The sequence below is a fragment of the Haemaphysalis longicornis genome, unplaced genomic scaffold (assembly GCF_048455015.1).
Source record: "Haemaphysalis longicornis isolate Haplotype H1 unplaced genomic scaffold, Haemaphysalis longicornis Haplotype H1 scaffold_6, whole genome shotgun sequence".
NCBI classification, from domain to species: Eukaryota; Metazoa; Arthropoda; class Arachnida; order Ixodida; family Ixodidae; genus Haemaphysalis; species Haemaphysalis longicornis.
In genome coordinates, this window is record NW_027526407.1 from 97,114,131 (window position 1) to 97,186,219 (window position 72,089).

The window sequence follows — 72,089 nt, forward strand, 5'->3', positions numbered from 1 at the left end:
GTAAGCAGAAAGACACATGGTGCAACGTATATCCCTTCGTGTTTTGATCCTTCGCGTTTCTGCAGCATTTTTAAATGTTCTCAAGTATGTACCCACTCATCGAAACGACAATATTTAGCGTTCTGTGCATTTCAGAGCAATCAACGGATTCATTAGGCGTAGTCTGAACGACGCGTACTTGGTTTCTTTCAGTTTTTTATTGTATTATCGATAGGCCCACAGCAGTCCGTGACTACACAGCTACCGTATGTGTGGTATTTACAACTTTGCTTTAAGAAAAGAAGCAATATAGATTTAAAATCCGTAAACACGACGGCGCAGCGCTTGTGCCAGAGCACACAGAAGCCGTTGCCGTTCGCGGCCCAAGTCTACGGTAACTTACTTCGAAAAATAAAACACCATTGAAGGAAGGTGATAAACACAATAACTGGACTATTCATCGCTAACTACTACGAAAAAAAAACACACCTAATCAGCGCGCAGGCACCAAAAGCAGCGAGCGTTTGCACGCCAAGAGCTGGCCAATACGCCGCACGCGCGGCGGCTGGATGACCTTCGTGCGGCGGTGGCGCATGTAGTGGCGCGCGCGGTCCCTATATGAAGCGAGCACCGAAGTTTCGTGACCAGTAAAGCATTGAAGGACTCTGATATTACGCACCCGCTTCTCGAAATATGATAGCCCCTGAAACCGACCTTTGTATTTAATACGCGGCAGTGGCGAATCAATAATTTTTTGTTTCTTCCGTTTACTATCACTGTCTTAAATATACTTAGAAAATGTTCGAATAGCGTGATGTGCTGCCATAACATCACAATTAATGTTCCTTGTACATCGTTTATATTTGTTTACGTCCCACACAAAACTACACGTGCACACAGTTGTATCAAAGTAACTCTGAACGAATTACCTGATGTTCAGCGAGGCTGTGATGTTCCCGAAGAGAGAACCCGTTGAACCATACACCTGTTTTTTGCCGTTTTGTATTATTCCCATGGTGTACGGGAAGTAGTCAAACTGCAAATGAACAAATATGTCAACATTTATAAAAATAAGCGCCCGATCGACCGACTGACCGACTGACTGACTGACTCATCAACGCCGAGACGAAACTGCTAAACCTATAGATACTTACACATATTTACTTTAGACATACACCGTTAATCCTTTAAAGTGCCCAGCCCTAAAATGGGATCTCAAAGTTTAGCCAAACTGCTGGACCTTGACACTTCAACCTTATTCTGTAAAATACTATCCTGGCTTAGGAGCTTACAATGAATGAATTGGATGTTCAGTGACATTTCTCTGAGAGAAAAAAGAGCTAAAATGGTATTTTAAGATATACCTCATTATTTCACAGGGTCATTAGGACATCAAATTATTTTTCGCTGATTTAGGTAATCTACTCCAACGAATAAAAATGGTGTTACAGGTTCACTTTGTAAAAATGGCGGGTGTTTATTTGGAGTTAACAGACTTGTTGTTACAGACTTCTCAATGTGTTCTGCCCACTAATTAATTAATTTGGTCTTTGCTGACAAAATGTTCCTATATAAACACGCCGAAATCTCTTCCAGAATTTTCCCTAACACACCTTGCTTCGCCCAAGGGGTATTTGCGATGTTAAAAACGTAAAAACTGAAAATGGTTAAACGGCATCTATTTTCCGCCCAAATTGCTGCACCCAGACACACCAAATTTCGGGAGTGCATTCTTATCGTGAACTAAAAACTCAAGCCAGGTCAGCCGTTAACAGACAATAATACAGCGAAAAAAGGCCTAAATGTTTCTTTCGAAAATTCTTCATTAACTCACAGCCCCGTCCAAAAATAAAAATGCGTTTTTCTCATAAATGTAACCCTTAGCAATGCCCACAAAATATTTTGTGGACATGTCCCAAACAACACTGAAGGTGTGAATGTGGAGTCGGGGATAAATTGGGACTTTTAATACATTCCTCAGTATAAATTACATTGATTCACAAATTAGCACACAAGGGCACACACCGCTATAAATGTGCGTGCATGCGTGTTTCTGTGTTAGGGAAGCATAATCGGCTTACGCCACTTTAACCTACAGATTCCAGTTATCCTGTGTCCTCCCGCGAAAACACAGCGTGAAAAAGCAAAACCCCGCAAAACCACTTTACCTCAAAGCTGCTATTTCCTGTCATTGTATCTCCATTAACTCCCACTTTTGAAGATTATGCATTGCTGAGCTGCAATAGCTGTGGTTTTTACCGTGGGTTTGCAGACACGCGTGAAAAAAGAGTGTTATTTTGTTATTTTCTTAAACTAAATATCGGACACAAACGTTGGGTATTTAAATAGCATGTAACTGTTCAGATTAAAACACTTACCGGTCCTTTTGCGACTTTAAGAACAAGGTTGCTAAAATTGTTCCTCCCCATTACTCTCAGGTCGTAGTCGGAGATACAGTCGACTCCTCTGAATATTAAGTTAAAGTATTTCAAGGTTATTTAAGCTCTTCCGTTTTCTTGAAATCGGCTGTCACCGAACGCAGCCACAAGCGAAATTTTACTAGTTTCTCAAGCAGCTCTGCAAGGAGGTGGAAGCGTCAGTGACCATTTATCAGAGTTTTTGGAGCTGACGTCACAACCACTCCTCCTTCTACTCAAAGAGAAAATGATCGTAGCTGTGCGACGATACCAAACACCGATTCTCGTTCTTATATTCATATGCAAGTCAGCCTTACGATACCAAATTGCTCGCAAATGTCGCGCAGTATTCTGCGCTACAAGCTATCCATGTTCGAGAAAAATGCAACATTTACAACGACGTGGGAGAGAGCTTCTGTAATCATCCTGTCAGATCTGACGGCTAAAGTGCACCCGCGACGAAAGTTCACTTATGTCGATTGAGAGTTTCGACGCTTCGCTTCATGCATCGTCAAGCATCTTAGAGATAACACGTACCGCAAAGCGTTCTCTTCCATTGGCGACTGTCCGTAATTTCTTTTTCCCTTCCAATGTGTGTTTCCCACGCGGCGGCCTGAGATCGCGGTCATATTAGACGTTTCTCTCTCTCTCTGAATCATTCTTTTCCTCGAAGATATTGATTTTCTTACCATAGATGTCCAGTAGGTCCAGGTCGTGCATCTAACAGTCTTCTCTTGTATTCGCCGATGAAAATCTTTACAACCGCATGGTGCCTAGCATTGACCCGGCACGTGGACTCTTACAATGCGGCACACGTAAAGGAGTCATGCGGGTAAGAATACGTGACCAAACATTGTTACGGGCCCAAGGCAATTTATTCTATCTGCAACAATCAACATAGCAGACCCTTAATTGCCTTCCCACAAAGAGACCGCTAAACTTTGCGTGACAAAGAGAAAGTACAATGTTAGACCTGTCTGAAGAAAGTTATTGACGGGTTCGCATAAGTTGCTCTCCTTTTATGAATAAACCATGAAGTTGGGCTCATCCAGACGGAACGGTTGAAAGTAAATTTATTCACTTATCGCGATAGAACTTAGTGCCACCCCCCGTGTAGTAACCTACGCTGCCAACTTAGTGACCTTTTGCAGCGATTGTGCCATAAACTTCAAAATGCTGAAAATACGATCACTTATTCCCTACGTATGTTCGCTAATATACACTTTCGCTTTCCACTGCCACGAAGCTCCACCAGCACGACTGTAGACTCCACCAGCACGACTGTCTCCCCCTGAAGTGAATTGTGTGGAACCTACATAAGCCCATGAGAGGACTACGTCTGTCTGTCTGTCTGTCCGTACGTCTGTCTGTCCGTCTGTCCATCTGTCCGTCTGTCCTTGTGTCCATCCGTCTGTCCGTCAGTCTGTCATTTACACATTCGAAAATCCTCAACGTCTTCTACATTCGTCTGATATACTGAATGACACGGGTAAGTTGATAACTTGCGCAAAGTAAACGACTCAGTGATACCATAATTTCCACTATGCGGCAAACAAGTACGCGAGAACGACGTTACAAATTGCGCCTGTTTTCGTTGGTTAGGCCTTCCAGACGAGAACCCAGGTTTAAGCATTTACCTCATGGGGCGGCGGGACAAGCGAAGAGAACGATGTTTGCGGGTGAAGCGGTGTTTTCAACTGTCGGCCATGACAGCAGCAAGCCGAGCTTCGCCCCATACAAGAGCTCCGAATCGGGGGAGGGGCGGGGGGGCGATCACGGCTCTCCAGCCACCACTGTTGCCAAAATGAAGAGGCTCCGTTACCCTGGTCTTTGCACGATGAGACAAATTAGCATATCCCCCCAAAAAAATTGCGGAGGTGGCCCAAAGGTGGCCCAAAGTTCCATACGACTGAGTCATTTACACAGAATGCACGAGCCGCCTGCCGAGGTAAATTGTTGCTATTGCCTTGTTTCTTTTCCTGTTGTACATTCTTACGGACACATTAGGATCCCTACAGTTTAGCTGTTCATGTAAGAAGGGGCAAATTATTTCCTTCCAGTCATTTTAATCACGGTTTCGGTGGTATCAGGTGAGAAGGCGCATGCAGGTGCAGTTTGAGCGCCAGGTCGAGGGTGCACTTGCTCTTCCCTAGCCATGAAATAATAACCTTAATTTTAACGGTATGTAGGATGTTTGAAGTGGATAAAGTACTGTTACTGTTAAAGTACTGTTAAAGTAACTGCTGCTTGGTTGAAGGTTCAGGTAAAGAACCTACGGCCGGCTCTTTTGAAAGAACTGCCGATATCACACGGCGGAAAAAGCAGACGTTTCTGGAACCAGAAAAATCTTCATTATCATAATCATTATTGATTGGATTCACGCCCGCCCCCCCCTCCCTTCTTTTAACTTGAAAACACTTCTCAAGCTCTGCTGGATGATGATGATGATGTTCATTGGGGAAGGCCACATATCCAAACAGGGAATCGGCCAAACATTACTGGCAGGAAAGATCTCGCTTAACTACAGGATCCTGCATAAAGGAAGCCTCTAGCGCCCCACACACATCTTCGTCGGAGTTTGGGAAGCACAGCGATTTGAGCCTCTTACCTTTTCGTAGAGCTCCTTCTACCGGCGTCTTGTTCCGGCAGAAAAAGCCAGAAATGCGGGGACAATATTCCCGCCTAAAAAACCTTAATAGCGCAAATAATTTAGAGTTTAGTTAGCACTTTCAGCATTGCGCAAACGCTATTTCCTTGAGTCGTTGGCACTGCACATGCGCAGTGCGCACAGTGTGTTTTGCGTTTAGCGGACGTAACACGAACGCACGCTATTTCAGAAAAGTGCGTACTCTACGGCTGTTGCACGCCTTGCGTATCCTTGTGTTTACAACATGGCAGCAAATAGAGTGGAGCACTTCAGCGCTTGCGCTATTCTGTGAGCAGTACTTCGCATCTTACAGAGCGACTTTCTCGCTCCTATTTCCGTATATATGACCCGTGGTTTGCACGTTGCTCTAGCAGCATGTAAAACCAACGTGACATCGCTGATTGCCCGATCGAAGTTCCTTCAGGCTGGCCTCCGAGGTAGAGATAGAGAGAACTCTTTAATGTTGACTGGAGAGGCCAGCTGGGCTAGCGGCAGAACTTCCCATGCCAGATGAGAATGTTACAATGAAGTTTGAAAGACAACAATGAAAGGAAAAACAAAAATGACATATAAGTAAATACGCTCAATAAGATGCAAGAAACAACACAATTTGAGTAAAAATAGTAGAGAAAATGATGCCGCAGAACACCAGAATGTCAAACCAACAAAAAGAAACAAGATTGGGCAGTTACGTGCACAGTTTGAAAACTACAATATTTGTTTTCTAATCCAGAGTTCTCCAAAAAAAGCCCCAAAATTTTTGTCCCTAAGGTTGAGTCATTACCGTTCGCCCAAATTGACAACTGAAGCCTTGCTCCACGTCGTACCCCAGAAATGCGGCTAGCCGCTGTTGGTCGCGCAGCGGCAAATTGCGGGCAGATACACAAGTCCTCGGTAGTCTATCGCACAGCGCACGTGAAGAGTAGTGATGAACCCTGCTTTGATTGATTGATTGATTGATTGATTGATTGATTGATTGATTGATTGATTGATTGATTGATTGATTGATTGATTGATTGATTGATTGATTGATTGATTGATTGATTGATTGATTGATTGATCTTCTGTTTTAACACGCCGACGCAACGCAGGCGAGGAGACGAGCCGTAGTGGAGTGCTCCGGATTCATTAATAAAGTGACAAACCCTACGGTTTAAACTTGAAGCTTTGGGTGTAAGCCATTTTTGAGGCGCAGACAATTCAGTACTCCTTAAGACCCTTTCTTTAGCCTGGGTGGAATACAGAAGTACCGTAGAAGGTCAATGGTATACCAAGGTGGATATCTGCTGCGAGGGTCCCGCCACTTCTGCATTTGCTCCCTTCATCTTGTTCGGCAGATAAAGTCGCAACTATCCCCGCGAGAAAGGAAACCGTGTCGCGTTGCGTGGCTGGCGAAGGCGGCTGCATAAGAGGTGATATTGCCTTTCATTACTGCGTGAACAGGCAGCCATTGAAGCACGATGTGATGTCTCATGTTCCCTGCCGCTGTGTAGATTGTGTTGATTTCGTACGCAACCTGACTGCGGTGGTTGCATAGCCTTCGTCGAGCTTGCAAGGCACCCCGCGAGTCCAGAAAGATCACCCATCGCCGGGCAAGATTTGCGCCAATGAAATGAAGGGCAGCCTAGCGTCACTAGATAAGGTTACAGAGTGTCGGCACTCTTTTCTCCTATTGTTCCGTGCCGCCGTCAATGATCATTGGTCCGTTCGTATCCCGTGACACTTGTTTACACTGGGACGGTTCATGGGCGGCGCCATTTTCATGCTTGTGCATTTCCAGTCGGTAACCTGTGGTAGATTTAGCTTGTCCTCCATGTTCTGTGGCTGAGCGCAACTAAAGTCGTACGTATTAAAGATAACGCGTGTAGCAGCATTTCAGCAGCAGAAGTTCGTACGAAGATGTCATTTTGCTGCATCTTCGGCAGTGTTGTTTACAAACGACCCTGTAGAAGTCTGTGGCGAGGCCGTAGAAGAGGCAATCTCGCAACGCTGCTCAACATCAACATGAGCATCACTGTTGAACGTCAAGGCTGACTTGCGTGCTTGAGTGCCGCTACTGTTATACCTTATCCAGTGACGCTAGGGCAGCCCTTACAGCCGCTAGCGTGGTAGCGGTGGGGTGTTGCAATCAAGAAAAAACTGGTCCTCAAAAGCTGTGCGTGTGTGCTGTTGACAGGTTCGCTTCACGGTGGAATGCGACGGTGTGCTCCTGAAGTTGGACTGTGCTTGCTATGTTAGAAATTTGTTGTCATTAGGGACGACTCAACGCAGCGTACGCGGCTGAAAGCCCTCTGGACTTGCGCCAGATTGAAGTGACTTGCTGTTCAACCCCGCAGATCGCGGGAAGCGAGTGCTATCTCTACGACTGGCAGGAAGGGAAAGATCGCATGTTTGTTCTTGTGCTTTGACCTCGCAGTGTGAACAGTTACATTCTTACGTTGCGCTTGTTTGAAACGTATTTCTGGATGTATTTCGAGCCGAATGCAACGCATACGTTAAACCCGGTCTCTTTGCTCTGCGTGTTGTGCACGAAGGCCGAAACAAGTAACCCCTCGGATTGAATGCTTCCGCTAGAGATTCTATGCATGTACTACGAGAATATTCGCATTTTGTCATGCCCGCTTTGTCTTCGATACTAAGGGCGATGCGTTTGGATATGCTGGTTGGGTATTCACAAAAAATGGCTCAGGCTTAACTCAGTTAACCTTGGATACGCAAAGCGAAAGTTTGGTTTAGGCTAGTTATGTGTTCGTTTCTACGGAAGAACAGTTATCGCAGTACGGGTTTGTCATCAGTCCAAAACGAGAAAGGTAACTGTTGGTGTAGGTTGAGTTCAGCCGTAGGCGATGATATAATGTCTCCAGCCTAGGAGGAAGCTGTCTTGAAAGTCTTTATGCCAATCCAGGGTCAATCGCGTGCAAATATACTTCGTTATTCGATTCGGTGCACCATAGCCGGTTTCTTTCAGTTACTGCAAAGCGATGAGCCATGTTAGAAGCCTCTCTTTTTGTAAAGAACACTTTGCGGTCTTTCCGGTGGTTAAGGCCCATACGGGCCGCTTCATCGGCTTTTTTTATTTCCAATAATACCACAGTGGCCAGGTATCCATTGCCATTTTATAGTGTGTCCAGCAATTCCGTTTCGCCGGGCGCAAGAATGCGCAAGACGAGTCGCGTAGCCCGAGACGACCAGCGGTGCATGCGTGTGCCAGCAGCTGCGAAGCAATGAGGCTGCGAGGTGGTCTGCTGCCTATCAGCGGAGTGGCCGCACCCGCCGCAACCATAGAGTTTTTGACTATATACACTATACGCCTCGAGCTTCGCGATCGCTGCGCCGCCTGCCGCCGCTTCTCCGCGGTGTTGACGGGATTTGCGCTGCGTGGCTGATAGGGGCTCGTACAGTGTTTTGGTTCTGTTTCGCTTCTTTTCGCCTTTCCGCGCCCCCAAAAAAACTTGTTATGATGACGTCTATAGGCAAAGAGTACGTTTAGGTCACTTAAAAAGCAGCTGCATCTTCGTAGAGTACGCGATCGCCTGCAAGAGCTACCCGGGGACGCGGTTCTGCGCGCTTCGTCGCCGCTCTTCCAGGCGTCGGCGACGGTAGCACCAATCACCCATGTCACCTCCAAAACATCAGGCACAAATGAATTCTACTCTCGCCTCGTTTAGACCTGATACTGGCACAATGAGAGGCTGGCTTTATTTTGCAGCGTGGACAACGAATGCGGCTTCGTTTCGAATATATACATCGCAGAAAAATGTGTTTCGAGGATGTGATTACCAACCCCGGACAATAACTTATGCCTTTTATAACATATAAACCTTGCGAAAATATTAAGTATATTCGAAGCCTGTGCGTCGTTAAATATGTGCCCACACACGCCATAGAGCAAGAACCAAGGCAAGTTAATGAAACCACGGAAAAATAAATGCTGTGCAAGTGCGGAATTAAGAAACATAATAGTTCAAACGGAAATGAAAAAAAAAAACACAGTGCAGCTTCTGACATGCTAAAGACGTTCGTCCAAACTAAAGGCAGGTAGGGTTCCCTAGACCAACTATACGCGAAATGCACTGCTATTTCGCGAGACATCGGGGGGGGGGGGGGAGGGGAGGGGGACGCTGTGTACAAATGCGGAACGGAATCAAGCAATGAACGTTTTAGTAATCATACACACAAATCTCGCGCTCATTTTCCTTTTGTTTTTCTACTTCAACGAACAGGTGATCGTACGGCGGACGCATTTTTGGAAGTATACAGGGTAGGCTGTTCAACAAGCGATGAAAGGTGTCGTTCGAAGAGTGTGGTATGTGATAAGGCCCTGTGATTCCAGTTTCTGCTTTGTTCTGCAGGTTCCCTGTGCCATATGACGATATTTCGAAGAAGGGTTATAGTCGCGGACGCGGATTATATTCTGAGCCCGTATCCGCGCTGCTCGCAGAGGATATATGTAGCAGACGAATGTTTGCGGGCGCTCAGCTCACGACATGACGGCTCCGACGTCGTGTGCTTATCCCCGAGTATAATTATGCATTGTCTATCACATTTTGTTGAATATTCCCGAAATTAAAACAGACTGGCTTGTAAATGGTGGTGATCAATATGTGAGATAGAATATTGGCAAACGTAACTGGCGTTCTGTCAGGTATGAGTGCTCCGCTGATTGCGCACAAAACCGATTTAAATCGTAGTGTATAGCCGTAGCATGGACAACTGAGGACCCGCTGGTTACGTGAGACACTGCTGGTAAATTCAGGTCAGTGTAACTACAATCGGCTCCATCATGCGCTGGTTCCGCGACGCTGGCCTGTGACACACACCTGGTGCTTATACAGACCAAATATACCACACAAAGATTGCGTCAAACATTTATACTCTCGTAAACACACTGCCATTTGCGAACAGAGTGACTGCTCCACATAAACATGGATTTCAAACGCCCGCAAGCGGTATATCTCAGTCGCGAACGTGCCGCAAAAGCAGCGGCGGCACTGCGGAGCGGGACGCGGACTCCCGCGCCTTCTTTCGAAACGGGCCGCTAGGGGGATTTCAGTGGCGCCCCTACAGGCCGCGCTCGAGGCGTATAGAGGAATCTGGCGCCAGCGTCTATGCAGCTCATATCAATGCTCTCTGTGTCGTCATGGGTCGTCATTATACCATGAGCTCGCCTTAGTTTTCCCGTAGGCTTAGATTGAAACATTTTAGTGGCAGTATAGGCTCCGGACAGCGAAGTTTGCCGGGTGAGTGCACGCCAGCCGCGGCGGGCCCGCGCAACTCTGGGTCGGTCCCGTCGCACCGACCGCCTTTAGCGCTCGTGGACGCACCTTTTCAAAAACGTGTGCCATAACGTTTTGCATGCGTATCTGCTACATACTGCTACGAAGCCATGCAGAAATGTTATATCGTAGGGGGAAGCCCCCAAATGAAACGAGTCACTGATAGAATACTGTTGCCTTACTGCCGAGCCGTAGCCTGACACAGCTGGGAATATTCTGTTCAAGGCTTTGCATTCTTCCGCGGATATTTCTACTTCTTTTGCAATCGTGGTTACTGCATCTTGAAAAGTCCACAGTAAGCTGTGATCTACGATCAGCTTGTTGCGGGCTGGTTTACAGGCTTGTTAGCGGGCGGGAAATACACGTAAATGCGCATTAAATTTGTTCGCAACGAGGGGCACCATACACACTTGTAGCAGGGTACTTTATCACCCAGAGGTTCTACTCTGCTTCATCTAATATTTCGTGTTCTTATATACCCGTAATTAATACATATTATCGCTTATAGGGCGGTCACTTAAGGCGTCGGTGTTCCCGAATGTGTCGTCAGCTATCGGATAGCGCAAAATCATCGTGTCTTCTTGCAAAGGAAACTATGAAATGGTTGTCTAAGCCACTGAAAAGCTAGGAAAAATACAGGTAAGACGCGCAGCATAAAAAGTTGGAAATATATTGCCGCGAACCATACATTGGGTCTGTTTATTTATTTATTTTAATACCTCAAGGGCCTCCGCAGTGGCGGCATTACATGAGGGGTGGTACAAAAATACACTTGGTACAAGCATAGAAGGGTGACATTAGCTCCATGATAACAAAAATAAAATGCACAACGTCGGTTCAAAAAAATGTACAAAAATGTAAAATTCGGCGGACACGGAAATAGTATCAACACGCAATGCATTAGCGGTAAGGCTGAAACACAAATATGATGAAAACAACGAATAAAAAAGAATAAGCTGGAAATAGAAATCATAAAGCGAAGGGCATCAAACAAAGAAACGGCACCAATATATGGTTCGCGGCAATATGAACGCAGGACCAAATTTTCGCGTTAGAGGAGGGGGGAGCAGCAGGGGAAATTTTATCTATCCCATCCATTGTGATCGCGGTCACTCTTGACCAGTGAGGGGTGTCCTCAGTGAACTACATTTTTTTCTCATGAGCATTGCTGCAAAGGTGTTAACGCTAGTTAAAGCGCTACTATTCCTTCCTACCAGAGGTGTGATGCCGGACCCGCTAGCGTAGAGAGAAAAAAAAACGCTGAATACGAACATCTTGTAATTTATTTCGATATGCGTATTAGATGCTTACCCCAATGCTTACCTCTTTCCCTGCTCCCTCCTTGCCCAATGGAAGTTATCGCGATAGAATTCTCAGGAAGAGATTTCTGTCTCAGGGCATGTTTTTATACCGCTGGCTTGCTGGGCTACACCTGGAAGCCCACAGAGTGTCTTGGCGTAAAGTGCAACATAGACCGAAAGCTATCCATCTTCCCCTATCCGTGAGGCTGGAAAGAGTAATATTATCTGTCTGACATTACTCCTGCAGAACCGAATGACGATACATGAAAAGCAGATAACACGTCCGGCCTAATACACTCTCGTAATATTTCCATTATGTTATAATCGAAGTCATAGATTCAAAATCGGCATAGGACCGAATATGAAGTCTCGGGGACTGCATACATGTCACAGTGGAAAATATGCGCTGACGCCAATAAGTGAAACACGCGATGGAACATGAAGTCTCGGGGGCTGGAAAGTGCTCCAAACTTTCATTCCTGTATATAGAATTCATTCGCTATACCACTGTGAATGAGATTTAGTGTAAGTGCAGTGAAATCATCCGCAAGTCAAAATGGCGTTTTGCGTGTCATGGCTGGCGTTCTGTATCCCTTCCTTTCGGTATTCTAGGAATGATTCCCTGTGACCTTTCACGTCAACGTACGAAGCATGGCTTGTGACGGGAAATAAGTGCTGACGTGTCCTCGTACCGAAGAGCTTTGTCATCAGAATGTCAGCCTTAGGCATTAGGCTCACACTAATGTCTAAGACTTGCAGGTAGTGAAGCCGTACGCAGCTATCACGACCACCACGAAGGTTTAAGTCCACAATTGCCGCCGATCTGCAGGTTCGCTGCCACAATGATTTTCACTGCATTATTGTTGCTATAACCGTGAACTTCTTTCATTTTCCTTTCGAAGTCATAATCATTAGGACAACACCTTGGAGGGGCGTACGCTACGACGTGTCTTTCTCGTATACCGAGCAAGTGTTGCCACGATAACGCCAAACGCTGGAGGTCTTTATTTTTCACCAATTTTGGCCAATCTCCCTAAGTGGGTATTCTTTCCTTGACAAACGTGCGCCGGGGACGCTGGGCGTTCGTCGCGAGGCACGCACACACGAGCGCTGGCCATTTTCTTGGTTTTATTAACTGCCTAACGGTCGCCGCGAGGCCTGCGCTCACGCGCGGGGCCCCGGTAGTTTCTTGTTATTTTTAACTGCGGATACGAAAAATTGCGATTTTTTGCCGCTTAAAAAAATTCAGTGCCATTCCACTCAGTGAACGTAAATTGCCAGCGATGCTGTTTGTGGGTTAAGGGCTGGGAACAAACTCCCCCGCTGAAACCACGGCGTTGCGCCGGGGAAGCATTCAGCGGCCTTGAAGCCACGCCGACGACTTGCGTTTTGATGCGCAGCCTTCTTTGCTGAGTGCCAACACTACCAGGACCCTGCAACGTCCTGCGTTCGCACAAAAATGCAGAATTGGCGGAAGTAGCACATTGTGTCGCTATAATAGCGGAAATGGAGATTATCCGTTGAACGGAATTTCCAAAAAACGAAAATAACTAAAAGAAAAGTAGAAATTTTACAAATAAACTGGAGAAATTAAAATTATGAACATTCGCATCTTCAAAACGTGAATACTAAGCAAAACAGGCCGAGAAAAGAACGTTGGAAAAACGTATAAAAGAAAAAAAAAAGCGCAAATAAGCGAACCGTGCTCATGCCCCGAATTTTCGCGAAAAGGACCAACTGGCGAAGGTAATATATCTAATCCATACAACAGCGGAAATGGAAAATATCGGTTAAATACACTTACCAAAAACCAAGAAATGAGAAAACTAGAAAATCAAAATTTCACAAAAAAACTGACGAAATAACAAAATATGCATCCTATACACCTACCCCGAAAATCGAAGACCAAACAAAAAAACCGCAAAAGAACGTTCGAAATAACATAAGAAATTGCGAAAATGAGCAATCAGTGTAATTTCCTGGATTCCCGCTGAAATGCATAACTTGCGGAAGTGACACATTTAATCGTTAAAATTGCGTTAATGGATTAATGGTCCAACAGAATTCTTGAAAAACCAAAAACTAAGAAAAAGAGAAAAAACTAGAAGATAATCTCCGGCAATCAAAAATACGCATCATGTAAATGTCCTTCAATAAAGCGAACACAATTAAAAGCTCGAAGAAGACCGTTGCAAAGACGAATAAGCAAACCGAAAAGAGACCAATCCTGCCTACGCCTTGAATCTGCGGAAAAATACATAAATGACGAAGTAAAGGTACTTAAATGCTACAAATGTATAAATCTACATCATTGGCGAAAACAAACAAAAGAAAAATTACAAAAGTTTTTTAAAAAGGCCGACGTTTTTGGCTACCCATAGCCAAATTTATTTACACGGGGCATAAGAATGCTACGCATGGATAGACAATTCTCTGAATTCCTGTGGATTTTTCGTAAGGCGATATTCGGGTCTTCATTATACTCGGTGACAACTTAAGAACGGCACCGGAAGTTGCCGCTGTGCCTTATCACCGCAGCCGGATGTTTCTCCGCACGGCGCAAGTAGAGCGTAACTGGGAATATTTTGAACATGGCGTAAGCCGTTCCCGTGATTTTTTGGACTTAATATGCTCATAAACGACTCCAGTGACAACAAACAAACTGCGTGAGACAAGGCAGACGATATCACGCATTCATAGCAAACGTCTTTCAAAACGCGCGCACACTGACGTCACGGGTCCGGCGCTTTGGCGGAGTGATACACTACATGAGGTGGTGCCGTTCTTGAGTTGTAAGGTTTCAAACTTGTCCTCGAACCGATACTCGTTGGTGGCCTCCTCCTGCCGCATTCGCACCCATTGGTGCCTCTATTTTTTACTCATGAGTGAGCTTCGGTGTACAACAGACCATCTGGAACAGCCAGCTTACAAAAACCAACCTTACACAGATCATTTTAAAGCCGGCTTCACCTCTCAACGTGCAGGCAAAGCGGGGAAGACATCCTTTCAGGGAAAATGTGCGCCATCTCATATCAAAATATGAAGTGCCGGAGGTGAACAGGTTGCCAAAGGAGAGGGTTTGACGAACTGACGAGGGGATCGGCTTTCCCGGTCTACGCACGCAAAAACGCGGGGTTGGCCTAAACAGCTCCATCGTAACAATCGAGTACACCGCTGTTGGCTTGCAGTGCTTTAGCCTTCTTGTCAGTGGCTCTCTCTGCAAATTCAGTACGTACCTAGAGGGAGATGTGCACGTACGGCGCCGCTACTCACGCGCGGAGCACCGACTTCACGGGGGGCACTCTACGCAGCCTCACCGCTGTTCACACGGACACCACTCCACACCGTGCCAGAAACAGCTTCGTTGTCGCGTCACAGGGTGTGCTGTGGTGTGGTGGGGGTGCACAGTAGTTATTAGCGCGGCCTATTTGGCTCATGCATATTCATAGAGGCAGGGTCATCTCTCAGGCTGCAGAGGAGTTACGGGCGTTCACCCCGAAGGTCAGTTTCAAAGAAATCACGCAGTGTTCTAAAGTGACGCGGCAAAAATACTCTGTCCCCCAACCAAAACTTCTCAGAAAAAGACGAAGCAACCCTACGCCTACTTCAAACCTACACTATCGCTAACGCGACCCGGCTGCGCTCTGTGTACCCTAATCGGATATCTGCAGAATGTCAGGGCGCCCTACCTTAGATCATCCTAGGGTGTGCATAACACCCATACTTCCCTCCTCTAAGCTCCCCACGCCATTTTTCTGAGCTTTGAGAGAACCTGACGACCAGCGGTCAAGTGGAGGTCCCGCTGATTCTTTTGGCGTCCAAGGCGAAGACCCCCCCTCCAATCGTCGCATGGATCTCTGGACTGAGGGACCACTCTTACAAAACAGCTCAATAAACGTTTCTGTACCATCGCCGCCGCCTATGGAGACATAGTATCATGGTTTGCGGGAAGATTAGACAGTTATAATCAAAGGGCACTTTATTTGCAAGTGAACGCTGGGTCACCGGCCATCTCACGCGTTTGTTGCGTGTCACGCGTTGCGGACAGATGTCCGGATTTCTGGTGGGAGTCGCCGAAGGCGACTCAACCAACGTTATAACAACTACCCAGGAGTTATTAAAAGAATTACGAAGAAAATTCAGCTAGCAGCACCCCATCTTGCTCGTGCGGTGGGCAAGGAAGACTTACTTCCAACGGGGAGCCGCCCAGTTCGCGATGGAGGCCCTCCAACGCCAGCAGTCATAGATGCTGCCTCCCCTACAGGAGGCTGGTATCTGCGACTAATTTAGCCGGCCAATAAAGATGTTGTTCTCTCTCTCTCAGCAAAAGCTGTGCACACGGAGCTGGGAAGTTTAGGACACTTCTGCATTGGGGCACCAGGCTTGTTTGAGAAGCGAGTATTAACTTCGCATGCCCAGGGGTTCAGTAATAGTCCTCCGGGAATTTCTTTAGTACATTCATTATCTGCGTACACAACCTTTAGTGGTCTAGTGTAAGTGCAATGAAATCATCCGCCAAGCTAAAATTGTGTTTAGCGTGTCATTGCTGGCATTCTGTATCCACTTCTTTCGGCAATGTAGGAATGAATCACTGTGGACCTTCGCCTTAGCGTACGAAGCACGGCTTTTGACGGGAAAGAACTGGTGAAGTGTCGTCGTACCAAAGAGCTTTGTCCGTTACCCCTTGAACGAACATGGAACAAGCAGTCAGTTCTAGCATTTTATTTGACATACTTATGTCTTAAGTTTTTGGGCAACAGCCCTTGCAACAATCAAGCAAGTCAAACATTTGGCTCTTAAATTTGTTCACACAAGTTACAAATAATAACAAAGTGCATCAAAATCAATAGTCCAAAGTACAGGCTAACTCTAGGAATAACAACCTCGAAGTATGAATCGCGCTTTTTTTTCATTACAACTTTACCCTGTACCATAATAAATGAACGTGTTCACAGGTACATGAACGAATAAGCTTCGCGCATGAAGTTCAGGAGTTCTCGGTGCAATGATCCTTGCCCCAAGCGCTGTAGGCCAGCAGGGGAGCCGAAATGGATGCCGGTTGCACAAAGGTTCAGCAGCCGAACTTGATGTAGTCCCCGGCAATTCGACATCAGATGAAGCATATTCACATCACATATAGCTGCGTCGCAGAACGGGTAGGTAAAATCGTATGAGGCGTGGTTCTGGTAAGACCAGGAGGAAGTCACAGACGGCATAAAGGCCGTCCGAAGGCACAGTTTGAGCAGTGCAAACTGCGAGTCCTGTCAGGGTATTAAGTCACCAGAAATGTCTGACCCACAATGGGTTACGACAGCTCATGGGGTGCGTGCTTTTGTCTTCCTAGTGGCCGTATGCACATTTTCGGGGAAAGATGGTACCACTCCAACCGCAGTAGTCAGGTGACTAGTCAAGTACGCCTCCAAACCGCAAGGCGCAATCTGTAGCAGCTTCTTCTAAGACAACACTTCAAACCGAACACGAATTTCGTCTGCACTCACGTAACCTTCGTTCTCGAGATCTCGGGCGAGGCAGTAGTCACCTGTCAAGCAAACACCTCCATGCGTCTCTCCCTCGGGCCTATTGAGACACTCATTGGTTTGCTCGGGGTCGGGCGCAAAGGTCAGAGATCTAGCTTCGGCTCGGTACCCACAGTGAACAAAAGTGAGCCGGCAGGGTTTGGCGAAAGGCCACTCCAGATGCTCGTCGTTCATTCCCACCGCCATCTTCAACCCTATGTGGACCATCAAGTCACCCTCTCTATCTTTCTTGACAGTGATGGCAGGAGATAAATGGTAGCCGTGGAAGTAACGAGGCTGGCTGTAGTCCCAAACTTGACCGTGGAGGGTCGCCTTGCCCTTCAGAGCCGCCCACCCTCGTACGACCCACTCGTGGATGTTAGGAATGCTTGAGGCGAACTGGAGGGTTTTTGTGCAAACCTGGAGACATCTAGTGAACTCCTCGTTCATCTGTTCCTGAAAATCGCTCGTCGTTTTCGTGCGTTCACTCTCAATCAACTCCAGTCGCTTGTTGATCCCTTCGGCAATGTTCCTCAGCTCTTCCATGACCCTCATGCAGACGTCATTCTGAATGTTGTTGGCCTCAGTCACGTGGTCCTTCATGGAGGCCAATGTGTCCTCCCTTGCGCCGTCCAGGCACTGGGTGATAACCAACTCGCTCTGCTTTCGTTCGTAGGTCACGTGGTCCTGTAGCTTGCGCAGATCTTGCCGCAGCGAAGCGTTCTCGTTGAGCAGTCGCCGCAAGCTCTGGGTAACTTCCGCGGCTTTAGCAGGGTCACCCCACATGCTCGGCACTGACGACCTTTCGAAACTGTCGAGGTTGTCTTCTGCGTCGTCGTTGACCGATGCCTTTTGGTTTCTCCGAAGGATGTTCGAGGCGCACCCATTGCGCAGGTGCTCCACGATGTCTTTCTGCAAGACTCTCTTGCCGCATTTCCTGCAGCTGACGTGGTAGAAGAGGCAGTCGTTGTAGCAGTGTTCGGCCATGGACCAAGCTTCGGTCACTACATCGCAGCCATTCTTGGTGTTCCAGCACCGGGCCTGCAAAAAGATCATTCAGAAGAATTAGTGTAGACTTGTACATCCCGAACTTCATCCACCGTAACGCAGATACTGGCCTGTGGGAATTGCTGACGGCCTTTTTAAGTACCCTAAATATCTATCACACAGCTAATTTAAGGCATTACGTTTGAATGAGCGTGTCAATTTGCACACGGCTGTCGAAGTAGCGTGCATAAAGCACCGCAAGATTTACGAAGGAAAAGAAGTCATTTCGCTACTGTGCTTTTGATAAACTGTGGAAACATTGAAAGAACAGACACCGGTAGGAATATCACGCGAATGTTTTACACACCTGCAGTGCAAATGCCTATTGTTGGCGGCTCTGTCCGTACCCTCTTCGTTATAAAGACACTGCAAATCGTCTCACCGACTATTCGGGATTGCTTCGTGCCAGAGTCTACTTCAACACAAATCTCCCACAAGAATTGTTGAGATCCGTTAACTATCGCAAGAGTTATGATTTGATGTTTTGGTGCTTTATTTGGTGCCTTAAGCAGTTGAGTGGCCTAAGGTACCTTCAGTACACCCTTGCAAAACACCGGCATAACACGCGCTAAACACCATGATAGAAATTACAATAGAAAGGAACACAATTTCACCAAAACACAGAGCAAGGAGTGCTATGGAAGAATAAGGCTACACGGATACGTAAATTGCAAAACGTTGCTGAGTGTGAGTGGCCAGTTCTTGCTGCCATATCAGTTTCAATTTGAAAGATGACAGTCTTTCCCTGGGTAGGGAAATGTGAAAGCTCGTGCACTCGTATCCCACCCGCATATCCCATAAAATATTCTGCGGATAGAAAAACCTTTTAGTCATTTATTTCACCACCTACACGACAGCTATGCAAAGATAAAAAGAGCTCGCCAACTTCTTCACCCTTACCTGCACCGCAAATTTTACAGCCCCCCCCCCCCCCTTTATTTCATATCAGTTACTCCTTTTAAAAAAACGCTTTCACTGTTCTCTTGCTCACACCCCCTCGCTCGGACACCATACATAAAGTGGGCGTACCGACAAGTCGTAGAGGCATGCATCACGATTTTGTTTTGCTCGTTATGTAGCAACGCCAGCAGCTACTTCTCAGGACTCTATCACGCCAGGTTAGGCTACCCTAGTATCACGGCAATAACGCCTTAATTGATACTGTGCCTCTTTTCTGTACCCACCAAAACCTGTATCAATCCTTTCGGTGATGCCATCTGACCATGAAGGATGACTAAATAAAAAAACATATAAACCCTTCACCAATCTCCCTAATGAGAATCTAATCCCGCCCTATATTGCAATTGTGACCCGTTCGGCAAAAAAACCTTTGCCATGTTTGAAGGCGATTAGCAGAACTCTGTCAAGCAATACCTCAATTTTCGCGCTGAGAGTGCACAATGAACGCGCACGCAATTGCACCGCAAGGCTAAACACAGACGCTGCTGGACGCAGTGGCCGCTCTAACGCGAGCGCTCCGTACCATGGAAGCGGCCAGTGCCTTTCTAACGGCACACGTCCTTAATCTTTCCTCCTAGTAGATAATCCGCACCCCGCCCCCATTTGTAACAAAGAGCGATTAGAAGCGTTGACTCTGCAGCCACGCGAGGCGCCGGGTTGTCCTTGGCTGATCTTGGAGGTCAGATTGACGCCGCGACGAACCAAGTTTTTACTGTTTGCTTTATAGGTAATAAAGCTCTCGCTCTAAAAATGCGCGTGTATCACACGCAGTTTCTCTTGCCTGACCACTTTGTCGAGCTATTAGGGCCACGCAGCGAGACGGGCATTATACTGCTGTCTCAGTGGTCTTAACTTGGATAACGAAGTGAAATTAGATATGATTTCTTAGGCACTTTCAGAAATCGACAACCCACCTGAGCAATAGTGGTGTTAAGGAGGAAACGTCATAATCGTAAATATATATTGAGTGAAACAAGAAGGTAGGTAGGATTTTTCAAGTACTACAGACAAGTGCCCTGTAACAAAGTTCTTTATTTCAGGATACACCATTATCGTCTTTGCAGCATATGTACTCCCCTGGCCACACATTGGTACCTAAGTTCAATTAATTCCCGGTAAGGTAGTCTGCCAGTCTTCACTGATTCTTTGTGATTCTTGAACATGATTCTGTTTTGACTGCGCTGAACTTCGGGCTGTCTCAGTATGAACTGCACGACGAGCACTGTACCCCTCAGGCTATTTCAACGCTCTGCGAGGGACAAAGAAAACGATAATACGTTATGAAAGTAACGTGAGAAACGATTTATCTCTGGCGGAAAAGTGATTATAGGGCCAGGCGTATGCCAGCAAGGTTGTCTCCCTCCCGGACTCGTATCTCTAGCTGAGCAACAACGGCCGCCGTAGAGATAAAGGGAAGGACCGTACATCCAAAAGCATTTGCTTCCAGCCTAGCCTAGAAAGAATGCCCGTCACTACTGAAGCGCAAAACAATAAACAACACTCATCGCATCAGTTGTCATGGCATTGACAAAAATGACAACGTTTGCCGTGCGGCAGCAGACTAGCCTTCGTATTATCTTGTGCAAACAAACTACACTAAATTCCGGCCCCGAATGGCGACAGTATCCTCGCAGAACATTGATTGATTGTAGGGTTTTAACACACCGACGCAGCGCAGGTGATGAGGCGCGCCGTAGTGGAGGGCTCCGGATTAATTTTGACCACCTGGGGATCTTTAACGTGCGCCGAAATCTCGTACACACGGGCGCTTTTGCTTTTCACCTCCATCAGAAAAGCGGCCGCCACGGCCGGAAATCGAACCCGCGACCTCGTGCTCATCGGCACAACGCCTTAGCCACTGAGCCACCGCGGCGGGTGGTCCTCACCGAACAACGGCGTCGCCATGCGGTGGAGCTGGCGTCGTCAGCAAGTGCTGTTAAAGTTTAAAAACTGCGCGTACGAAGCAAACCAGAAGGGGCATCACGAAGATAAAAAAACGGAACCGCAAAGATAACATTCAGGAACCTTGGTTTCTCTTTTCCAATAGCAGACAACAGCTTCGCCTGTACTGGGGTTTATAAAAAGGGGATTGGGTCTATAGAGGCCAAAGTGTCAATGTTTTTCCTGATGCAACCATACTCCTGTAACAGGGACCGGAAGAGGAGTCCCACGCTTTCTGACGGCATGGGTGGATAAGCAAAGCGACAAATTACCCGCCGTTTCCCCCGTGGAGAAGCGGGTTAATGATTATATTTCTTGAGATCAAGAAGGTTGATGCGTATTATTTCGTAGTGTGGAGCGGAGTGATTGTAGCGTTCCTTTGCCGAGGCAGCCGCATTTCATCCTCTCCTCACGAAGCTTCGAAGTATGGAGTATTGTTTGACGTGTGTGCATGTGTATTGGGCGTGCGTCGACGTGAAGAGGAACTGACCCCCACTTTAAACACGAACTAAGAGACAGGCCTAAAGAATGTCCTGAAGGCTTTCTCCTAACAAGAGCTGGCTGTTTTAGAGGTGGGAGAACAGAGCTCACAGTGACACTTCTACTCGCCTTAATAAAGCCTCGAGTGACACACACCGTGCCTGCCCACAAACAACCAAGCCTGCATCCGCTTCACAGCGATGTACAGATTGCTCGGGCGGCCAACTAGCACTGTAGTTCAACTGGTTGGAAGCTCTCGTAGTACAGCCTGACACGACGCAAAGATGCCTTCAGTGCTCTTCTAATGTTGCTTACCAAAACAAATTTCTGAGACCATCTCAAACGCCCTGTCCTTTATCTATAGCGGTGGTAAACTTTATTATTGCTTCTTTATTCTCCTTATACTCTCTTCCCTCCCCTTAATATTATCAAATCTTGATTACGGTGTATTCGCAAAGAGAAAGAGTTATCAACCAATTAATCAATCAAATACTTTGTTTTCGCCAGTACAGCATCTGGTGAAAAAGGGTATGGCCAGAAAATAAAAGCCTTTATTTCGGCTTGCAACAGCTCCGGTCTTCCAGCGACTGGACCAAACCCTTTGCTGTCTTTTCAATACAACAACGTCCTTCATCCCCCTGTCGTCAGCCTTCGCAACGTAAGAAGCGCTGAAACTTCGCTTATCGAGGAAATGAGATTACATTGTGTTGACAGAAGCGGGCACTGCCAGCCGAGGTACGCTTGTGTTATCAGCTCCGGACTCACGGCTGACAGTTTGCAGGTCTGCCTCGCAACAAGCATGGGCTTCAGAAGGGGGCGTCGGGGGGTTCCGAGGGCAAACCCCCCAGCCCCCCGGCCCGCTTGTCAAAAAGAAATGGTTCATTGATTGATTTGATTGATTGTAGGGTTTAACGCGCCGACGCAACGCAGGCGATGAGGCGCGCCGTAGTGGAGGGCTCCCGATTAATTTTGACTACCTGGGTATCTTTAACGTGCGCCGAAATCTCGTACACACGGGCGTTTTCGCTCTTCGCCTCCATCAGAAAAGCGGCCGCCGCGGCCGGGAATCGAACCCGCGACCTCGTGCTCAGCAGCGCAACGCCTTAGCCACTGAGCCACCGCGGCGGGTAAGAAATGGTTCAGCACAACCTGGTCTTGGTAGGATTATATAAATCATGGCGCCCAGAAAAAACTGTCTTCCGTGATGAAAAGCGCGAGGCTCAATACCGACGAGTCATTTCGCCAGAACGTACGACCGGCCTGCAACGGCTAATCGTTACGTACTTTATATAGGAGGGTTGCCAGTTTTTAGAGTTGGTGTGTTCATATCTGATCACAGCGCGACAGACGAGAGACTGGAGAATAACCACACGACTAGCGCTGTGTTATTCAGAACTCGTCCTGTGGTTATTCTGCTGCCGTCTCGTCTGTCGCACTGTGATTAGAGGCGTTACGTAATCCCCGATCCACCTTGATTTATTTCATATCGTAACGGGCCACTGACGCTTTGCTATCATTATAGTTTTGGTGTTCCTTCAAGAAACAGTAAGTAATCTGCCTTCAACGATTGCACTCACAATAATGATTTTATCACGCGTACAGACAAATTCCAAGTGCAGTTCGAGGGCCACGCAGAGAGTCTATAGCTCTTCCCTAACCAAAGCATATTTTCAATTATAACATTACGCAGGATGTTTAAAGTGGATACAATGCTGGAAATTTCGGTAAATGGTGTTTGCTTCAAGAATAAGTTGGAAAATTTAGGTGCACAGGAAATATGACTGCGTGATAGCAGTGGAGCCTCTAGTTCCGTTCGGTACATACTTGAATGCTAACGTGTAGTTACGCACTAATAATACAGGCGACGCAGGTGCCGTTGACGTACAATGAGTGCTCACGCTTATTGCGTCACTCCCACACATATCACGTCACTGTAGAGCAAAATTTGAAAATTGTTCAATATTTCTTGCGATTTTTTGGTTTAAAAATATCTTTCCTTGCTGAAATGAAGCTAACAGAGTTGCGAAATGCTAATTCTTTCAAATTAAACAAAGTTGTACTTTGTCTTCATGGCATATTTAAGGAACTCTGCTTAACAATCTGATTTGGCTATTTAATTAATTTATTACTCTTGTTCACCCCTCCCCGTGCAGCTGAAGAGGAATCGTCCGAATTTTCCCTTTGCGAGTGATACGCCGTGCTTAGTTCGCCGTTATCGCAAAACAAAACTCGCCTATATTGTCTACGGACATGACTACGTCGCATCTTGTATAAAGTGAATGTTAACACCAAGAACTCGCATCATCCAAGGTTTCGCAGTGGCTTTAAAAGGCGAAACTGCAAAATAGCATGTTCACTACGTAAAGCCATCGTCCGGTCTTGTGATGGCTGTAAAGTGAAAACTCCCACAAACAGCAACATAAGGCAGAAACCACTAAAATCATCAGTCAGACTGCTCGCTTCGTGGTTAAATTTTGCCGGCGGGTTGAACCATATAGCCATAAAAGTTACCGAAAAGATGCCAGAGTTGTCATGGAAGAAGAAAAATACGATTATCCGGAAAAAACTGTCGTGTGGGAGTACCGAGCGAATATCTAAGACAAGGTACAATTTGCGAGCATAGTTACGAACCTTGTATTTAGTCTGCTATTGCCTGAAGTGTGTGTAGAGGGCCCGTTTTTACCGCCGCTCCCCTCCCCAAAGAAGGAGTTATTCTGAAATCATTAACCGCCACGGCGGCTCAGTTGCTAAGGCGTTGCGCTGTTCAGCCCAAAGACGCGATTTCGATTCCGGCCGCTGCGGCTGCTTTACAGGTAGAGGCCAAAAAACGAAAACTCCTTGTGTCGAGATTTCAGCACGCGTTAAAGATCGCCAGGTGGTCAAAATTAATCCGGAGCCCTCCACTACAGTGCGCCTCACAGCCCAGGACTACCTTGATGAACGGCAGCTTTTTATGTGTACTCCAAGTGTCCCCACATCTTGCTAGGTTCTAGAAAAGGGTGTACCACAAGGTGTTGTACTATGTCCAGTGCTATTCAACCTGACCCTCATTTCACTAAAGCGAGTCCTGCCGCGTGAAGTGAAGATCAGGTTTACTATCGGCGCATTTAATCCCCGAAATTTGAGTTTTCTACTCTAATCCTTACTCTAAAACCTCTTTTGCGACCTGTATAATCGCGTGTATGACTATCTCGTGGGTATCATTGATTTTAGTTTTTCCCACCTGCGCATTTAGAAAGCTTTGTGATTATATTTGCTAAAGCGTCGATTCAGCGCCGCACGTACCTTCCGCTTGGACACATCGCTCAGCGGCAGTGGAATCCACTCGATATCCTCCGGGTGGAACCGCGCCCTGGGGTGAAGCGGACAGACTTGACCCTCAGCCCGGCACGCTGAGTAGCACGTCGGACAGACCACGTCTCTGCAGGGGAGTAACGCCGCTCTGTCCGGCACAACTCCGCACAAGCTGCAGACACGCGCCGGCTGGAACGGTTCCAGGAACTCCATGGGCCTCCTGTCGAAGTCCCGCCCGAAACCCAACAGCACGTACGTGTACCATCGTCCGGCGGACGCCATGTCGGGCACTCCAGGCGAGTATTTCGCTTCGAGAGAAGCGTAGACACTAAAAAAGGGCACCCGCGAAGCTGGCTGTTTGTCCGGAGCAAAGATGTGGCGCTTGGGTGGGAACCGATACGGCAGCAGGGCAAGGTCTGCAGCGCTTGCAGATAACAATGTCTGTGACATTTGTTTTGCTGGAAGGCTTAAAGAGCTGCAGTGGCGGCTTGCCTACGGTCCGGTCGCTGATATGGACACAGTTCCACGAACCTAGAAACGATAAAAGTGCACTGTTTGATTGCAAGCTGTGAGTCACAACGCGGTAGAGCACTTGGCGCTGTTCGCCCCACTTGAATTCTGAGTACGCGTCCGGAAGAATCATTCTATGGCTGTACGCGCGCAAGCACGCACACACACACATACACAAATGGAGGAGTCACTCTACCCTGGGAAGAGGGATACGGAGCATAATCATACTAAAGGGACCCTGAACACTTTTTTCAGCATTTTGATAAATCTTGAATGCTTTCAGTACGTAGTTACAAAAACATCCAGTACGTACAATTGCGGGACACGAAGTACCTTGGCCTAAAATTACAGCACTATGCCCATACCATCAACTTTGAATCAATTTCTCTCTCTCTCTCTCTGTCTCTCTCTCTCTCTCAAAACTTGGCGTTCTGTGAGTGCTCGAATTACGTCATTACAGGGATGCAGTGGTTATTGACCGCTTCCTTTGTGTTGCAGAAATAAACGCGTTCTACCGCCACTTTAGAAAAAAATCCGCAAAGCCAAGCAGGAACGGAAGGATGATTCTGCTGTGACGAATCAAACACACAGTGCCGCTCTGTACCCATGATACCTATAGCTTCCACAATGTTTCGGGACGCGAAAGAAATAGTGAAAGCGCGTATAGGAAGTGTCGCCTATGTAGAAATTAATCGCGCTATATGACGTTGTGCTCAGGGAAACAGAAAAAAAAATATTGTTTCAGGCAACATGAGAACATTACTCGGACAAGTGAGCGCGCTTACGTGATTTCAAGGCGGCAGCCAGCGCTCATCGAAGACCGACATTCACGCGGCTTCGCCACGGTCAGAGCTCTCCTCCGTGTGTGCCTGATCTACTGATGTACTGTCACGTGCGCCCGTCATGGCACACGCATCTGTCTAATCGTTGTTCCATTATAACGAGCTGCTGGGTTAGCGCACTTGGCCCCTGTGCTGGCGACACTGGTCTAAATCCAACGCTAAGCCGAATCTGTTTTATTCATTGTCTCAACATCGGTGGCCATTTTTGTACAGTTCGTGTTGACGGACGATGACGGCAATGACCAACTGTGCACAAAATACCACACGGGAATAAAACCAAATTTTTAGAGTGTTTACTTTAGAAGACGCGTAAGCATCTGTTATCTCCCGCAACGCTCCCTACGTGGCTACTGGCGACATAAACCTAGATGTTAGGTTCGTATGACCCATACGGACTAGAATTGCAGACAGCTGAGCACGAGGTCGCGGGTTCGATTCCCGGCCGCGGTGGCCGCTTTTCTGATGGCGGCGAAAAGCAAAAACGCCCGTGTGTACGAGATTTCGGCGCACGTTAAAGATCCCCAGGTGGTCAAAATTAATCCGGAGCCCTCCACTACGGCGCGCCTCATCGCCTTCGTTGCGTCGGCGCGTTAAACCCTACAATCAATCAGAATTGCAGACATTTCTACCCACTTATGGCTGTACAAATCATATAACCTTACCTACAATTACTTTTCAACCCAAAGCACTACTTGTGATATTAGTGCAGCAAATGTAAACTCGTACAGAATTACAAGCGGAATAATTTCATATGGGTTAAGTAACCACCCAATCCTATTAAGTGCTCTTCCATCCGCATCTAATCAAAATAAAAGCCAAACCCCGATCCGCTTTCGGCGCAAAAATGTTGATTTACTGTACGGTTTAACGCGCCGACGAAGCGCAGGCGATGAGGCGCGCCATATAGTGGGGGGCTCGGGGTTAATTTTGACCACCTGGGGATCTTTAACGTGCGCCGAAATCTCGTACACACGGGCGTTTTTGCTTTTCACCTCCATCAGAAAAGCTGCCGCCGCGGCCGGGAATCGAACCCGTGATCTCGTGCTCAGAAGCACAACGCCTTAGCCACTTTCGGCGCAAAAATAATACCGAGTTCCAAGGACACTTTTTTTACATTAGTAGAACCGCTTTACCGGAGCAACGTTTATAATAAAACCTATCCTGACGCCGCATATGATATGGTTCTGGCGTGCAAGCTCTGGTGGAGCTTTTTCCTCTCCGAAAGCTGTCCCCAGAGGAATGTTAAAACTGCCGAAAGCCATGTAAACTACTAGTCCAGACGAGAGAGGTAAATCTGAAAACAAGTTATCTCGTGGCATTTTACTTTAGCGCGAACGTGCAGCACTTATAAAATACAAAAGTTAGAGAAACTTGTTGTCATCACATTTAAGAAAGGCTAAGAAAGATATATAACCAGAAGTATAATTAAAGAATCAATAAAAACAACGCAAACTCTGGGAGGCGGTAAGCGCGATGGTTGGCAAAAACAGAAGTGGTGGAAATATCGAAAATTAACAGTAAGCAGTGAAGCCCTTGCATGAAATATATAGCTGATGCTTTTAACACTGTTTATAAATGCAGGCTCGAATGAAAGACCTGGCATGACCGCAGAACAACGCCTTAATTTTCGGCCCCAGTCTGGCTCTTTCTATTTTTATGCGACAAACAAACTCAGTTAAGCTTAATTTGCAAGTTTAAAATCAACGTGACATGTGGAATGAAAGAAATAGGCCCACCAGAGTTCATACTAATATTATAAGATTTTTTCTCTCCCTCTACCATTGATGTGTCAAGTTTTTGTCCCCCTTTTTTTTAGCTTACCTTTACCACTGGCATTTTCCTAAACAGTTATAACTTCCCAAAGCCACAGCGATATTCAAAGGTATGCATTTTAATACTCTATCAAACTATCATCCTCTATCCGTGCTTCTAACGCCATCCAAAATATTTGAAATCACAATTCATGACCGGCCTATTTCCTTTTTTTAGGCAAATACCAAATAATTCCTTCCCAAAGCACGAGGTGACTTAGAGCACCCTCGCGCGTGCGTATTGAAGTAAATATAATTGTAAATATGGAAAACAGGAAATCTACAGTCAGTCTTTTGTTGGGTATTGAAAAAGCATTCGAGTCAGTGCAATTTAAATTATTTAAAAAGTATTTACATGCAGTGTTCATGGGATTCGACTATGAATTCTCGAAAAGAATTTGCATGATAGATATCAACCCAGTTGGCATGCAATGAACGGCATGACTTTGTAGGAAGCAGACTCGGTCGTTGTGGTTGATGAGGCTTCCCACATTTTATTGGTGCGCGTAGGCCCGGCCAGGAGTGGGAGCGGCGTGGACAAGCTGCCGCCCAGCTGCACGGTCGTGTTCGATCTAGTTTCCTTCTCGCGAGGCGCGTGGCACTGCTGATGTGCCAGTCCACTGATGATGATAGTGGTGAAAGGATGTGGATGATGATAGTGCCGCTGATGATTGCGATCGCGATGATGCCGCTACAGGGCTCCCCCGGCGTGGACAAGCTTCCGCCCAGCTGCACGGTCGTGTTCGATCTCGTTTCCTTCTCGCGAGGCGCGTGGCACTGCTGATGTGCCAGTCCACTGATGATGATAGTGGTGAAAGGATGTGGATGATGATAGTGCCGCTGATGATTGCGATCGCGATGATGCCGCTACAACTTCAACCGAAACGAAATCGAAACGAGGCGTGGCGCAAGAATCCATACTCCTCCCGTGATGACACCGTTACTTCTGATACTATCATGTATGTAGATTACATATATATATATATATATATATATATATATATATATATTTATCTTTGGTATCTTTGAAAAAGACCGGCCCCCGGTCGAAACGTTAGAATAAATGTTGTTATGTTTTTTTCAGTTTGACTTCTCTATCGTACAGCTAACCTCATAGCCAGGAACCTTTTCTCTTAACTATATATATATATATATATATATATATATATATATATATATATATATATATATATATATATATATATAAATCTACAGAAAGATAAACTCACAAAGCGCGCAGAAATAGTATAAGTAAAGAGTCGGATACACAGCAAGAACAATAACAAACAATGTTTACTTACGTAGCGGCAACGGGACTTGCCTTCATCAGAGTAAAGTTACATGATGCATGTAACTTTACTCTGATGAAGGCAAGTCCCGTTGCCGCTACGTAAGTAAACATTGTTTGTTATTGTTCTTGCTGTGTATCCGACTCTTTACTTATACTATATATATATATATATATATATATATATATATATATATATATATATATATATATATATATATATATATATATTAGTACGCAAGCACTTTGGCGGACGCTACTCGGGTTTGGCGGCGGCGATGGCGACGACGGCGGCAGCGTCGGCGTTGTAACCAAGCGATCGAAGGCTGGAAGAAACGGCCGATGAAAATTCAGCAAAAGTGTGCAGGGAAGGACAGTACGCTGAGCCCGCATGGTCCGCTCGTCGGAGCGTTTGGCGAAATGGTCAGAGGGAGGGCGACCCGTGCCCCATCACCCCATAGGCTATTTCGTAGGCTAAATAGGCCAGATCACCCCATAGGCTATTTCGGACGTTTCCGTTCGATGTTTTCTTGTTTTCATATCTTCTAGTGCCTCCTGCGCATGTTATACATGATTTCTTTTTGTGTTTGACCTGTATTTTTGACACGGCTACCGGAAACGTTGCAGCGCGCGTATCTTCTGTTTATTTATGCCCATGCTCCAAATTACTGTTTTTCCTTCGTGTTTCGACGTGTATTGTGACGAGCGCAGTTGTTCAAGATGTTTTATATTACTGTTTTCCTTTTCCGTGCTTTCACGTGTATTTTTGTGACGAGTGCAATTTTTCATGGATGTTTTCTGCTTGCTAAGTTTTCTTTCAAATTGCATTTTGCTTTATTGCTTTTCTAATATTGTTGTCTTGCCTCCTGCCAAGTGGACAGACCGCCTCAAAAACCGCCTGCTGCAGCGACGGCGCGTCGACGCACTCGTGTGGAGGACAAACGGCTCCATATTATTGTCACAAGGATTAGTTGCTGGCGCATGCACCTTACATCAATTCGACGGGCGAAGTACTGGCCCTAATAACGGACAGAGGTTCCGTATGAGCCCACAAACATTATGTGTCGTGTAGGAATTCCGCTTACTGCAAAGAAGCTGGACCGCATGCCAGCCAGTACGAGTAAATATTGGAGCTTTGCATTTGTTTTGTTTGAATGAGGTAACACGCAGAATGACTGCAGTGCCTCGACCAAGAGCCCACACATTTTTCTGTAGCTGAGCAAAAGGCTGTGGCTGCAGTTGTCATGGTTCTCTGAAGGCGAGATGGAGCTTGTAGGCGGCTGTTAGTAGAATCATGTTGTCGCGCAAATGGGGTGGCTTTCAACAAATATCAGTTTTTAGCAGCACTGTGTCATATTGAGCTGCTTTACCGGAACTTGTAAATGATTTTATGAGTTGCTCTCATAGCCAAAGAGATGGCGCTAGTGCAGGGCTGCTCAGTTTGTCCTCTATCAACGCTCCGTGCCGGTGCGCACAGCCACGGGGCAATATGCACCGCGCCGGTTTTGGGGACATCCCCGGTGTGTCTTTATCGATAACGGTATTAATTTTATCCCTTACGCCAGAAAACTGTGTTAAGGAGAAAACTGCGATAGCGCGTATGCTTGCGTCAGTGCATTGGATAGGGCGTTGACTGGCTCGTGCTATGTTTTGGTGAACTGGACTGCACTGGAAAGTACTCTATTCACATCGATTCCGCTGTGGGCGGGAGTTTGTTATGACCCCCGTCCCGACGCGGCCGGTCGTCGCATCTCCTTCGTTGCACTAATAGGCGCAGGCCCCTTTACGGAGTCCGTGCTTTTTGAGTACAGTGAAGACCTGCTGGATGGCCCACTCTTGCTTCGTCTAGTCTCTCGATTCGATGGCTTCCTGTAGTTGTGCCGGGTACTCTTCGAGGCTGGCGCCTTCTGGGTTGGTGGCGCAGTCCCACATGATGTGCTACCGGTTGGCGGGCCCCTTTTTGCATATCTCGCATGGAATGCTTGTGTACTCCTCTGGGTACATGCGGTGTAGTGCCGCCGGTGAAGTGACTGACGCCGTCTGTAGATGTCTGAGAATCATGGCCTCTTCGCAGCTCAGCGCCCGATGGGGCGGGGGGTATTGTCTTCTGGACAGTTGGGCGTTCTTAGTGCTTCACCATAGCGTCGGGCCCTATCTTTGGTCTCTTTCCAGCATTCCCATTTGGGGCGGCTTTCCACTCTGGGGGCGCGGTGTGTCTTTTCGCCTGTTCGGGACGAAAATATCGAGGCTAGAGTGTGCATCTATATTGTCGACCGACAAATTTCGTTTTCCACTACATCGAAGTGATTAGGTCCGCTGTTTGATGCGAAGAAGTAATGCAGACGGGAATTTCAAGGACAGGCGAGGTGAACGCAACTGGTTCGCATTGTACCGCCACTTCTGTAGTGCGTCTGCGGAGTCTGGGTATTGTTTACTACTAAGTTTTGTTTTTACAGGCTACGATGTGCTTTAGCAAGGACCTTCACTCCAAATTCCGCTGAAGTGCAGAATTTATTTCATTTTGAAGGCGAAGGCCTTCGGTATCACATATCAAACCCTAAAAGTAGTGAGAGAGAGAGAACAGTCTTTAATGAAAACTGGCGATGTCAGCCCAGCTAAAATGCCTGGCTTGCTACGCCAGATGAATGCGATGACGATGATGATTATAATGATGAAGAGGAATACATATGATTTTAACTAATTACAAAGTCTGATCAAGACTTGTGTCTTTAAGGTATGCCAATAAGGCTTTCGTTGCACGAGCGACAAGTTTGGAAGAGTTCCAAGGACCTAATACGTCCCTCAGTTCTAGTTTTGCGGACAGCGGCCGACCCAGGGACACTGCGAGAGACACTCTTTGTGTAGTAAAGCGCACACAGTCACATATTAGGTGTTGGAGGTCTTCACGCACACCACACTGTGGGCACAGAGGGGAGGAGGAGTGGTTGATTTTGTAGCAGTAGTATCGCGTGTAGGCGACGTTCAACCGCGTGCGGTGCAGTACTGCTTCATCATGCTTGGATAGTCCAGGTGGCATCTTAAAATTACAATGCGGGTCGATAGAGTAGAGGGACGCGTAATGGCGGGATGCGTCTGCCCAAAGCGATCGCTGCATGCTCCATGCCACACTAGATGCAAGGGCTGAAGCATCTTTGCGAGAAAATGGCACCGGTATTTTTGATCCGCGTTGGTCATGCGCTTTGGATGCTGCAACGTCCGCCTTCACATTTAGTATTGCAATGCAGACTGTAGGAAGCCGCAAGCACATCCAGGCACCCTCCAGAAGGGACATAGCCACAACGAGTCATTCCGCCGCACTGGGTATGTGCCATCGCCAAGATTTATTTACCACCTTTATCGTGCATCGTACCCACCCCTTGGGCTCGGCGATGAAGAAGACACTGTGCGATGAAGAAGACGATGAAGACGGCGCAGAGCAATGGCCCAGGTCCTTATGTCCACAAAGCACTTCGGTACAGAGCTTCCTTTCTCCATTGGGTGTAGCAATAAATCAGGTGATTCCATATACTGACAGGAGTTCACCTCTTTCTATCAATTTCCAGAACATTTTCCCCAAAAATACTAAACTTTCACCAGCCCGACTGCTCAATCGTCTTCTCGAAGGTTATTTGGCCTCCATGCAGCCAGGTGCTATAATATATACAGATGCCTCTCAACGAGAAGAAAAATCCGGTGTATGAATATTTTCCCTTTACCTTAACTGGACCTTTTCGGTTCGTCTGGTTGATTTTATCCCCATATTTTTCGCGGAATTCCAGGCAATTTTCCTGGCGCTACGAAAGCTGGATGTATCAAATACATCTCCAATCATAATTTCAGATTCTTTCTCTGTATGCTTAGCCCTTTCTTCCCTAAAGACACTCCCCTCCTGCGGACGTTCCGGTCACTCCTGCCACCTCACTTCACTGAAACTAACCTTCTTTGGGTTCCTGGTCATGCGGAGATCTCATTCAACGAGAATGCCGACTCTCTAGCAAGGATAGCACTTTCTCGGCCTGTAGTAGACGTCGTAGAGCCGACACCTTTAATAACAGCAGCTAGGTACCGTAGGATGCTGAAACTCCAAGAACAGCAAGAATCGGTTTTATTGTCATTAAGAGATTTTAATCATCTTAAATTCTCATGGAAACCTGAATGGTGCCCTTCACGCAACTTAGAGGTGGTTATTACAGCCTTACTTTGTCGAGTACCTCAGTGAAATAGGTATTTACACAGATCTCATCTAGCGCCAACAGCTCTTTGCAGCTATGGGAACGAAGACGTGTCTGTCGAACACTACCTTTTGACATGCCGACGTTTTTTTTCACGACTGAGACATCAGTGCCTGAAGGTGCCGCTTTACAGCTTGGGGATATCCCTAACAGTGCCGGCTATACTATCGTTCGGGGCATCCGAAACGAGGTTCTGCCGCCGGGATGTATGCTCTGCCCTCCTGCGCTACATTCGAAATTTCAATAGATTCACTTTATGATTGCGATTGGTCGCCCTCGACTTGATTTTCCAGCTTTTTTTTTCAAAACTCTTTCTAATTGATCTAAATTATCTTTTCAAAGCGTCTCGTGGTTGGATAAGAATTCTATTTATTTTAACCATCCTCTGTGGATTGGCCGATCCCCTGATTGGGTATGCGCCATATCTAAAGGCGCAACAACAACAACAACAGAGCCCAAGCTCCCGACGGTCGGCCTCTTCGATCTCGACGGTCAGCTCATAGTTGCATGAAGACTCGGGGCCCTCCGCTTCGGGTCGACCTGTCCAGAGCCGAGGTATCCGGCTCTGTTCAGAGGCTTCTTTCTTGCTGGGTGGCTTCCGTTCATACACTCGTGAGCCTTTGCACTGCAGCCCCTTCGAGGCGTACCTGGGCGAGCTGGTGGCGCTGCTACAGATGAAGAGGCCAATCCAGCGATGCCACCGGAAGGCCTGCGGGGGCTGCGGCACCGATGCCAAGCGCACACCCCTACGGTGTGCATCGAAAGAGAAACCAATGGCACAACACCGGAAAGGCGGTGGGGATGTGGCGTGGCGCCCTGCCCTGGACAGGGGGGCCGCAGTTGGACCGCTGGACGACACCGCGGAGGTGAATTCCCCCACCGACTCGGACCTGGCAAACATCCTGGAGTGCGCACGCGACTACCTCTGGGCCAAACGCCCGGCGGAGGAGCGCGACGTGTACCAGGTCCTGGATTCCCGGCGGGCCCGCCTGGTGCAGGGCACGTCCGCAAGCCTGGCTGCGTGCTTGCTGTGCGAGGCAGGCTTCTACCACCAGACGGAGGGAGTAAGCTATAGTTCGTGTACATACCTTGACCCGCAGAACGAGCTGCCCCTGCCCAACGTCCCGAGACCCAAGGAGGAGCGCACGGCAGCCCCAGGAGCAGGAGCAGCTCGTACACCCCGGCCCCGGAGGACGAGAACAAGTACTCCAGTACCTCGGAGGAGAAGGAGGAGCAGCACGGCCAGCAGGCATCTCCGACTAAGAAGGCGCTCTCGGGACAGGCCCAGTTGTGCCCCCACCATCCGGGTCTCGCAGCCCCTCCAGCCACCCGCCTGCACGCTCAAGCGCCCACTTTATGGGGCCACCCGGAGCCCGAGGACGAGCACCGGCTGGCAACATTTTGCATTGTTGTGAACCTTATTGTTAACGACACACGACTCGTTCTCGATTGATTGTCGTTTTGGTCTCAAAGTGAAAAGGCACTTTTATACGTTATGCAGAGTATATTCTTTTAATACGAAGTACACCTATGTTGGTTGGCTGTGGTTTGCAGGAAAGGAAAGGACAGCAAGTGCACCGGGGATGTTTTGAGCTCGGCAGGGAGCTCACCTGCGTACAACCCAGTGCAGGGAAGGGAAGTAGAAATGATTGAAATATATTCCGTGCTTTTTCTTAAAAATAGCAGTATTTTCGTTTTTAGTGCATTTGCACTAGTGTTAAACTTTATCTGCTACGATATTAAGGACATGTAGAATAAGGGACCACTCTCACGTGACCATGTTCAAAATAGGTTGTTCAGCAAGTACAGGAAACGTGGTAATTTCTATTTTGCCAGTTGCTGGACTTAATTAGTTTTTTTATTGGTGTAAGTCTCATCGCGGTTGCCCTACGCAGTAGTGATTGTTTTCTCCATGGCCGTCTACACAAACTATTTTTGTATATAATCTGGGCAAGCCTAAAGTAATACACCTGGTCGGCTCTTAGTGTTGAGTACTTTGAAAACAAACATGAATTTGGCAGGTCATGAAATTTCCGTTAAAAATTCTCAAAACAGCGCGATGTCTTTTCTGTTTGCAGGAGAGCACGTTTATCGTTTTTATGTTGGGAGGTTTTTCACCCCACCAAGATTCTGTCAGGAATTTTTAATTGTAATAAACATAACAGATCCAAGTGAGATATTTTCTAAAGACATCCAACTGCCCGTGTAAGTCTCTTACTAGTTGATTCACATGTACTGACTAGTTTAACTCTTCCTGGAACTTTCCACCAAGAAACCATTAGTTTAACTCTTCCTCGAAGTTTACACCAAGAAACCGCTCTTCTTTCACTCGAGCAACCAAATGTCCTGCACATTACAGAATGACGGTTCCATGTAAAGTTTGATTGAAAGTTTGGCGTATTATGTAGGTTGTCTTAGTGGCATTTATTCGCAGCATGTTTCCTTTTACCACTAGGTATGACCGATGCATTATATATTCCCTCATGACAGTTTCCAGCAATGTAGAACTGTTTGTTTACAATAAATATTGCACTGAAGAGTACTATTTTCCCTGCTCTGAAATTTGTACGCAGCGCGAACTGTAGTCTTCTTGGTCACTGCTCATATCTCCTGCGTCTCAACAAGGGATCGCGTGATCAACGGGCGCACGGCGGCCCGCGCTGCTCTGCCGTTAATTCCGCAGCAATGTTTTCAGATTAGCTCGTTTGGGAAAGAGCGCACACTCGCCCCGGTGTCGGTGCGGCCACATCCTGTAGCCCCCGCAGCGGCGGCGCTGTGGTCGCGTTGAGATTGCTCTCCTGAAGTCGTCTGCTATTACTCCGTGTTATTTTTTTTATTTACAAATACTGGTGGCCAGATGCCAAAGCAGGAGAGGGTAAGATAATACAGTTATTATGCACAACATTTCGATACAACATCAACAAAAGAATGAAGAAAATAGAAAGCGGAAAGAGTAACATTTTTATACAAAATCAATGAAAGGTAAGGGTGGGAAGGGAAACGCGGAACAGTTGCAATATTTAGAAAAACAATTTCAAATTTCGGCGTAAATAAGCTCAGGAGAGTGTAAACTGCTTGCAGGAAAACCGTTCCACTCTTCAATGGTACGAGGAAAAAAAGAAAATTTGAACAAGTTAGTACGAGCAAAATATGGTGTTAAAGAAAGTGCGTGTGAATGCCCGGTCTGACGTGTTCTTAATGGTGTGAGGTAGGGGTCAGGGTTCAGACCAAGCTTACGGTTTGAAAGGAGGTACAAAAATTTTAGGTACGAAAATTTCAACGGAAGCCAGCCAGTTTCGCTTAAGTGTTAAGCCCTTGAAGTAGATTGAAAAAAGTAGTTGAATAATACCCAGTGAAGTAAAAAGAAAAGCATTCATAGTACTTCCGAAGAAATGGAGTTATTGTTTGCATCTAGCAGGGCTCATCAGTACTCGGTTAATTGGGCAGATTTCGAGACGAGGTGCCTGCTCAGCGGAAACCTATGTTTAAGACAGGTCGCAAGTAAAATCTAAGAATTAATTTACAAAAACCTTTGCTACTACATAAAAAATGATACGTGATTTATGAATCAATGCTGCTGGGCTTTTGGATTTGCGGCTGCCTCTCCCGGAAAGAAGCATTTTTTCAGGTGAGTAACATTACTGCTTGGGTAATTTTACCGACGCATTTACTCGAAGGATGCCTCACGTACGCAGTTTGCTTTTCTTTGAAATAAAAATGTTCTGACAGCTGCCAAAGAGGCTTGAAATGGTGGATGCGGAATAAATAAGCGTCCAACTAAACAAGTCATTTGGCACTGTTTTCTGTGGATTTGGAAAACAAACTAGCCGACTTTTTACATGAATAATTGTTATTAATAACTTGATGCGAGTGTTTTGAGGTAGCATAGGGTGCGTTTATCATTGTCTCGCATAGTGAATTTGGAAAACACTGAAAAAAACTCTTCTAACGGCGATAATCTCCGAAAATCCATTGCAACAACACAAAACAGTTACAAGCTTCCGGCATGCTGGCATGGCAACCCGCTGGCAAATTGGCACCCTGTTGAGATGGGGAAGGAGGTGAAGTGGCCTTGGGTCCATCTCCAACCTAGGCATGCTACAAGAAATCTTTTTCAGCAAGTTACCAACACTGTACTGTACCATGGAGACGTGGTTAGAGATTTACAACCGACCTCGATGACCTAATAAGGCCCTGCCCCAAATTCTCTCGCTTCCGTACGTTCACCCCTTCTTACCATGACACAACTTACACAGATACAGCACTATCCACCGACACTGCATTTAACATAATCATATATGCCAAACAAGAACGACTTAGTACGAACCATAAACTTGGTCTGAGTCACAAACTGTGCACTTTGTTCGCCCTTCTACGAATAGACCCCCAATTCAAGACGAATACATGCAGAATTAAACCGTATGGACTGAACTTCCTCTAGCATACTTCCTACCCCAGCCGACCACTCGCCTTCCTTCAGATGAAAGCTTGCCACCCCCCCGCGAGCGGGAGTGGTGTTAAGTGGTGGCCTTATGAAATAAATAGCCCATCGTACTCACGGCTCTCGGCGCGGTAAATGCGCGCCTTTGGTTCAGGCAACATTCCTAATGTACTGCTTGAATAAGCTATTAAAAGAAGACGAATTTTATGTAAATCATTCACACCTGTGACCAATCCCAAGGCCTCCGTCGGTTTTATATCTATTTTTTAGTCTGCTTACACGCCGCTGTAAACGTCCAACTCTACATATCAAGAAAGCCTCAAAACTTCGCTTTGGGGCCTGACTTTGGGAAGCGAGATATCTTTTTTTACGCGTGAAGTTATATGGCCCCTTTTTGACGATACGCCTCGCGGTTTAATTATGAGGGCTGTCAATCAAAGACACGTACCACAACATTGATATGAAAGGAATGCCGACATCGCAAACACCGCCACAGGTGGATAGGCACTCTGCTCTGGAGTTTCGCGAGATGCAGCACCCCTTCGTATCCTGCCATCTTGGGTACTAGATTAGCAGACTGCCCTCGGCGTGGGAAGAAGCGTACGTTGCCACATAATATTTTCAATCTAGTTTCAAAACATACGACTGTACGACGACCAGGACAGCAAAAGAGGCAAGACTAAACGACCGCACATAAAACAGAAGATAGTACAGCTGAGTGCGTGGCCATCCCGATAACGGCACATCACCGCGGGGACCTCTTCCAATGGTCGCGGTAAGCTTTGCACGCCTGAACAACCGCGCAACCTCCGTATTATCACACGTCCCCGCTGTGGTAAAACAAGCAAGGAGCGCCGTCTGTCGCCCCACTATCCTCGACTCCTGCATCCCTCAGGCGTCTACCACACAGTACCCCGGGACGTCCTACCAAAATTTTACAAGAGAATCTCCGACAGGTCGACGAACTTGACATGGACTGGACCGCACTTTTAATGGTGTAAATATGGTCGTCCGTAAAAGACTAGCGTTTTTTTCCATCGCTAGAGAAGAAAGGAATTGTTTAGGGTTTTATGGTTGAATGCGGTTTCATGGGTTTGTGTCTGTCAAAGACTCTCGCGTTGGTTAGTGACTTAAGATTGAATGCGCTTTCAAAGTGTGAATCTTAATGTGTCTGAGGATTCGAAACGCAAAAGCTTCACGTGTATGTTCAGGACTTCCGTGTACTCCATTTATTTTTCGCCGACTTCGGTTTTTCCATACGCGGGGGCGGAGCGCCACTTTTCTAAAGGGAGGAAGCATGGGTTATTGCTGTTACCCAGTCCGAGTGTCCAGTTAGCTGCCACTACGGGGCCGCTGCCTACGCCATAGAGGCGGCTTACGGTGCTTGATTGATTGATTGATTGATTGATTGATTGATTGATTGATTGATTGATTGATTGATTGATTGATTGATTGATTGATTGTAGGGTTTTAACGCGACGACGCAACGCAGGCGATGAGGCACGCCGTAGTGGAGGGCACCGGATTAATTTTGACCAACTGAGGATCTTTATTGTGCGCCGAAATCTCGTACACACGGGCGTTCTTACTTTTCACCTCCATCAGAAAAGCGGCCGCCGCGGCCGGGAATCGAACCCGCGACCTCGTGCTCAGCAGAACAATGCCTTAGCCACTGAGCCACCGCGGCGGGTGGCACCCGGTGCAATAAACCAATTTTTTTATTTTATCTCTTGACATACTTTTCATTTCTGGTTATCTAGCAAGGCGACGCCTAGTCCGTCTCGCTAACTTAAAAACTGTGAAGTGTAACTAGGAACTGAAACCGATCCTACTCTGTACCCCCCTTTTCTCACAACCCAAACGCCCCTCGTTGGCTACCGCCTCCTTTTCAACCAAAAGCTGCAACTAACTTTTTCCTTTCGTTTTCTTTTTGTTTAGATCGATTTAACATTTATTTTCACATTCTCTCGTGCCACATCTCATATTCAGTAGTCTATGTTTTTACCTTAACCGCCTACTTTAAATGCGTTATTTAAACACATCTCTTTAATTCCCAAGCATGTTTTCTCAGTGAGCGCCCTTTTCCTGTCCAATACTCGTCTATGGTATGAGCCATTGTCCTAGCACCACAACCAAATCCAAGGGTGTCAGTCTGCGGTTGTTCTAATCTTAAGCTGATGTCCCTTTTCTTATTAAGTGCGAATGCACTTTATAAGCGACCCTGAATTCCGTTGACCGCCGTCCGTCCACATAGCAACAGCTGCGGGTGCGCGCGCTCCTCGTCTTCCTTGGCAACGGGGGGAGATGGGCGCGCCCTGCCTGGCCGCTGACATGGCACATACCCACGTGGGGGATTGGCCAGGAATCTCCTCGTCTTCCTTGGCAACGGGGGGAGATGGGCGCGCGCTGCCTGGCCGCTGACATGGCACATATCCACGTGGGGGATTGGCCAGGAATCGGGCGTGAGAAGGGCTAATGCACCCGCTTAAAGGAGTACTGACACGAAATTTCAAAGCTGAGATCCGCTCTAGCAATCAAGTACAACGACAACACAAATAGGTGTCTGTGAATAAATGCATCTTTCTTTCTTTGTAGTTGTGTGTGTGTGTGTGATCTCTCTTTCGCGAACATTACCGAACCGCGCAAATTCAACTCCTGCATTCGCACTTTCACATTCTTCCCCTCGGGGAAATGCGGGGAAATTTTTGACCCTTTGGGCCGTCGCAGCCGTCACTACAGATACTGCACCGGCAGTAGCGCTTTTTTTCATCTGCGGACACTGTTACATTGGCGAAGGCGTCCCCGTTCAGAGCTCCGTCACCTCCGTCATGTACTGGTAGCCTGGTGGGCGAGCGACTAGAAAAAGTTGCTGCCTTGGTGTTGACGACATAAAACCGAAGGCAAACGTAATTGGTTTACAGCATGGCAAGTGATCAACAGCGATGATAGAGAAACATAACCCTTCTGGGCGAGCTTACAGCAGGCTTCGGAGAGAGCGAGAACGGGATCCGTTTCTGCCAATCCAATGAGTTATGCGCTCGGATGAACCGCTGTACCCCGAAGCGCTAACGTCAAACAGCTCTCCTAGTGCTTTTGCACGCGGCACGAAAAGAGTACACAGGCACACACACAGATAGACTTTCCCGGGTTCGTGAGAGCTGGCAGTAGCGGCGCACGTTGAGCCTGAGAGAGGTGGGAGAGAAGGTCGCGGCTAGCGGCGTCCACGGGCAGTTCAAAGTCTCGGCATGTCACCCCTTGTCCCGGATTTTACAACTTCCGCTGCTCTAGTCATCGCTGGCGGGGCCTGTTGCAAATTGTGTTTGGTCCTCGTGCTGAGCTGTCACGTGGTTCTAATGAGCCACGCAAAGAAGAGGACGATGAAGAAGATATGTTCGTGCACTGTGCAGTGCCTTTTGCTTTGTCTTTTTGAAAAGAACACGAAGCTTGCTGAGAAGGACGCCGGGTTCGGCATCTCTTTTCTTCGGTGCCACTAAAAGCCGAGGCACGGTTTTCCCACAGGACCTGCAAGACGAATTCTTGCCTCAACACGTTCGAGGAAGGTGGGCTCTGCTGCCAAGCACAGGTGCTTCGCCACGGTACACGCAGCACCCGCTCACAGTTTAACGGCGCGCTGAATCGTAAACATACCCTCCTACCTCTTAACATCCAGACATTCCCTAAAGTCTTGTCTGTTTCGTCATAACTTTATTTGAAATGCCCTGTCAGTTCTTGCGGTGAACCAGACAGAATAACAGTTTAAAACAGGAAAGAAAGGGAGGCGGAGAAGGTGACGGACCCAGTTTTGTGTACCAAGAAAGACAGGGAGAGAATAGACTTTAACTAGCCACACAAGTCCGTACCAGCCGCGATGTCAGTGTGCGTCTTCGTAGGAGGGAGGTCTTCTATGGCCCTCTGAAGGTGACGGGCTTGGCGGGGGTACATAGTGTGCAAGATGCAGGCAGCCATCTGGGGACTCATGGCTGCCCAGATTGACCATGAATATGGAATATCAGGTACAGAGGATTGGGGCGAGAAATTCAGGAGACGAAGTTGTTGTTGTTGTTGGTCCAAAAAAATGGCTCGTACCCACTCAGGGGGATTGGCCAGGAAATGGGCGCTAACTGAGAGAAGAGAAAAAACTAATTTGGATTAAAAGAAGAAAAGTGAATAATTACAGAAAAAGGTGAGTATGAGCGGGAGTAAAAAGATAATAAGTAGACTGCCAGAAAATAAGGTGCGGTAGCAGATAGAGCTCACCAACTACCAAATCAGCACAAATGAATAAGGAAAGGATTGGCCGAAGGACATTCGTAGAAATTGTGTAAGAAAATTAAAGAAAGAAGATTCAGCAACGAAGGGGAGGCAGAGAGCGGGAAGGCAAAGGATACAGGCGCAGACATGTTTTTAAGAGCAGCCCGCCATCTTGAATTAGCTGCTAGCACGGCAGACGGCGTGATTCAAAGATGAATGAGTGTACAGCGCGGCAAAGATCCCCGCGGCAAAAACCCAGTACTGTCGCCCCGAATGATAATATTAGAGGAAGAGTGAGTGGGTGGGCCAATTGATTAAAATGGTTTTCCAAATATCTTTTTCGTAGGGAGGCAAACCGTCGGCAGTGGAGGAGAAAATGTTCTATAGTCTCTAATTCATTGCAAAATACACAAAGGGGTGAAGGGGCCAGATCACAGCGGTACAAATAATAATTTAAATTTGGTACGCCACAGCGAAAGTTAGTTAGGCTAACTTCGCATTCGCGTGATTGGCTAATCCGGCACTTCCAGGAGAACCGGAGGTGCTCGAGCTCAGAACCGACGCACGCAGTTTCAGCCATGCTTTTTAGGAGGCCTAATCTGCGAAAACGTGCCGAGGTGAGGAACTGTATGTGCGGCATGATTTCCACCACTGGGCCGTCCAGTGCAAGTCCCGCCAACGTATCTGCCGATTCGTTAATCCAGATGCCAGCGTGTCCAGGCACCCACACCAATCGCAGCTCTCGTAGAGATGTAGGCAATAAATAATTGAGGGCTCTACGTAGAGGAGAGCTATTTGGGGACGAAAGAGCAGTGCAAACTGAGAGAGAGTCGGTGATTACTATTACATGTTGTTTAGTAGAATCTAACTTTCGAAGGGCTAAGATAATTGCCAAGTATTCTGCATGAAAAGAGCTAGTGTAATCAGGTAGGCGGAGTGAAAAAGACCAATCTAAACAGGGAGAAACAATCCCTACGCCTGCCTTCTCATTACGGACGGAGGCGTCAGTGCCGATAATGACGTGACCTGGAAAACCTGTAAGGTGATCCTGCAAAATGCCGGATAAGAGATTTGACGGGAGCAATTTAGCATTCCTGGGGAAAATTTCATCGAAAGCTACATCTAAGGATGAGACATGACGATTAGGTGCGGTAACAGATAATAGGGCCACGCGTAACGGGTCTAGTAGGGATTGTGCCAATATCACTTGTGGGCGTTTGAACCTGGGCCATGTGCTGCTGAAAAACAACGACGGCCATGTTACAAAGGCAGTCTGCGGTCTGGATATGGGCGACGCCATTATTCTTAGGAATGCATCAACAGTGAGGGCGTGCAGGCGGGAGACTAGTGTGGGAATTCGAGCTTCCATGTATAAAACGTTTATTGGCACGTAACGTGGGAGACCCAGACATAGTCTGAGAGCTTGCCGTTCTAGCATTGCCAGCGGCCGAAGTTTGTAATGTGCGCTTCTTGAGAACAGCACACATCCAAATTCAAGTATTGGTCGTACATACATTCGGTAAATCATTAATAAGGTGTCACGGCGCATACCAAATTTCTTGTGGCTAAGGCTTCTCAATAGCGAAACAGACCGCGCACCCTTAGAAGCAATATATTCAATGTGCGGACGCCAATTTAAAGTGTATTCGTATATTATTCCTAGGTATTTCAGAGAATTGACCTGGGGAATGGTTTGCTGGCGGTAATTAAGAGAAATGGAGACTGGGCCACCCACCGGAAAGACAAGGAGAGCACATTTGTTCACATTTAAGTTCAAGTATAGACCATCTAGCCAAGCCTCTAGAGCGCATAGATAGGTCTGAAGGCATTGGTACAATATGTGAATGTCTTTGGCTGACGCAAAGAAAGCGATGTCATCAGCGTAAACGTACAGCTGAACGTCAGGGTGTATTGGAATGGAGCTCATCAGAACGTTAAATAGCACTGGAGACAAAACAGAGCCCTGAGGAACACCGCGGGTTTGACTGAATACTGGGGAGGACAGACCTTGCTGTGAACAAAAAAAATTTCTATTGGTCAGAAAACTGATAATCCATGAGATGATGTATTTCGGGAAAGGATGACGCTTAAGCGAATTGGAAAGAATTTGGTACTCAACGCTGTCGTAAGCCTTGGCAACATCCAGGGTGACCAGGACGGCCACTTCTCTTCGTGAGCGGGCCGAATGAATGCGGCTCTCCAAATCAATGTGGGCAGACCAAATTGAACAGCCCGGCCTGAAACCTATCTGTTTGGGGCTTAAGATGTTGTGGGATTCCAGGATATTTTCTATACGAGGAGACGAAGTGGCCCGTGTTGTGACTTCCTCTTCTTCAGCCCTTCTAGCAGACGGCGCTAATCATCTTAATTTTCATTGTGCTGCTCACGAGCCTTCCACTCTCGTGGCTGCGCCAGCTCGCGAACGCTTTTTCTAATAGTTTCCCACTAAAGGTTCATCCCACCAAGACGTGTCGCTCCGCTTCCTGAGCATCGCGCCAGAGCTGGAGGACCCAGAGGACCAACAGCCCGCATACATCGCCGATATTTGCATTTATTATCTGTATGGCCGCCGCATAGCGGGAATTGCAGAGGAACGCACTCCTCGTGCAGTCCAACCATCAGAAGAAGAAGAAGAGCACGAAAGAGCAGGAGGCCCCCGCCGGAGCTAGCATCGACGCCTGCTTGCTTTCCAGCTCTTTCCGAGGGAGTCGCCACCGCCCGTCCCTTAGCAGCACGCAGAAAAAGCAAACGGAATGCAGGACCATCGCAGAGACCGAAGCCGGCGTCGTCAGAGCCGTCGTCACGGGGAGCGCAGTCCGTCATCTCCATCGCGGCAGAAGCGGGACCGGCCGCGACGGGCGGGATCCTCGCAGTCCCGCTCTTCTTCGAGCAGCGCCAGGGGCCGTCGCCGGATGATGATCACGGGAGCCGCCTGGTTCGTGGCCGCGGTGGTTACCATCCTGGGAGGCGTGGGCATCGGCACGCTGGCAGTGCGATACGCCGACTTCTTCCAGCGGATCGCGTGAGTCTGACTCGTTACGACTGCCTGCAACGCGAACCGGTCATTTGGTAGATTTGTACAAGGGCGCAAGGTGTAGTGTCGCGTCGGCTGCAGCCCCGAAGGGCGAAGCAATTAGACGTGCGCTCGGGTTGAAGAGTCAAGCCAAAGAGTGCTTTATTCTGATTTACGTCACATATATACCCCCGGGTTATCCGCTTGGTAATAGAACCACGGATGTCGAAACCGAAACTGAAACCCCGGATACTACACGAGTTCAAAAGGCCGTGCGACATCTTAGTGACTCCAAGGCCTCTTTCATTGCTGTTGGCACTGGTCTCCGGAGGTACCAGACGTCAAGACCATAAAAACAAATAAGAACGGGAAGGGCATAATGAGCACTCGCGGACCATTCTGTGGACGAGGCGACAAAATAATCTTCAGCGTTATTTTCTTGTCCGTACCATAGGCTCAGGTTCTGTTTTGAGCTGCTGCTAAAAGGGCTCTGCTTGTAGCCTTCCGCGGCGCAATGGTAGAGTCTTGGTTTTTGGCACTAACCCCCTCCCCTGTGTTCGAGAATCAGCACTTATAAATCTTTTTACAAGTGAATGTTTTCTGTAACCTATTATTTTACGTCAATCCTACGCATCATTTATGTAAATAAGTATAGATTGAAATCTTTTATATTGCTTTAGATGAATAAAGATTAACTATACAGTGATACGGTCGACATAATCAACCTGAAGATCACGCTGTGGTCTGGTCCAGATGAATAGTGCTGCACATTATCCTTCGTTCACGATCATCATTATCGACTGGTACTCAGAATAGGCACTGCCCAATCAGAAACTATTATAGGAAGCAGCAGCAGAACAAATAACAAGCCAATATCTCCGCTAGTGTATAGACATTCGCCCGCCTTCTTACTGAATATTGAAGATGTCGTTCGTCTCAGTGTTGTTGTGCTGTGTGCTCCTTCTGAGATAGAACATTTCCTTCAACCTCTTAAATTCGAAATTAGAGCGAGATGGGGCTTAATGTGGCCACAATCACAAGATACACCTTTGGTTCATTCCAGAGACTGCATTTACCGTCCAACCATGCGTTGGACGCAAATTGAGACGCCAACTCAGATATTGCGGAAAACAGATGAGGCCGTGGTTCCTCGTCAGGCACTTCCTCGCTGCGACATTACGATGTTGCACGGACCTGCATGTGTAATTGGCAGTCGACCAAATCCACCGCCAAGAATTTTGAGCGTGCGATGTCGTGGTGCCCCTAGTTCCTATTTATGGTATCACTTGAACGCTACCTCGCAGTTAACGCACTGCTAACGTTGTTTGTAGCGTTCGTCTAACACGTAACAGATATAATTGATTGGCCCAAAATCGGAAAGTTTTTTATGCTTCTTACTTTTTTCCGGTTAGAGAATACGTCTTTGGCGGCTCGAATTCTCTCGAGCCAACTGACAAAGGCAAGTTCTTACAATTTTAACAAAATTGTATTGGCAATTTCTGCCTGATTTTTTCATCTTTCCTCTCAGTTAACTCAACAACCAGGTAAAATAAATCTTCATGCAATAGTTTCAAACAGCGAGGCGTTCAAGATTTGTTTGTCAATATGCTTAAACAATTTTTTATGTCATTGTCTTTCCCCCCTCATAATTGCAGCCTCGGTGTGTTCAATGATAGCCAAAAAGAAAGTTGAACAGCGCGCTTAGGATACATCTATGATGGTCTGCCAGCACGATACAGGCCCAGCCTCAATCGGCTTCTTTTTGAAAGGCAGTCTAAACACTCGCGTTTTATGTTTAGCCATTTCCAAGTGGTGGTTCTGGCTTGCTCTCGTCATGCCGGGAAAACGTAAGACATGCATTAGCGTTTAGTCTAGAAAACATTGGTCAAAATTAAAATAAAAAAACTTTCCAGTCGACGTTCGTGTGGGGACGAAGCAGACCAGAGAGCAAGCATGCAGTGTGGGTCTGGTTTTTTCTGGCGGGTGGTGTATTCGAGGCACTCACAGCATCGTGCCTAGGTGCTTATGGATAGGGGCAAATGAAGGTACGACGTGCCAAGTCTTATCCGTTCAGCCGTAAAGTAATTCCTCCTGTTGGTCACGGCTTCCCGGGAAACCTTGAATTATTATGCTTAAGGGCATGGTGCTGGATCACACCAAAATACTTTCTGTTTCATGGACACACTCACAAATAAAAAAGAAAGAATGAGGAACTGGTGGCTTCCTCTCCCCAGAATTTCCGGTGGAGCTCATCGCTGTCAGCAACAGGAAACATTTTTCAATCTTCCTCTTCAGCTGTATTACTTAGACATTCGTCGGACGTCGATGCGTTCAACTGTAACAACGCAACTTTGGGGGGTAATGCCCACGTGGTCGTGACCATTCCATCTAAAGAAGACACCGCAAACGCACGCAGGACTCCACCCCCGGTTCACCCAAGGATCCACCGGAGCCCGCGGAGAATGGACCCCGCTGCCGCCGTCCCCGCCGAAGTGCCGTACCAGGACTCGCCGGTACTCATCAAGAACAAGGGCGCTGAGACAGCACCGGTCGAGACGTGCGACACGGACGTATGCCTCTGGCAAGGTGGGCGCATTGCCGTGGCGGAGGGCGTGCTCTACTGCACATAAAAAGGATACTCTTTTTTAGAAAAAATAAAAAAAAAGTTTAGTTAAACTATAGTGCTCTAGAAGTTTCTAGAGCACTTCTAGAGCACTTTTAGAACCTTCTAGAGCACTGTACTTAAACGCAACATTGAGGGTCAAGGATGTCTCGGGGCAGGCTCTTTGAAGCAAACGGGTTTGTCAGCTAGCCAGAGGCTAGCCACGCCCACAACGTTTGATGAGGACGAGGGTAGGGAAAGTGTGGGGACTCAATAGCCAGGGGGTTGGAGGAAAGGCAATGATCCAAATTAGCGTAAGGTTCAGGGAAATTTGGGGCATAGTGGGATACAGAAAGAAAAGAATGGGGTGGAGGAAGGGGTATTTAAGCGTATGCGTTAAGAGGGACTCACCAGCTCACCATCCTATCGGACTTGTAAAGCACCTTGTACCAATAAAACAGGCTTGACAAATTCATAGAAACGTTCTTAACAGTCTAGTTTGCTTCTTTTAGAAATATATTACTTGTTTACAGAGATAAAAAATAAACAAGAAAACATTACGCTTCATCCAGTTTTCGCCAGATGGCGCTAGCTGTCTAGCCAGCGTTTTATTTATTATTGCAGTACATAAGTGACACATATACAAAATAAGCAAAAAGGGGTTTTCTAAACATTGGTATATATTTGTAAAGCTTTTTCTATTCGTGCACGATTGCTTTTAAGTACGTGGGTCATTAAGTAACTTTCATAAGAATCCTAACAGGTGAGTCCTCCTTAAAGAATACGTAGTTGCGTGGTGGTTAGAGGTTCCTCATGACATAGACGAATGGAGCAATAAAATCTTAGATGAACACAACAAAGCAACCAAAGCCGTCTCGGAAAATCAAACCTTCGCCTGCATTGACAGATACCCAGCGAATCAATAGAATAAAAGAGCCAAACTAGTTAAGATGGAAAACACAGAAAAGCAACAAGGTTCTGAAAAGACGGATCAAGAACGTAACAAAAGCAGCGAGAGAATACGCAGAGAGTCTCTCCAGACAATACTGGAACGATTTCTGCGACACCCTGAAGAACACATCCAAAACATGGAACATCATCAAAAGTCTGCTCAACCCAGAAGGCACAAAACCGGAGAGTAAACACAGCCTGAAAAAAGTTGCCCACCCGTTCAAGGGTAAAAATGAGCAACTCATCCATGCCGTGAAAGAAACGTTTGGCTGATTGAGGCAACAAAGACAAGATACGAAGGTCCTCCAAAAAATTTAAAAGAGCACAAAGGACGAGGACTGAGAAAAACAGTAGACTGGATGAGCGCTCAGTCCAGTCAACTGTGTTTCTAGGTCCTCGTCATTTGCGCTTTTTCTTTATTTTTTTGAAGCCATGAATCAACTCGCCCAACAAAGCATTCTAATACGAAGGTCCGGTGAACAACACCCTAGATAGCCCCATTACTAAAGAAGTAGTCTTTGCAGCCGTCATGGAAAAAAAGAAAAGGTGCAGCCGGCAGAGATGGAATAATCAACTCTGTAATAAGAAACTTAGGTGACCAATAACTAAAACAGCTGACCAAATACTTCAACGAAAAAATCTGGATACCCGGTACAATACCACCATCCTGGAAACACTCCGAAATAATAACATTTCAAAGCCAGGAAAACCCCCAGGCACTGGCTACTTGAGGCCAATCTCACTAACCTCATGTCTCGGAGAACTACTGGACAAAATCATAACCAACAAGCTTTCCAAACATCTCGAAACGAAAACTCATTCCCCCACTGCATAATAGGCTTCCGGAAAGGCCTAGCTGCACAGGACGATTTTATCCAACCCCAGCACGATATCTTCAAAAAGAAGGAAGAAGGGCAACAATTTATCCTCGCACTAGACCTCAAAGCAGCTTTCGATAACGTAACACATGATGCCATATTGACAGCTCTAAGAGAGGCTAGAATGCCGGGATAGAACATTCCACTACGTGAAAGCATTCCTGTCTGACAGAACGGCTACCATTCGCATTGGAGACACGAAGTCAGATCCCTTTTACATACCCAACAAAGGCACACCACAAGGATCTATCATCTCAACGCTTCTCTATAACATAACTGTGATATAAACAGCAAACAGAAACATTTAATACGACCAACTGGGGGCCGCAATTAACGCAGACGACATCATCCTATCGACAAAAAGGCAACAGAAATAAGAAAATCGAAACGCTGCAAAACTCAATCAATGATATTAAGGCTTGGGGCCAACAACGGGTTGCAATGCGCCCCAGAAAAATCAGAGCTAGTCAGAGTATTCCTCTCAGGGCATGAAAAGCAAACGTCACTCTACATCGATCCGAAACCAATCCCTGAGAAAAGCCAAATAAGAATCTTGAGCATGGTAATCCAACGCAACAACGGAGCCGACGGAACTCTAGAAAGAGTCGCCAAAACCACTCTGCAATTGGCCAAGATTATAACAAGAATTACCAGAACCCGAAACGGAATGAGAGGACACGTTGAGGATTACCCAAGCCCTAATAATTAGCAGAGTAGCCTACAGCCTACCGTCCACGTTCTAAAGGGTAACCACCTGAATAAGATCAATGCGACAATCAGAACAGCCTATAAAACAGCACTCGGACTCATCTACACAGCTAATCAAAAGCTGTACGATCTCGGAGTGTGCAACACTTTCAAAAAAGTAAGGAATTCAGTGCTCGCCAACCAAGTATAACGACTACTCAAAACCCGCACAGGCCAAGCAATCCTATCCAACATTGGCTCTCCAGCAGAAAAAGAATTTTGAACAGAACGACACAACTATCACCAGACCAAAGGAAGGGAATAAAAACACTACCTATACCCAAACCCATGGTCAAAACACTCAACAAAGAAAGGAGAATAGCAATAACCAATTTTTTAAGACGAAAGTTCGGAAATCATGTAAACACTGTCTACACTGACGCAAGTAAGGGGCCACACGGCTCTTCCACTGCAGCAGTTGTCAACTTCAAAGGCTCCACCATAGACTACGCCACCCTTAGAAAACAGGACACTGACGAAGCCGAAGCCAGTGCTATTCTGATGGCTATCAGATGGGGAGAGGCAAACAACAGGAGCCTAAAGATCACGGACTCGACAAGAGCCATCAAAAACATCACTACCGGGGTAATACCCATTGGCTCAAAACACATCATCCCAAGGGAGCTGAACCATGTGCACGACATTACATGGTGCCCTGCGCCCGAAGGCTTGGAAGGAAACGAGAGTGCTGACTCGCTTGCGAGAAGTCTTACGAACCGCAGCGACGAGGAGCACTCCTACGCCCTTCCACCATACGAATCCTACGGAGAACGTCTTAAAACAAAAAGACTTGAAAGAAGAACGCTACTCGCTCCTCACATGGAACTAAACAACCACGATACACAAACACTGAGAAGAATACAAACAAACACATTCCTATACAAATCCAGGCTGGCGCTCATGTTCCCAGACCAGACAGATTTAGTGAGGACTGTTTTCAATGTAACGAAAAAACCACCCTTTTCCACACCATATAGGACTGCCCAGTTATATGGCAAACCGAGAACTATACACCTCATTCACTAGAAACGTGGGAGGCGACTCTGGCCAGCGAGGCCTTGGAAGACCAGCGCCAGCTGATCGACGGGGCCTGGGCCGGGCACCAGCTTTTGGGGCCGTGAAGTTTTACTGAACTGAACTCCTCGGTACATGATGCAGCGCTCACTGATGCGCTGCCCGCCCTTGACAGTGGCGCCAGATTTCCGTCTGGTTGTGAAACTTTATGCCTTGAGATTGCACCGAGCAGCGCCTGTGTTGTGTCTTGCGTTGCGATTGTGAGCGAGTCCGCTGCGCACGTCTGCGCAAAAAGTTCGTTTGCCCGTGTTCAACCCCGGCAATTGTCTTTTTTTTTTTACTGCCTTCGCCCAGGCCGTAACTTGTACGAGAAGTTCAACGAGTCGGTGAGCCCGTGCAACGACTTCTACAGCTACGTGTGTGGCTCCACCAACTGGTATCGGGACAGTCAGCGCATCGACACTCGCCCCTACCGCATCCACAGCCCAGGGCAACTCATGCTCGACCTGGCTGACTTGGAGAGGCGTCTGTACCGGTTGCGCGCCAAGCTGTACCGGGAGCAGCCAAATGTCTTCACAAACCAGGTTAGCGCTGACCAACTACAACTACCATTTTTGTACTATAATTAACCGACGTAAGGAAAGCTATTCGTCGTAACTGATGGGTTTCATAACATTCCGGCCAATTCGGCGTCGAAGGTGAGACACTACGCCGCTGAATACATGGTTGGAAGTATAATTGAAAGAATAAAGTTTGTGTTTAAAGCGCTGAAGCTACGCCTTGGCTACTCTGCTAATCATCGTGGAGGGCTGCGGTTTAAATTTGACCACCAGTTCGTCTACGTTCACCGACCAGATTTACAGAAAATAACACAAAATGAAGTGGGCTACAACGAAGGAAAATTTGGCATTCCCCTGAATACATCCATCTACGTGCGCTGAATTCTCGAGACACTGGCGCTTTCAATTTTGCCTCCATCATAAAAACGGCCGCTGGGACAGGCATCAAGCCCACTTCCTTGTGCCCAACGCCTTCCCCACTCAGCCACTGTGGCGGGTGAGGGTATGATGCGCTCGCCCCGGGAAATATTTTTTATCGCTGGCATGTAAAACAATAACGATTGTTATACTTAACATCGACGTGATTTGAAGTACACAAGATGGTATAAAACTTTCCCCGATAGGCGATGAGTAGCTTGGGCGCATTAAACCTACGTTGAATGGTATGTTCCTTTTTTTTCCCTATGCAGCTGCATGCCTTGCTGTCTTTCACCAGACGCAAAATACTGCTTGGAAATATTTCTCCCGGTCCTCGTATGCAGGTTTACAAACGTGGACACCATAGTTCCATAATCAAACGCCCTGTCGCGTAGCGCTGCGTGCAAGTCAAAAACGCGCGCTACAAGGGAGATTGCATGCCAGCTTGTAAGCAACAAATTGGGGAAAAGAGGCAGTTTTACAGATTGGATGGTCGGTCCATCTAGTTGATTACGCAGTTTCACTGCGCGCTTTAGTTAACTCATAACACACACTGAACAGAGCAAACTGCGAAAGGGGGGCTACCCCCTTCAGGCGCGAATTAAGAAAGGTACCAGCTATAATTTTCATACTTTAAAAACAATGTTTATTTTGTGTCTAGAAAGCAAAGAAATGTTAAAAAACTTGTTTCCGATTAATACAAAAAATTTTGATAGCGTACACAATTGTGTACATGGCGCCTCAGCTCCAACAACTTAGATGTGACCTCATGAAAGAGCGGATGAAGAGTTTGCACGCTGTGGAATTATGTAGCGCTTCCCAACTTGCTCTGTCCGTACTGTTACTCCTTCATATGAAACTCATAAAAACAGTCTTTTGCTGCACTCAGGCACAAGAGCACATGGCCCTTTCGGCAACAAATGCGGGACCTGGAATCGCAGCCAGCGTTTCGGCACCTCGGAGCAAATTTCGAGTCGGTGTGCTTCGGCCAGTGGTTGATTCCATCGAACCTCGTAGAAATGGTAGGCATAGGGATTTCATTGTGTGCCTGTCTTGAGGCTGTCTGCGCGCCGTTGCTCGGTCGTCCTCTCCTGGGAGGCTCGGTCTTGTTGCTCGCGATCAAGCTTCCAGCGATGTTGGACTGAAAACACATGTCCTTCACGTCCTTCTTGGGTAGATTCTCTGCACTTGCATCGCGAGTGTACTCAAGCCAGCTGTTACAAACAGCAAATCCGATGAAGTGAGATACAACCCTGACTGACCACTTCCTGGTCCTCGTAGACAAGGGATAAAGGGACATCAGAAAATCAAGCTTGTCTACCCCTCCCATAAACTGATTGTACTGTACAATCACTTCTGGGCAGTCAATTTCCACGTGCTGCTTCAGTGATTCACTCCAGCGTTTTTCTTTTTTCGTGTTTCCCACGCCAACAAGAGTGGACACCATGTTCACGGGTCCATTGTCATGCCAACGAACCAAGACAACATCTTCATTCTCAGTGACTTTGGAGTCGCTGCTTCCACGCCCTCCTTTCTTTAGCGCCTTGTCACTCTTGAGTTCACAGTTCACACCCAAGCAGTCGGTTGGATCGTATTGTTCCAGACGCCAAAATTCCAAGAAGTTTCAATTCTCGAAAAAGTGGAACAGACGAAAAGTAGTTGTCCATGAAACACCTAACATTGAGACCATGGGGAAGGTGTTCCACAAGGCGCATGACTACAGACTCTCCAAGGCCCAAGTGTGAATGGTCAGCACTCACCCCGGTTCCCTTTCCTTGGTAGAGCTCGAAATCGTGGGCCATTCCATCGGAGCTACAACGGACGAAGACTTGATGCCCTCGGGGTTAGGCTTGTTTCGCACGAACTGCTTCGCCACAACTCTTCCAGTAAATAGAACCATTTGCTCGTCAATGCTGTTATTGGGAAGAGGCTCAAGCTGAAGGCATCGCTCCCTCACGGCATCGACAATCGGCGCTACCTTCCAAAACTTGTTCATTGTGGGACTAACTGGGGCATTAGAGTCAGTCGCATTCAGCATTGACCTCAACTTGAAAAACCTCTTTGCTGACATGGCATCAGCAATGGAGAGACTTCTGGTGCCCTCTTGCCAGTACATTCGAACACGAGGCATCTTGAGGATTGATCTGCCGAAATTGGTGTGTTGGAGGTCTAATTGACTGTAGTGCAGCCTCTCATAAAGTCCTCAATAAAATGGCGTTACTGCCTCAGTACGCTCATGCTTTCGCGGTCCTTTACAGTTGCTGTTCTTCCTGAGCAACTGCACCCGGCCGGAGAAGAACGAGTCGGTGTGGGTCACGCTGAAGAAAATCTTCACCGAGAACATGCTGGAAGGGTGGCCCTTTAGGAAGGACCCCAAGGTTCTGCGCATCTCGGACACGTCCATGGCGCTGGACAAGTACCTCGGCCTGTTCGCCTTCGTCAAGGTCACCCTGCGCAAGGAATTCGAGGAGGACGATTACGAGGTGCATCTCGAGGCCCCCGACACTCCACTCAAGCGGCACCAGCTGCTCTACCCGAACGAGTCGGTGGCGGACTACGCCAAGAGGGTGGAGGGGATCCTGTCAATCTTCACGGACACCAGCATGGCGAAGGCTGCCGAGGACATCGTGCAGCTGGAACAGAGGCTCTTACAGCTCAAGGTGAGGCTGAAATGTACCGCATTCCACGTTTGTCTGCGGCGGTAAAACGTACCGTAGCTCAGACCATGAGCGTTGTGGGAGTTCGCAAAATGTTTGTCTTCAGCAAAGTCATTGCAAGGAATTTGAACTGCTTAGTTCTTTGTTGGGACGCGGTAGGATGAGAAATTCGAAGGATATGTCCTTTCGGTTCTTTAACACGTTTGAATATAGAAATAGAACGGCAGAAGAAAACCTGTGGAAGCCTCTCATACAGTGTAGCCAGGTACTTAGAACAAAAAGTCGCTGGAAAATTGCCAAATGTAGCCGGGAAAGTCACCACCTTTAACTGAACGTTTGAAAAGTAGCAACAAAGATGGTAGAAATTTCTTTTCGATGTAGGGTTGCGAACTGCCCGGTTTTTGACCAGCCCGGCGGGTTTTTTTCGACGGCGGGACGCTTTTCGGCGCGTTTGCCAACCTAAAATCGCAACCATAGACACCCTGTTTAAAGCCCCTGTAAAACCGGCCGTCATTGGCCGGTTTTTGGGCCATCATGACTCGATTATTTTTATCGCACATTTTATCAGCGCCAATTGAGCATCTATGACGGTAGGTATGTGTCGACAAGCTACGCAATGCACGCGAGCAGAGAAAATACGCGCGCGAGCGCGCTTCCTGTGATGGAGGTGGATCAAGGGGAAGAACAGCACAACGAAATGCCTCCGCCGCTGCCGGGTGGCATAGTACTACCAGTATTGCATGGTTTTTTGCGATTGCACGTACATATGAATATAAAATACATTATGTCATATGCATTTCATACTTTTTAACGTTTTTTTTTTGTGGGTTCAGATGCAAAGAAGAGTTTCTAATGGACGATACATGTGCAGTTACTTTTCAGAGCGACACGTTCAGAGCAATAAGCAAAAGCTCAGTCACTTCAAAACAAACGTTACGTTGATTTCTCTGTACAAAAATACGACAATAAATTGCATCACTTTTTAAGAAAATATAGCGTCTTTTTTCAACACCGATTCAACACACAAGAAAGAGGGCTGATTTTTTTTGCGGTGAAAGATTGAAGCCCTATTTCTATGGCCTGCGCAGAAAAAGGCAGGAAGTTCCAGGAGTAGCTGAACTGTATTACAAATATTGTTTATTTGCAACGGATCGGAAAAATAACAGTTCTGCATTGTCTCCCAGACAGCTAATGCATGTTACTTTATGTAAAGTATTCAATCATCATGGACTTGCGTTCGCTGCACACTGTTTTTCACCGCTTTCACTGCTTCCTTACCTTTCCGTACCTATTATAAATCGTCGAAAACACTCCCCTCTCCCCTCCCAGATGGTATCTCGACCATCTGTGAACTGCTTCAACACCACACTTCAAACTGGCGGCGTTTCTTGAATTCTTCGAAGCGATTCCTAAGTCACGTGAGGGATATTTTTTTTTTAAAGCGAAACTACGTGTTTCGCATTGTGCCGGTAAGCAGAAGTGTACGTTGGTGTGTTTTGGGTGACACTAATTTCTTGGGACCTTTTCCACTGTGACATATCGTTGCCATTTTCTTATTCTGACTGGCTTCTAGTTTCATCTTGAGTATTGGAAAGCACTGAACGACCAAATAAGGCCCATTTTCCAGAATGTAAGGTGTCAGAAGAGCCCATAAATATATAAATATTCTTCAGCGCTCAAAAGAGCCACAAAGATGCTCAGTCGCCGCACAACAATTTTAGTCACAACAAGCCTCTGAAAGTCGCCAGCTTGGCGACAAATCGCCAAACCTCGCAACACTTGCCTGGTGTTCAGCGCCGCGTAAGAAAATAATGTCCAATATGAGGTACTTCGCAGAAGATTGCTTTACAGTGACGCTTGGGAAGTTCAAACGACCACTGTACATGCCCCGAGAGTGTTCGAAAGAGATTTCATGCATAAACTGCAAAGTAGTCGCCAGTTGAGAAACTTTGGTGCTGGGGGAGAGAGAGAGAGAGAGAGAGAGAGAGAGAGAGAGAGAGAGAGAGAGAGAGAGAGAGAGAGAGAGAGAGAGGGGGGGGGGGGGGTCAGATTCGGTGTAGGCGAGCAGGGTTTGCTTTCTTTCTCTCACGTCCTATAAGGTTTGAGAGCACAACAGACGGTACCACTATAAAATATTCCCTGAATAAACGCGATAAAAGTGTAATGTCGGTAACTGACAAACCGGAAATGCAGTTGTAACAAGGGATCATGTACGTTAGATAATGGGTCCGCAAGGTAGCTTTACGTCTTTTGACGTGCAGTTGCCGAAGCATTTTCCGCTAGTTCAGGCAGTATTACCTCAATAAGGCAATACTTGCAAATACTAAATGACTCGGGCATTTCCCATTAATTCGGAATTCCCTTTTTTATCAGTCGGGTTTTTTTAGTACTCTCTCCGTAAGGAGCGCAAATAGTTGTCGTAAAACTTTGGCTCATTGCCTAACACCCATGAAAACGCTTCTTCTGTTCAGAAGGATTGAGCTGAACGTATAAACTAGCACGCAGGACACCATAGTGTGAATAACTTGTGATTAATTCCTAAACTGCATTCTAATTGCCTCTGACGTCACCCGTAGAAGCCAGCGCTAAAATAGAGGCAAAACGTTATTTCGCGGTACCAGCGGCTAATGCCCAATTAAATTAAGGTGCCCGCATGTTGTGAGAAGCGCATCTTATCTCTTCTAATGGCTTATACATTATAGGCTACATATATTAGCACAAGAGTGCCGTAACGTTCTCAAATGCTGGCAGGCTGGCCTACTACTTATCAATTGATTGATTGTCGGGTTTATCGCGCCTACGCAACGCAGGCGATGAGGCGCGCCGTATTAATTTGGACTACCTGGGGATCTTTAACGTGCGGCGAAATCTCCTACACACGGGCGTTTCTGCTTTCATCATCAGAAACGCCATCAGAAAAGCGTCAGAAAAGCGGCCGCCGCGGCCGGGAATCGAGCCCGCGACCTCGTGCTCAGCAGCGCAACGCCATAGCCACTGAGCCACCGCGGCGGGACCGGCTACTTATCAAAGAGCTGGTATTAGCCTGTGCGTCACACAGCGCCTTGCTCCCGCAGCAGAATATTGACGCCCCTTCGCACTTCGGAAGTCAAGATAGTTCAAGGTGAAGGTGAAACAGCACTTCCCCTGGCACTGAAATATGTCACTCGATGGACACAGCAATGGCTCTAATACTCCGTCTAATTGGCCGTTGCGTAATTATTAGGGTTAGGTGGGGCTTCTTTATTTGCAAGCATTGCAGGTTGCACTGCAGCCCTACCGGGAGAAAGGTTAGCGTAGTTGTTTTAGTAGCATTTTTTGAAATTGCAAACATTAGTACACTGAGCGATTAATTATGGTAGCACGTTCCATTCTTCAGTTGTGCGGGGGAAATATGACATCGTAAGACGGGTCATATCAACTATACAAAGCACGTACAGCTTTAAAGTGATTCAATCTGGTTGATCTAAGCGCTGAGGAACGTATGTACTTATTTCTACGTGAACCAACTTTACCATTATACAGTAGGTAAGTTATTCAACAATGGACCATATTCACACGATCAATCAGGTGATAGAGAAGTGCGCTGTGTATACTGAACCCCTATATATAGCCTTTATAGATTATGAGAAAGCATTTGACTCGGTCGAAACCCTAGCAGTTATTCATGCATTACGGAACCAGGGGGTAGATGAGCACAGCTTTAAAGTGATTCAATCTGGTTGACCTAAGCGCTGAGGAACGTATGTATTTATTTCTACGTGAACCAACTTTACTATTATACAGTAGGTAAGTTATTCAACAATGGACCATATTCACACGATCAATCAGGTGATAGAGAAGTGCGCTGAGTATACTGAACCCCTATATATAGCCTTTATAGATTATGAGAAAGCATTTGACTCGGTCGAAACCCTAGCAGTTATTCAGGCATTACGAAACCAGGGGGTAGATGAGCATTATGTAAGAATACTAGAGGATATGTACAATGGGTCTACAGCTGCCATCATCCTCCATAAGGAGAGCAGTAAAATACCTATAAGGAAGGGTGTCAGACAAGGAGACACAATCTCTCGAATGTTATTCACAGCATGTTTACAAGAAGTATTCAGAACGTTGGATTGGGAACAGGTGGGAGTAAGGATTAATGGAGAATACCTGACTAACCTCAGATTTGCTGATGACGTTGCCTTGCTAAGTAACTCGGGGGACGAATTGCAAAGCATGCTTTCCGCACTGGGCGAACAGAGTAGAACCGTGGGCCTGAAAATTATTATGAAGAAAACTAAAGTAATGATCAATAACCTCGGGACAGCACAGTGATTTGAGATAGGTGGCGAGGCAGTGGAAGTGGTAAGTGAATATATCTACTTAGGCCAAGTTGTGACCCCAGATCCCAATCATGAGGTTGAAATAATTAGAAGGATCAGAATGGGGTGGGGTGCATATGGCAGACATTCTCAGATAATGAATAGCAGCCTACCATTGTCGCTGAAGAAGAAAGTGTATGACAGCTGCATCTTAGCGGTACTCACCTACGGGGCAGAACTTGGAGGCTCACTAAGAGGGTTCAACTTGAATTGAGAACGACTTAGCAGGCAATGGAGCGAAAAATGATAGGTGTAACATTAAGGGACAAGAAGAGAGCGGAGTGCGTCAGGGAGCAAATTGGTGTTGAAGGAGCCATGAAGAGAAAATGCAAGTTGGTTTTATTCGAAAGATTTCGTGTTTTATAGTGCCCCCAGCGCTTGTCCGGATACAAACGGTGCTTTATTCACTGAGAAATTAAACAATTTAGGTTAAAATTTTGATTTTCCCGCTCAATCGTGCGTTTTCGTGGTCCCAAGTGACATCACGGGAACCGACCGCTCTGCAGCCTAGAGTGCCTTCATTCACGCATCCGCCGTACAGGGTAGAGACACGTAACGCTGGCGCCGCCATGTTCGGTTGCTCGCTCGCCGCCGAAGCAAGTCATTGGAGAGTTTTAGCTGACTGTTTTCGACGCTCCGCTCTGGTATCGGCGGCCCGCTCAGCGCAACCGGAGCCAATGCCGTTCGCGGCCAAGCGCGCCGCGCATGCGCAATAGCGTTTCCGCTTGCTATCGGAGCGTAGCGGACCGTGAAAGACGGTAAGCTAAAACTCCCTATTGTGTCAAAACCGCGCTAAAATTATCGCCGCAACGCGGTTTACTGAAGAAGTTTGAATCATATTGTCTGTTTCGCGTTGCTAGGTCTCGTGGGAAACGAAAAGAATAACGCGTTGAGCCCGTTGGCCCAATTGCGGCGGCACGGGACCGTTCAAAGGTTGTCTCCACCCTGTAGCGGTGTTGGTTTGTTCCCGCGTTTCTTTACGTTCCGTTACCTAGATGGCGCCACCATACCGTGGCAAGCGTTTGGTTTGTTTTTGCCCGCATTTAAACCTGGCTTGTTTTTTTTCTGGGAGAAAATATTCGTTCCCTGAAACAGTGCTCGCTCGACAAATGGGGTCACGTAAGACACCGTTGCTTGCGTCAATCGGCCAGTGTCGTCTGAGACAACCCCAAGCCCCATAGTGCTGTGCAGCTAAACCAAAGCATGCTGTGCGCAGTACGAACAGCAGAACGCATCAGTACTTCTATGTTTACATGTGCTTTCGTAACTTCCACTGTTTCGCCCATCATTCCTATTGCTTTGTAAAGAATGTGCCCTAAATTTAAGCGCAAATCGCTCGTTCGTCTAGTTTGTAAGCTCTACCTAATTTGCGTCTGCTTCTGCCAGCCTCCGCCAATCGCAGAGCTTAGCCCATGTGACATCACAGGTTCTGTTGCGGGAAATGAGCTGGTGGGTCGCATGACCATTCCCGTTTTTCCTAATTATGTAGCTTATTTCAGCGAAGTTTACGTTAAAAGTGGTGTCAGTATGATTCTAACGAGACAATCTTTTGAATGAACCAAACTTGTGTTTTCTCTTCATGGCTCCTTTAAAGACATATTAGTAGAAATTAAGAAGAAGAAATGGACGTGGGCAGGGCATGTAATGCGAAGGCAAGATAACCGCTGGTCATTAAGGGTAATAGAGTGGATCCCTAGAGAAGGCAAGCGTTGCAGGGGGCGGCAGAAAGTTAGATGGGCAGATGAGATCAAGAAGTTTGCGGGGATAAATTGGTCACAGTTACCACAGGACCGAGGTAATTGGAGAATAATCGGAGAGGCCTTTGCCCTGCAGTAGGCGTAGATAGGCTGGTGATGATGATGATGAAGAAATTTAAGCCTTTCAACCTGTAGACGCAAGTGGAGTAGTTCAAAAGTTTGAAAGTTCCCCAAAGTCCAATGTTTCAGATATTAAACCGAATATACCGATATTCAAGTCGGATTCAAATCAAACAGCACTATCCAAATATTTTGAATAAGTTTTTTATGTGTTTCGAAGTGAGAAAACGCAAGTTCTAAAATTTGCACCGGCGTTTTCCTTTAGCGCGGCGGGCTTTCCTGCGCTGCTATACGGTGGTGTGCGGCTAAAGTGCAGGGAGAACGTGCTTCTGAAAAGCATCCCTTATCTCCTTGGAAATGGGCCAACTCCGCTTTTCTGCTTCTCTCTTCTCATCGCAATAATGTCGCGCTCACCCTGTCCCGGTCAATACTCTATAAATAAAGCCTAGTTACATACTCTAATAAATACCCACTACCGCTTTTTTAACAAATGGCACGAAAGTTGATGCTTGTTTAAGACCTGTAATATTCTCTTTATATCTTTATGAAACATAACAAACACGATGAACTCGTCTGGTTTGGTGCTCCGGGACGTCGAAATAAAGCTTTCTTGTCAAAAAGGAGTTTCGCTGAGGTTCTCGCCAAGCTGGCAGACGGACCATGTGAAATCGCACACTTTGGCGAATTTTGGTCTCTTGATCCAAACATTTAACAGCAGAGCTATTTCTGCCAAGCTTTATCCGTCCGTCGCAGCAAAAAGCCTCGCAGAGCGATGACGTCACCTCGCGTTGGCTAGCAACCCCCGCCGCAGCTATGCATACCTTCGCGCTCGGTTCGCTCGCCTAGTCATGGCTTCACCGAGCCTCACCGGTGGCCGGTCAAGCCGTGACATCACTACAAATGCCCTGTGGGGAACCGCAGCATTAACGGCGCAAGTGGTTTTTAGAAACCAAATGTGTGTGTTGTTATTCCTGTCTTGTTCCAATTCATGGGTTGTTGAAGTTCCTTTCGCCATTTGGCGTGGTATCTGAGTCATAATTGAAATTAAAAGTGACATTGACATTGCACTTTTCTCTTGCGTGATGAACTCGTTCATTTAAAGCCATACACCATGGAAAGGAAAGCAATGTCATCGCACTAAAATACGTTAACAGCGGCATTCAAAAAGCGCCCACGAGAGAAGCGAAATCGCAGGGCATTTTTCTTTATTCAGTTGACTTAACAAAGCTTTTCAAGGAGTCAAAAGTTATCCAGTGGCTATTTAGAAATGCACGCATGGCACCCATATTTCTCAATGCCTCGGCGCGAAAGAAAACGATGTCTTGACCGTGCGCGCTGCGCAAACAGGACTTGTGCGCAGCTATATTGCGTCCCCTCATGACGACACTGTTCAAAAAACGTCAGGTGTCTTGCAGGAGCTTAGCTTTACCAGGCTTGCTTCCTTGGGATAAAACTTTCCATACCGTACCTTAAATGGGGGAATTTTCGCTACAGCTACGCGTCAATGGGTTAGTACCAAACTGATATTGCAAGGTGTTGGGGACGCACTGCTGAAAAATGGCTCTGTTCTGCAGATGCCGCGGAGGTTCCTGCCCTACGACAACCGGACAGCCACCATCAAGGAGCTGCAGCGACGCAACGCCTGGCACTGGCTCACCTACCTGAACTTCCTGCTCGAGGACGCTGGCGTCCAGTTCCACCGTCAGTCCAGCGTCGTCGTCCTGGACCGCGAGTACGTCGGCCGCCTGGCCCTGCAGCTCAGCAAGTACTCCAGCAAGACACTGTTGAACTACCTTGGCTACGCGCTGCTTGTCAAGTTCTCGCCGCTTCTGCCCAGCGACGTCGACTCGCTCGTGCCGTTGAGCCACAACCACCACATCGAAACGGTGCCCCACCGCCTCCAGGCCTGTGTCCACATGCTGGAAGACCTGTGTCCCTACTGGGTTCGTAAGATGGCACGGATGACACTCAGCCGGGAAAACGTCACCACGCCACGCTGGCACTACGACGAAGAGATGCACAAGCTCGTCTACCTGGTACGGGAGAGTATGAAGCAGACGGTGCAGCGGGCGACGTGGCTGAGTCAGGCCGAAGTGGACGCAGCGTCGCAGAAGCTCGAGAAGCTTCGGGTCGACTTCCTAGCAGCACGAGAAACGGAGGACGAGGTGAACGCTTACTACCCGCAGTTCGTAAGTCCGTTCCCTGCTGACGACGCACTGCTTGGCTACTATAAGCTCCTGAACGAGACGATGTCCTTTTACTGGATCACAAACTCTTCGTTCGACATGGATGCGCGGTACCAGATATCATCGTTTGTGGCGGGAGAGGTGGAATACATTGCGGAGCGAAACCTGCTGTTCATTCCACACGGCCTAATCGCCTTCGCCAGCAACATCTCGGACACCTTCGATCCCCTCTTCGTCCCATTTATTGTGCCGGCCATTTTGCGAGGGATGTTCGCGGCCATCGATCGCCGAGGAGCGACCGTGAACGTTCAAAACCAGGTGGTGAACTGGTGGTCCAACTCGAGTCGATCCAAGTTCGCGTCGAAGCTGCAATGCTTCCAGGACCAGTACGCCGCGGATATGCAAGACCGCTTCGGCCTGGACATCGATGACGAGTTCTTCATGGATGAGAATGTCGCGGACAACGCGGTGCTGCACCCTCTGCACGATGTGTACCGCAAGGCCATGCATCTTGCCCGACGAACGCCGAGAGATTCCCGAGTCCCAGGGTTCGAGTCGTTGACCATAGACCAGCTGTTCTACGTCAACTATGCGGCGGCCCACTGCGACGGCTTCAACGCCGACACATTTAGGCGACAGGTTATCTACAAAGACTGCTTGCCTGCGTATCTGCGAGTTAATGTTCCCCTCAAGAACTACCCCAAATTCGCCGAAGTGTTCAAGTGTCAAAGAAATGCGCCCATGAATCCGGAACACCGCTGTGAACTTTGGTGAACAATAAAAGCTCGTGCGCATGGTTGAATGTCTATTGAAAATGCATTTTTGTGGGCTAGTTAATTACGAGGAAGGTAGGAGGGTGGAATAATACAAATAATGTATTTTAATGTCTACCATAATTAGATTTCGTCACTGTCATATGGTAGAATATTTAGGACAACGCGGATACGTATATTTTAAGCTTAAATCCATGTGTCTCTACTGTTACCCCGTACCATATGTTTTGTTTTGCTATGTAGGTGTTTGTAAAGCACAAGGTGCGAAATATCTTTTGCTACACCCCTTTGCTAAACCCGCCGCGCTTGTTGGATACGCGTTGTATCATCCGTCCGACCTGTTCGCCTGTTCGCTTCAGTTTGGCAATGGTGAACATGGTCTCTGGACTAAGTTTGTGGTGAATAAGCAGACCCAGGATCCTGATTTCTTTCACTTCTCTGATAGAACCAACTGTTAAAGAGATGTAAAGCCTTGTGTTCTCTTTAGGACTGGGTTTAATGTGCAAAAGTTCTGATTTTGTTGGGGCACATTGGAGGCCGCAGTCATTAGCATTGCTTTCGACAATGCTGGCAGACCTTTGAAGGTGGTCCTCCATTTCACCGAAGCTGCCTTCTGTGCTTCAGATTGTTATGTCATCGGCGTAAAGGGCATGTTGTATGCCCTCTACCCTAGCTAATTTGTGTGGCAGCTGCATCATAGCGATGTTAAAGAGTAGCGGCGACAAAACCGCTCCTTGTGGAGTACCCCTTGTACCTATGTAATATGGACCGTACTCCTCATCTTTGACCCGCAGAAATGATTGACGTTTGGAGAGGAAATCTTTGACGTACGCCAAGGCTTTCTGACCACAATCCGTTGTGCTTAGGTTTGCTAGTATGCTGCTGTGCCGGACGTTGTCAAATGCCCCCTTGAGATCTAGGGCAAGGATGGCTCTATCGTTGTGTCGATTTGTAGTTGGCCGAATTACGTCGCGGTGTAGCTGGAGAAGGACGTCCTGTGCTGACATTTGTGGGCGGAACCCGAACATTGTCAGCAAAGAGGCCCGTGGACTCAATGTGTGGAGAGAGACGATCCCGCACCATCGCCTCCATGAGCTTACCCGCGCATGAGGTGAGCGAAATTGGCCTCAGATTATCAATATTAACAATTTTTTCCTGGTTTGAGTATAAAAGTGACTAAGGAGGTCTTCCATTCGGGGGGTAGTGGACGGCCGTCCCCGATTTGATTTATGTAATTTAACAGTTGGAAGTCCGATAGGTTCGCTAATAGTTGGACTGTTATACGGTTTCTTCCCGAGGCTGTACCTCTGCGCATCTTTGCTAAAGCTGCCCGAAGGTCTTGTAGTGTAAAGGGGGCATCCACGTCTGGGTTATGTTTGCCTGCGTACTGATACTCAGGTCCATTGGGGTCTTCCGTGCGGCAGAGATATCTGTCACATAGAGTATCCGCGAGTTGGGTCGTCGTACCTTGGTGCCCGTGTAGGGCTCTTCGGAGATGACGTTGCGTTTCCCCTCTGGTCTGAGTTGGGTCAATGAGACTGCGAAAAAGGCGCCATGTCCCCTTTGATCCCATTTGACGCGCATCCGAATTCCATCTCTCAATCCAATTTGCGTCGCTAAGTCGGACAGCGTATTCCGCCGATTTTCCAGTTTGTTCACTGATGCGGGCTCGAATCTTGCGATTAAGTTTGTTTCTTCCATCTTTTAGTAAGGCTCCGGCCTGCCTCCCATATATGCATCATATGGTTGTCCACAGTTGGTTCTTTTTCGGTTGTATGAATTGTTGTAACGTGTTGCTGTTGTAAGGCGGTGATCTGTTTTGTTCCACAGGAGAAGAGGTGGAACTTCTTGCAACCTAAATTCATGCCAGTTGGTCAGTTTGGCCTGGCCCCACTTTTTTCTAGCAGCCTTCGCCAAGAGGGTGATCCTAAGAAGGCAGTGATCGCTACCGAGGGTCTCCTCCAGGTTTTCCCAAGTAGCGTCTCTACGGCGGCCTAAGCAGGGGTCCGTCAAGACGCCAGGCAATCACGTGCGTTTATCCTTGGTTCACAATGCTACCATGCAAAGGTCGTACGGCTGGCTGGACGGACGGGGAAAGGGAGGACTGCCACAGGAGTCTCCCTGACGTGAGCAGCACAAGGAGTGTGCAAATTCGTTCCTGGTGTAACGCAGTTATTTCACGGCGAACACTGCCACTGAGAGAGTGAGAGGCAATTCGTGCAGAGTGGCCGCGAGAAACGACAACTTACAAAAAAAGTGGCACCCCGCTCACTGCATTTGTACATTTCAGGAATCCCGGTAGCTGCTGCTGTCCCCGGCTGCGCGGCTTTCAACGCGTGCCTGCCTGGACTTGCCGTCTCCGTGCCCTCTCCACACCGATTCGGAAGCTGGGGGCCAATTCTCCAAAACGGCGGGTCGTCGCTTTGAAACGACGGGGTAGCGCCATTGAAATGTATGTGTTCTGGGGTTGGGGCCGCCGCTTTGAGGCGGGCAGCGTGAAGTAGGAGCTGCAAGAAAAGCACTGTGGCAAGGTCGCGAAGCGACACCCACTGCCCTCCGTCATTTCACTTGTCGCTTCGCGTCCTTGCCACAGTGCTTTTCTTGCAGCTCCTGCTTCATGCTGCCCACCTCAAAGCGGCGGCCCCAACCCCAGAACACATACATTTCAATGGCGCTACCCCGTCGTTTCAAAGCGACGCCCGTTTTTTAGAGAATTCGGCCCCTGGACGCCACTGCGCCGACTCCGACACGTCGTAGCTGTCGAACCGTAGTCGATCGTAGCACATAAATTTGTGCTTCGCACCGGGTTATGCATCACTACTAGGGGACGATCCAGACACGAAAGGACTGGCAGCCAGCTCACTGCATTTGTGCATTTCAGGTGTGTAACTCGCATTTTGCTTCTAATTTTTCTAGCTTGTGCCTGGTTCGTTCCGTGCAATGTCTGTTGATTCAACGGGTAACGATACTGAGAAGAAAGGGGTCCTTTTCGACAAGTTTCCTACCACAGTGAAGGAGCTTGGAAGCTTACTTGTTAAGCTTACTAAATGCAAAATGGAGGAAATGAACTCTCACATTGGTCAGGAGCTTGCAACGTTAAAGAAGTCTGCCGGGCACATGGGTGACTGCTTTGATTCTTTCAAGAAATCTCTTGAAGAAGCAAAGAAGTAGTTACAGGAAGTGAAAGCCGACCAAAGCCGCCTGAAGAGTGAAAACTGTGCCTTGAAAACATAACGGGTTACTGTGAGGGCTGAACTGACAGAACAGCAACAGTACAGCCGGCGATCTAGTCTGGTAAAGGGCGTACCGAAAACCACTGAAAAAACAGAAACCCATATTGTTCTTGCTCTAGCCGAGAAGGTCGGCGAAGAAATATCATTGGCTAACATTAGTTTTGCGAACTGCGTGCCAACGAAGGACAAAAACCAGTCGAACATTATCGTAAAGTTTCTGTGATGCTCTGCCCGGGACGAGCTACTCGCCTCTTCAAAAAAAGTGCGCCTCACTGCTTCAGATTTGGGACTGACTGGCACTGCACCGATTTATGTGAACGAGCATATTTGCCCTGAGTACAAGCAACTATACTTGGCAAAGCTATTGCTGCAAAGAAGCGACGCAATTGGCGTTACGCTTGAGTTAACAAAGGCCGAATTCTTATGAAGAAATCCGATAACTCGAAGACGATTAGAATAAGCACAGAAGCCGATCTAGCCCAAGTAGCGTAAACCTCTGCGGGTGCCCCCCTCCACCAGACCCACCCTTTTTTTCTTATCTTAATGTCTTTTGCAGGTGATCAGTTTTGCACTGTAATACACCGAGTATTGCGAAAACTCTTGAGACTCTGTACGCTTTTTTTAGCGCAGCACTGCTTTTTGTATGATGTTATCCCTGTAACAGAAACATGGTTGATGCCGACCGAGTGCTACAACATACCAAACTACATATTTGAATCCCGTCCTAGAATTTCTAATAACCGAGGAGGTGGTGTTGGTTTGTATATGAGGAGCTCTCTAACTTTTGAACCATGTCATTTGCTGTGTGCGTTCCGACTCTGAAATTTTCTTTGTTGAGCTTGACGACATAGCTTTAAGAGTCGTGTACAGGGCACCTCAGACTGACCGCAGCCTTTTCTTCACAGACTTAGCTCTGCTCACGGAAAACAATAAACGAGCTCCCGTCATATTAGGCGACACAAACATCGATATTTTAGGCAGTGGCATTCAAGAATACACAGACCTCCTGGATTCATATAGTTTTCATAATTATATTTCAACGCCAACACGAATAACTGAAACAAGTTCCCCGTGTATTTATTACATTTTGTGTAATTTTGTTCCTGCCTGTTTTTTGTCTGGTGTATATGATACAGCGATTTCTGGTCACCTGAGTATTGCATTTCTATAGGGTGTATTCACAGGGCTTCGGACCGGGCGGCGGCAACGACGCCATATCGGAGGTTGCACTCCGCCGCGCGGGCAGCGCGAAACGTGGTTTGCGGCGTGGTGCTGGCGAGAACGTTCGTGTGGGTGGTCTTTTTTTCTACGTGATTCGTGGGTTTGCGAATGCCTTGTCGTAACGAGTAGCTAGCATTATTCTCGCTTCGAAATTCCGGACTGCGCTTGTCTCCTAAAACCGCAGACCCGAAGCATGCCGCACGACAAAATCAAGCGCGCCGGGTATTTTTGTTTTTCCTTTCCCTGTTTCGAAGCAACGGCTAGCAAGTGCTTGAAGACTGTATGTCTTTATTCGACGAATTACCAAAGAAGTTATTGATAAAATTACACCCACCTCCCCTCGCGGGAACCCTGGTGTGATGCGACGCTGAGGGGGGTTCAAGCGCGAGCGGAGAGCAACCGTCGACCGAAAGGCCGCTGGAGAGCGGCACACCGGTTATATGCGCAGCGCGCCTGAAGGAGAGGAGACCGCGGAAGAGAGAGTACTGCACATGCGCCGGCGCCAGTGCGTCTGCCGCGGCTATGACGCAACAAAATCCAACCCAATCCACTTTAATCCAATCCAATCCAAGCCAATCCATTCGAATCCAATCCAACGCCCCTCGCGAGAGAGGGGCATCGGAGATGAGAGGGGGTGAGCGGCGGAGAGCGTAGCGCGAAATCGCCGAAAGGGACCGGGTTATGCGAGCCTGTCGAACAGTCGGACAGTTGCATTCGTCGCGCGAAAGCATACCAAGCACTGCCCTGGCCTTCGCTTAAAAACAGCAAAAGAAGAAAAAAAAAACCCGGCGCCCTTGCTTTCGTCGTTCGGCCTGCTTAGGGCCTGCGGTTGTAGGAGTCGTGAACAGCGCATCCGGAATTTCGCAGCGAAAACAATGCTGACTACTCGTTACGACAAGGCAATCGCAAACCCACGAATCACGAAGAAAAAACACCGTCCGCACGAACGTTCCTGCCATCACCACGCCGCAAACCACGTTTAGCGTTGGGAAAGGCGCTGCCCGCGCGGCGGAGTGCAACCTTAAATATGGCGTCGTCACCGCCGCGCAGGTAGCGCCACCACGCGGTCCGAAGCCCTGTGATAACGCCCTATACCGCATAAAGAATGCGGACCAAGAACGTGGAACTAACGCTGAGTTTGTCACTATAACAAATTTTACTAAAGCAGCAAAGCTATTGTCCCAGTACAATTTTAGTGAATTTGAGCCTATGACCGCTGACCGAAAGAATTCAAGCCGTACTCGAAAGGTGCCGTGAAGTCCGCCGTAAACAATATTATAAGCATCCGATATACCCTTGGATGAGTGAGGCGATTTTAGAAGCGATAAGAATTCGAGGTCATTGGCATCAAAAAATGAAACAAAACAAAGGAAATGCATATTACTCTTTTCAATACAAGAAACATAGAAATATGGCAGTGGCCATGATGCGAAGACAAAAAAAAAGCAGTTTTACTGTACACGAATTAATCATCCAGCAGAGAACAGCAAACAACTTTGGGCGACCATCAATTCTATTATTCGACCTAACGTTCCCAAAAAGGGTGCTACCCGTTTTACACTGCTCAGCCGATATCCATGCCTTGACTAAAAATTTCAACAATCACTTTTCCGCAGTCGGCACGAACTTGATAGCCGGGATGCGTGACACTGAATGCCTTCAATTGCCTCGATCCGTGGCATGAGTTATCTTTTGCATTTTGGGGCATAACGTGCAAAGAAGTGATATCAGTCGCCAAACTGCTAGACCACTTGAATCGATACTATTCCGGTATCTGTTCTTAAAAACAACATAAACACTTTTTCCCCACTTTGACCTCGCTATTCATTAAGGGATTTCTTCACTGGTGTTTATCCCGATACTTTGAAAACGGCACATGTCGTTCCAATATAGAAAACTGGTGACCCGAATGGCCATGGTAATTACAGGCCAATTGCTGTTTTTAGATGCATTAATACTCTATTTGAAAAGCCAATAGCCGAGGGATTATACAGTTCCTTAATAAAAAAATGACAATTTCACCGCATCAGCACGGTTTCGAGAAACTATAAGTCTACTACAACGGCAATAGTTTGTTTCTAACATAATTAATGATGGCATTATCAACAATAAGAAATATCCAGTCGTTGTTTTTTTTACATAAAAAAAGCATTTGATACTGTTGACCATAATATTTTACTCATTAAGTTACAACGATATGGCATTAGGGGTGTGGCTCTCGAGTTCTTCAGAAGTTACCTCAGCAATCGCCACCAAGCCGTAAATATAGACCAACATACCTCGAGCTTCAAAGAAATAAACATGGGAGTTCCGCAGGGATCCGTATTAGGGCCCTCACTTTTTACACTGTTTATCAACGACCTGCTTGATTGTCTGCGTAGTGACCAGGCTATTATGTAGGCCGATGATACGTCAATATTACTAAAATCTAAATAGTTTTTGGATGCTGAGTGCATTATCAATAATGAACTAGAAAGTATTCGCAAATGGTTTGTATCTAACAAACTCACACTGAACACCTAGCTCTAAAACTAAATATGTTGTGTTTAGGTCCCCGTATAAAGCCCACAATACTTTACAAATCACAGTGCGCATACGTGATATCGGAATTGATCGGGTTGAGACAATCTCATATTTAGGAGTAATTCTAGACGAAGCGTTTAACTGGAGGCCCCAAATTGACAATCTTAGAAAAAAACTGTCGTATGCTTGTTTTATCCTTACCAAAAGTCGTCGCCACTTCGATTTTCAGACAATGCGCACTATATACTTACCGATATTTCACTGGCACTTGTCTTACTGCATAGACGCATGGGGATTTACTTACAGCACGTACATTGAACCAATTTTGCGCCTTCAAAAAAGAGCGCTAACGATAATTAATTCCGCGCTCTCCGTCAAAACTTTTGTTCATTCACAGTCAGCTAATGGTGGTGATATTGCTACGTGATTACCGTTCAGTTTTGTTATTGCATCAAATAATACACAACTCACCTTTTCCCGCTACTATTATTAAATAGTCGTTCTGCCTCTCAAGGCAAATATTTAATATCCGCCATTCAACAACGTATACGGTCAGCGACGATTGCAGTATACTGGTGTGAAGATATGGAACGAGCTTCCTTGTAGGGTTGTTTTTTCTTTAATTTCCAATGTCGCGGCCTATTCGAAAGCTTATTTTTTATTTTCCCTGTCCTGAAATAACACTCTTTTTCGTGGTATAGAATGCTGATCATATTTATGTATTGCTACGCAAGTGATAATCTTGTCTTGTCCCCTGTATTTCATTTTGTTTCCTGGCCAGTCAAATATCTTGATCAAGTGTTTTTGCATGGTCATGCTTTAATTCTGAATTTTTCTGGTTCAATTGTTGTCATATTTTTTGTGCTGTGCTGCTCACAGGCTGCCTTTACCTTTATA

At 47.1% G+C, this 72,089-nt stretch overlaps 3 protein-coding genes across 3 annotated transcripts in view; 1 reads left to right on the plus strand and 2 right to left on the minus strand.

Annotated features, from left to right (window-relative positions):
• LOC144143151 (glutamate receptor U1-like) overlaps positions 1-994 on the minus strand; it is a 17,673-nt gene extending 16,679 nt beyond the window's left edge. The window contains exon 1 of the mRNA XM_077674953.1: positions 909-994. Within this exon, the coding sequence (XP_077531079.1) occupies positions 909-994 (86 nt within the window). The remainder of the gene's footprint in view (positions 1-908) is intronic.
• A 15,518-nt stretch (positions 995-16,512) lies between these two features.
• Positions 16,513-25,348, minus strand: LOC144141070 (uncharacterized). Its single transcript, XM_077672579.1, has 2 exons — positions 24,850-25,348; positions 16,513-18,177 (listed from the first exon to the last, which is right to left on the minus strand). Exons 1-2 carry the CDS (start codon positions 25,306-25,308, stop codon positions 17,074-17,076), a joined length of 1,563 nt encoding a protein of 520 aa, XP_077528705.1. The 5' UTR covers positions 25,309-25,348; the 3' UTR covers positions 16,513-17,073.
• A 28,755-nt stretch (positions 25,349-54,103) lies between these two features.
• Positions 54,104-64,216, plus strand: LOC144143152 (neprilysin-1-like). Its single transcript, XM_077674954.1, has 3 exons — positions 54,104-54,154; positions 54,674-55,075; positions 62,831-64,216. The coding sequence occupies exons 1-3, from the start codon at positions 54,104-54,106 to the stop codon at positions 64,214-64,216; spliced, it is 1,839 nt and encodes a 612-aa protein (XP_077531080.1).
• The last annotated feature ends 7,873 nt before the right edge of the window (positions 64,217-72,089 follow it).

What these genes read in the sequence shown, in the direction of transcription:
- LOC144143152 (XM_077674954.1), top strand. Translation starts at nt 54,104, where the DNA reads ATGGGGAAGGTGTTCCACAAGGCGCATGACTACAGACTCTCCAAGGCC. An exon ending in ACAGACTCTCCAAGGCCCAA is followed by an intron (nt 54,155 to 54,673) that starts GTGTGAATGGTC and finishes GGTCCTTTACAG; the next exon opens with TTGCTGTTCTTCCTGAGCAA. An exon ending in AGAGGCTCTTACAGCTCAAG is followed by an intron (nt 55,076 to 62,830) that starts GTGAGGCTGAAA and finishes TCTGTTCTGCAG; the next exon opens with ATGCCGCGGAGGTTCCTGCC.
- LOC144141070 (XM_077672579.1), bottom strand. Translation starts at nt 25,308, where the DNA reads ATGTCACAGACATTGTTATCTGCAAGCGCTGCAGACCTTGCCCTGCTG. An exon ending in GCGATGTGTCCAAGCGGAAG is followed by an intron (nt 18,178 to 24,849) that starts GTACGTGCGGCG and finishes ATCTTTTTGCAG; the next exon opens with GCCCGGTGCTGGAACACCAA.